Here is a 72089-nt window from a genome sequence, read left to right on the forward strand (position 1 = left end):
TATAATTTGCCTTGTTTTATCATAGTTGAAAAAAAAGAGAAATTATTTTTAGTATTGTTGCATCGACGACAATCAAATTTGTGAGAGTTTGTAGAAAGAAAAAAATTCCCACTGACAGAAAATATTTTCGTACCCACAAAAAAATACGAATTAAAAAATTTAAAGGGGGTCGACTTTTTGAAGCGAATTATTTTTATTTTATTTTCATATGGGGTGGGGACATAACCCTACACTCCCCATGGGCCTCACCTACCACACAAACTGTAGTATTGTGGGTACCACGGGCTATGGTACTCCGCAACCGCCGCTAGTCTGGTAGGGATCCTCGGCGGTGAGGCCTTTGGCCCCAGTCGAGTGGACCCCATGGAAATTAAAACCCTGTTTCAAAATTTTAATGCGGTTAAAAATATTTAAAGCTCGCCTTAAATTTTTTAATGTGATTTGTTTTAAATTTAATATTTTTAAATTGTATTTAAATGTGTGCAATGTAAATTATTAAATAAATTTGCCACCCAATTTGTTAGAAGATGGGGGTCCGGCTAGCGGCCCCATGAAGGAAAATATTTTTTATTTTGAAATAGAATGAAGTCCAACTAGAGAATTTATTTGGAAAATGGATTTAGGGGAATTGATAAAAAATTTAAATCTATGTATTTTCCGTATAGCAAAATTGGACATTTTCTTCCAACTGGCATAACTTTTGCCCGAGATGTCAGATTTTGGACTTCTTATACTCGTCAAAAAGATAATTCTAAGCACTATAGTTTGGTATAGGTTTGGTTCCTTGATTTTTACATTTTGATATGCCTTTGGAACATGGAAGAAAGATATTCTCCATTGCACAATTTTGGTCATAACTTTTGCATACATAATTAGATTTTTTTATTTCAAATAGACGTTGGAGAGCATGTTCAGTTGATTACTCAGTGGTGTTGCTATTTTATCAGTTTGATGAGTTGGAGAGGTGTGTACTTGTTTGATCACTTGTAGGTGCTTGAGATTTGGGGTGTAAGTGGGAGTGCATCCAGATGAGTCATGAGGTGAAACCTTGAGGGAGTACATGTTTTTATGAGATATTTATGATGCTACAACTGATTATTGGCTTTGGTGCTCCTTGGTACATGTTTACAGGTGTTTTTAAGAGTTGGAATTCGATGGTGATAGGTACATAGGTTGTTCTTGGTTTGAGTACATGGTTTGAGACTTGGAGTTTCAAGTGGGTGATAGTTGAGTGTAGGTACAACATTGGTGATGATGATGGTTCCATGGGTATGCAAGTGCATGTTTTGCATTAACATGGCATAGTCATGTTTTTGGTGATTTGGTGGTGATTTGGTTTGATGTTAGGAGGTTTATGATTATCTCCTTGATACTTACTTGGTTCCTTGACTATCGTACTTGGTTGTGGACATGTTTGGAAAATCAGATCAGATGTTGATTTGGTGTTTGAATCATTGTGGTCTATATGATTATTCTCTTTGATATCTTAGTTTGTAGTTTACTAATGTGATGATGAGTTTGCATGTTCAATGTTTGACCTATGAGTTATGCAATTGTGTGGGTTGATCGCCTATCCAATTGTAGTGGAATGGCTCGAATGTGGAATGTCTATATCCACCAAGTTTGATTCATTGTGGTGCATACTTATTAGTTGGCCTTGTATGTGGTTATTAGTGCATTGGTATGTTTATTTTGAGATGAGAGGATGGATGATGTTGGTACCTAGATAGTTTGTGTTGGGACTTGTAGCATGTAGTTTATCGTGATGTCATGATAGCTTGTTTATTCATTGGTTATAATTTTAGTGGGAGCTTTTGGCAGTGATGTATTGGCGGTGTAGGATTGATTCCTGATTGGTGGTTTGTTGGCGGTTGTATGTATCTTCTTAGTTTGGAAATCATGGTTACACTTGATGTTATTGAATTTTTAGTTGTATGTGTGTAGACCTGGATGTTCTTCATGTAGGAGATTGTTGTCATGATGCCATGTGTGACTCAATATCACAATTCAGTGGGAGTTGTTAGTAGTGATGTTTAATCACCATTGGATGGTGGATGATCTTTTTAGTATGCAGATGTTGGAGGAGCTCTTGATCCTATTGTTGCATAGGGTCTTTCATATTTGTAGGTACACTAGTAGGAGATGGTGATCTTCATGATATTTGAGGATGTGGACATCTTCGACGACTCATGGGGCCCTTAGTTGAGGTGTGGTTTATGCTTTCATTTGACATGCTATCCTTGCTTGATAGGATGGTTGATATTATTCCATGATGCACTCTTGATTCTAGATTTGAGGCTTGGCATGATATAGTTATTTGATATATTCATATCGATCATATTATCTCCTATGAGGAGATGGTTAGATCATGTTGTCATGTTAATGTTCTTGAATTAGCTAGTTGGATCTTTGACATTGATCTTGGTTGGTTCTCTTTTTATTGAGTATGATCATTTGCTTGGTACTTCATGATGGTGCTATGATGCATTTGGAGTTTGGCATGGATTGATAGGCTATAGGTGCTCATGGATACATTGAGATGTAGGTGATGCTAGTATTCTCTTGTGATTAGAGCCATGTGTTGGGATAATTGGTTGTTTCAGCAGGGAGATCGAGGAGCATTCACCTGGTATAGACTTGAGAGGAGATTGTTCTTAGTGTGAGTCATGATGACTTGGATAGCTTGATGAGCATTCTCATTCCCCACTTTGGTTCTACTCAGCGGTTTACTACTTGAGAGGTATTACCCATTTTTCCTTTTAGGTGCATTATGTTTATGCTTATCTTTCATAGATATGGATCTTGAGCTATGGAGATGTTTAGTTCTGGAGGGTTCATTTTGAGAGATGTATAGCATTAGTTATCTCCTTGTGCATATGGTTTGATATTATGATATAATTATGAGGATGCTAGGAGATGGTTTAGTGGGCTTCCTTCATTGGGAATGGTTTTATGAGTTTGATCTTCTTGGTTATGAGAGGCTTGCATCCATGTTGGCATTACATGATACTTATGTTGTCTTTTATCTAATATTAAACGTGGGTTTGGGTGTTGTTACATGGCTTTTCATTTGGGTTATTTTGGAGGAGATCATACTTGACACAACGTTGCTTATTTGAGGTGTTGGTAGAAGGATATATTATGATTTACAATTTGTCTCTCTTCATTTTATGTTTTCTCTCACATTTTGGGAGGATGGTGACATATTGAGGGAGAGTGTGCAATAATTGGATTTCATGTGTGGATCATTATGATTGTTCTTGGTACTACATGTTTGATTTACTTATCACACCTTGATATGAGTGGTTATTGGTAGAATTGGTATGCTTTGAGCTTCATTTCAGATTTGGAATTACCCATGTAGTGGGAGTTCCAGGATATGTATGCATTTCATTGAAAGGTTTTGATGCAGGGAGCTTGATTGCAGTTTATGGGTTGATAAGATGTTGGAATGAGTTTACTAATGCTTTTTATACCTAGGAGGTATGGATGGCTGGATGTATTGGCATGTGTTGTGGATGTCATTTTTGATCATGTGGGTTTTTATTTTATGACAACAACTTGGAGCCTTTTTTATTAGAATAAATTTTATGCTTGTGTTCATGGATTGGTGCATCTTCACCTTGGCTTGTTCCTTTTCTTCCATAGGTGGCATGTTCAAGGATGGGAGTTTTTGCTTGAGATGGTGGTCACTTGGTTTTATTGCATGTATCTTTTTGGAGCACGAGAGCATGTTGGAGATTCATGTGGTTACATGTATGGCTATGATGATGTATTTCATTGATTGACCCTTATGCAATGTATACAACAAGCGGGAGAATTTTGGGAAATAAGGTGTTGTACACCTTGCATAATAATGTTATAATTGTAATATTCATTTATTATGTTTTCCATGGACATGTAATGTAATATTTATTGTATGATGTTGCACATGGATGTGTAACATGTAGAGATTCCTTGGAAATATTCTTAGGCCCACTTGATGAGCTATATTATAGCATTGGGATTATTATATTGTAATTATTTAATATTGGGGAAAGATATTTAAAAAGAGAAAACTTAGTACTCAATATTAAATGTGGGAACAAGGGTAGTTAGCACATGGTTTTGTGGCACATGGTTTTACTTTACCACTGGTCATTTTTGTGTGAGCTTGGGTATATATAAGCAAGCACATGTTTAGTGGTTAAGGTTGGCTAGTATTTTTGGGATGTCATTGTATTGAGCCCTTTGGATGTTTTCATTTGTGAAGCATGGCGTAGATTCATGCTTGGACACATGGGAATGCATTAGAGGGCTTGATGGTTTGAAGGTATTCATTCTAACTCTATGTTTCTCTATGGTTGAATAATATAATGGGGTATGGATGCTTTTGGAGGTTGGATTTTTCCCTCATGAGGGTTTTCCCAGGGTATATCTTGCGTTATCTTGTGGCTTGTCTATTTGATCCTTGTATTATGGTGATTCTGTAAGCTTGTATGCATGATTTTCTCTCATGGGTTATGTAGGAAATGGATTATTTGCATGTGGGTTTAAAGCATTATTTCCTAACAAAAGGATTAGGTTTTTCTGGTGAATGCTCAATTGACAAAAGTAAAGGAAAAGAAAATATGGAAGATCTGAAGAACCTAGGAGACTCGAACAAAGTCTAGAATCCCAGAACTGTTGTAAAAAGACCTCTAGTTCAAAAAACTAATGCTCAAAGGTACTCATCATTTAATGGCTCTTGTTTTCAATGCAATTATTTTGGACATAAAGTTGTAGATTGTAGGTGCAATATAAATTAGAATATTCAATTCTTTACATGTGGAATTTTTGGGTACAAGGATAATAGTTGCAGCAATAAAGTCATAAATAGAAGCTATAGAAAGTCTATGAATGGAGTAAATGGATCATTCATGAATAATCCCTTTCAAGGTTATTGTCAGATATTCTAGAAATTTGGTCACAAAGCTAATCAGTGCAGATCTAGAGCAAATTCGGTGAATTCAAGACAGAGGAATGAAAAATGTTACAATTGCAACAAGTATGGACATTTTGCTAGCAAATGCAGGAATGTGAATTCTATGGTTTGGAGAAAGAAAGAGATAGCTGAGTCTATTACACTTAATTCCGGTGTTGGTGCTTCTTCCTCCAAAAATTGATCTGGTAGCTTCAGCTTAGGGGGAGCTTCAAAGAGAAATCTATTTGTACCCCCTTAAGTGAAAGAGATGCATGTGGTGGATTATGTTGTTGATGTTGTTATATGCTTTGGTGGATTGCATATGTTGAAGTTTAAAATTAGGATGACGTCACTATTATAAGATAATTTTTGGCAGTGAAAACCCTAGGCACACTAAACAAGGTAAATATCTAATTTTTGGGTTAGTTTGTGCATCGTATGTTGAAGAATTTGAAGAGCGGAGCAATTGGAGAGTAGAAGGAGATTCGGAGTGAATTTTTGCATAAAAGATATTTATCACATCTTTTCTCTATGGATTCAAAGAAATCAGTTGCAGGAGAGTCTAACAGGAAGAGTGTTCAGAAAATTAAAAAATTGCAATTAGAAGAATATAATCATGAGAAAATAAAAAAAATTGGGACTCTCTCTATCAAATGAAAGATTGCAGGAAATCAAAGACTTGGGACATAAAGGTTTGGATATTTGGAGTGAATTTTTGTGGTTTGCAAATGAAGACATGATTAAATTTCTTTTGAACTGTATCGAGGATGACTATATGATGTTGGACAAACCTTATCATACTTTGAAGCAAGCAATTCATGTAGTTTCTGGTCTGTGTGATAATGGACCCATTCTGGTAAAAAAATCAATTAAGAACAAAGAATTTGAAACCCTAACTAGCGTCACAGGTGATCAATGGACATTAATAATCAACACTGTCATCAACCCTGTTGTAAGGTATGTTGCATATGGAATTTCTTGTAAAATCTAATTCAAAAATAGAGAAGGATCTACTTCGGCAATTGCAATATATATTACTCATCAAATGGTAAATTAAGGCCAAAACTTTTATTTGTGTGAGTTGTTGCAAATACATTTAGCAGAAAATATTAAGATGACAAAAGATTAAGGATATTCATTCTTATTTGGCTCTTTGATTGTGTACTTAATGCTTCATTTCACAAAATCTTTACCCTTGAAGGGGAATTTAGTATGGAAATCAAATGTCTCTGTTGGAAAATATATTTTTAGATATCTAGCTTGTTTGGATTATAAAAATCAGGCATGTGAGAGTAACTTTATAAACCTTCAAAAGAAGTTGTTCTCTGGTCCAGTTCCTAGCAATATCTATGCTCCTGAGGAGAGTCCCTCCTCTGGCAGTAGAATTCCAAAAAGAAGAAGTGACTCTCCACTCTAGAATCGATGAAGAAGATAAAAGGTCAAGAAGGAAAAGAGATTATTTCCTTAGATGATCTAGAACCACCTATAGTGGCTAAAGGAAAATTGGCTTTGGTTGAAGGTAGGAAAGAAGAAGATGACCCATGTAGTGTTGAGAACATTCTGGGTACGCTTAAGGAAGTTGATGGAATGAAGAAGATCGGAGAATTGTGTCTTAATTGACCCTCCTATGATCAGGATCAGATTGAACAAGTTTGAGTTGATTATTTGGTCTGGAACAATTTTGATCTTGGTGATCTTGCAGACATCTTGTAAGATGTTCTGTGTGAAGTTCTTAAAGATTGTTTGAAGAATCCTCTTGAGGCAGCATCTGTTGTAGAAGATGATGTTCAAGATGATACGGAAAGAGAAGTGTTCATATTCTCTAGAGATTATTAGAAGACATTAAGAATATGAAAAATTTAGTTGTAGAATCAGGTAGAGTGTACAAATATTGTCTTCAGTGGTCGATAGCTATTGAAAATCTTAAGGCTAAGATTGACTCTATTGAATCTGAGTTGAACTCCATGGGAAAATCATTTATATTTTTAGTGATTCAAATGCGAACAAAGGAAGAAAATCAATTCTCTACAATCAGATCTTATATTTTAACAAAGGCAAAAAGAAGATGTGGTGAATATGTTCTTAAAGGTGAAAGAGATTGTTGAGGCTAGGTTAGAACATCTTTCTGGTCTCCTTATTGAAGCTAAGAAGTGTGCGCAGAACCCTGTTGTTCCCAGTTCCTTATCAGAAGTAGTTGATGAAATAATCAAGAATGACACCTTTAGTCTGAGCTCATTTGGAGATGAACTCTTGGAAGACTTTCTTTCTAGAATTGAAGGAGAATTATAAGAGAATCTTTTAGAAGTGTTAGTGAAGAATTCTTTCTTTTACAGTACAAATATTTTTGTTAACCTTTTTTTGTTGTTACCCTTTGTCCTTGATGTCAAAGGGGAAAAATATTGTGTATCGGGAGAAATATTGTGTATCAAGAGAAATATTGAGTTTTGTAAGGAAGCATTACCTAAGGGGGAGTTATGGAAAGTTTTTTATTTAAATGTTTTTTTCCATCAATGACAATGAGAGAGATTGTTAGAAATACTTGTCTTAGTTGTCATTGATGTCAAACCTGGTGATCCGGATTGCTTCAAATGTGATGTAGAATAGTGGAAGATAGGTATGTATGTTGCAAACGACAAATCCCAAATGTTATTGATACGTTGTAGTCATGTTTATTGCTCCGAAAATATGTATTGTCAATACATGAGGATACATTTATATTGATGAGAAATATTTGGTGTTGATTGTGGCAACTGGTTTCATGCTCTAGGTGTTCATGCCGTCTGACTATATGTAGTTGGCGTATTTCAGAACTGCAGTCCCCCGCATTTGTGTCTTGATGCAGATATGGTAGTACAATTTCTAATATGATTATTGTCATCAGTTGAGATTGTTGTATTCATTGTTTTGATGCTTCGGAAGTCATATTCCGGATGTTGTGCTTCAGAAGTATATTTGGTTATGCGGTGTTAAGAAGATCTTTGTTCTTTGGTTTCCTTTGGACACTTGATTTATAATGATAAGTTGATGATCAGTTGGTCATGTCTTTGACCTCATATTATTGAGTTGGATCGTGATCATTGTACTCCAGTAGCATGTTATTGTGGAATTTTGAGGACATGCTCTTTCCAGGTCAGGCCGACCTTGAGTGATTGTCTTAATGATTACCTTTTGTGTTTGTAACATGTGATTTGACCTTTGAAATATCTTTTGGGAAAATGTTATTGAAGCTGAATTGTTGTATATTCTTATTGCTACTGTTATATTTATATAAAGTCACATTATGTTTCGTGGTATGAGGTGAATGTGAATGGAAGAGAAATGTATGAGATGGATGAATTGCATCGAAGTAAGTGAAGAGCAAGGTAATAAGAGACAAAGAAAAGAAGTTGATGCTAAATGAGTAAAAGAAAGACAAATCTAGTGCGACAGTGTTTTGGAAGTAGGTAGATAGTGGTGTGTTTTGCAAAGTTTTCTTAACCAGATCCACTATAAACTAGTGGTGTGTTGTCTGAGCTTAATTGGAACTGATCCCATGCATATGTAGATGCAAAATTCTCAATTCAATTCTTTTCTTTCTGACAGTGAGTTGTTGTAATATAGGTAGTGATCCCTCCAACAATGAACCTCTTTTTGTAATCCCATATAACTAGTTATATTATCTTGAGAGTTAACCCTCTTCGTGGTTTTTCCTATTTGTATTTTCCACGTATAAATTTGGTGTCTCTCTTATGGTTGTGTATGTTGTGCACTTTCCTTCTTTTGCATATTTTAATTCATGTTAAGATAAGTTTCAAATTACCAAAGCAGACCTTTTTTTGGTGGGGAATACTGATTCCCCCCCCTTAGTATATTGGTCTGTTCAACAATATAAATAAAAAATAATAGTATTATTTTATATAATTTAATTACATGAACTTCATACTAAGTTGGGATTTGTAAAATATAAATAAAAATAAAAGGGAAATGATAATGCATTCGTAGAAATGTTGGAGGCTAAAGATAGCTAGTTAGTCTAAAAGAGGAAAATAAGAAGTACATCTTTATAAATTTTCAATTGTTTATTATTAGCAAAGAATAAATTCAAAAGATTTGAACTTTTCTATAGAATGAGCTTCATTGATGTGATATTTTAGACACTAAAGTCAAAGATGGATAATAATGCAAATTCTAGAGTAGAATATAGGCATTGAAGATCCACTAAATATTTTTCGTCAAGGATTCGACATTTGAGGAGTGTGCTAAAAAAAACACAAGTGCCAAACAGGGCTCAAGAGACATTTTAAGAACATGCAAGGGTCTATCACTAGAACAATGCATAGAGTTGGTTTATTTTGTTGTGGGGTGTTGAAGTATATAAAAATGTAGTAGGCAACAAATACCCTTTGTCTACTAGGCCTCTAAGAATTTTGATGGATGTTCCGTCTAACCTACTAGTTCAAAAATTGCTCTCAAACTCTTTGTACATGTCACATATCTCTTCATATGCAAGCTTCAATCTAGGGAAAAAGAGGAAAGGGTATGATCATATGAGAAAATTTCGTATGGTTCAAATTATTCTATGAATTTAGAAGACAATACCCGATGAGTGACCTCGCTAGTTATATTGTAACTAATAATTGACACAAGAAAATACAAGTTAATTTATAAAAGTGATAAAATAGCTTTTTATTCAAAATTGAGAACCCATACAATTTGACAAACTCTTTGGTGAGATGCAAATCTTTTACTCTACATTCAATTCATTTGAATTCAACTTGTTATGTGTTTTGTAAATAAAATTGGAAAACTTACTAAAACTATAAAACTATGGTTCCCATTGGAAATCAAAGAGTCACCATACACTCCAATGTAAAAATTTCAAAGAATCCCTCAAGAAATCAACAAAAAGGCTAAATAGCGGGTGTCATCCATAAAGACATGATACCCTTCTCTTTCTAAAGCATGCACATGATACTTGGACGAGAAGGAGAGAGGAGGGGTAGGAGGAATAAGGTGACTTGTTATACTCTCTTTCCACCACATGCATTTCTATCCCACATCTCAAAGATCCCCAATCCCTAAGCATCCATCTTATATCCGAATTGCAAACATTTGGGGGATATTTTCCCATACTACATTAAACTATCATATTATGTTAGCAACATAAGACTAGCTAATTATTGGATGTAATAGGTAATTAGGCTTGACATAAATGCATCACAATCCCTCCAAAGTTACTATAAAAAGACAAATCAAGAAAGAAAAGTGGTTCTCATTACTTCAAAAGGTGAAGTGAGGAAATGGTTAGGGTGATGAGGATATTGGTGTGGTCTCATATATCCTACCAATTGACATATAACACACATGCACATTCAATAGACACGTGAATGTGTTTGGTGTGTATGTGTGTGTATCCACTAATTGTCCTTATTGATGGCATTTGGCATACTGATACCGATGAGATGATGCAGTTGAAGATGGATGACTGCACCGGTAAAGGCTATAAGTCTATTTGTGATGAAGAGATTGAGATTCTATGAATAGATGACATGATAAGTTATTTGTGTTGTCATTGATGGCAACTGATGTCAACTGATGTTCCTGATGTTTTGTTTTGTCATCTAAGTGATTTGGTTTACCGGAAGACTGGGTTTACTGGCAGAGAGCTAAAGTCTATGACATAAGACTTTAACCAGTAAAGCAGAGTTGTTTTGAGTGGATCGTTTGATCGGTGATGATTGGTGATTTGCGGTTTGGATGGTAAACTTGTACCATGGAAACATGTATATGACCGGAACCAGAACTTGTGGAGATTACCGGAATGTGTGTTTCAAATTTCTGATGAAGTTTTGATAAGGTTTTAGTAGGGTTTAAAGATCGGTGAAGAAATCATCAAACTGGTAATGATTTTTGTTATGACGGTGATCGACGGTGAGTGTACATGAAGTTGGTAACACGACACAACCCGCGTGAAAGATTTAATTGTTGTTTTGGCGCGATTCAAGGAAGATTTTCTTGGGAATCAACAAAACGCTTAGTAGAGTGTTTTGAGGATACATATTGGATTTTCGTGATGGGTTATGATCAACCAACGGTTGATATTGCATTATAATTTGTTATGATGATCTATATAACGATTTATGATGATCTCTTATGATTTGAATTGTAAATTCATGATGTAATTAGGTTTTGTGGCCGACCTAGTTGAGATGGCTATTTAGGATGACACAGTTGATGTTTAGTGTGTCGGTGGTCTTAGAGAATGTGTTAAGTCGTCCAAGTGAAGTGTGAGATCTGCCCGAGAGTTGCAGAGTGTTGTGTATAACTAGATCTGATCAAGCAAGTAGAGAAGTGCAAGTAAACATATCATTTTCTCACTATTGTTCCCTAACAGTTACAACAGTTTAAATCCCTTAACCTGGTAGGTCCTAACAGGCATTAAACATTTAAGTCCCCTAACAGGGTAGCTCTCAAAAGAGTGTTAGATCCTCTCACAAGGTTGATCCTAATAGATCATCAAGCTCCTAACCGGGTTGCAAGGCAAATCCCCTAACCAGGTGACTCCTAATAGGGTCTGCTCCTAACCGGGCCTATTGTGAGATCCTAACAGGGCTAAGCTCCTAGCAGAGCATACTTTGAAAGAGTACAAATATTTGTGGATGCCAACTCCCACCGTGGTTTTTCCCTATTTGGATTTCCATGTCAAAAACTTATGGTGTTCATGTGTGGAATTTTTTTCATGTGATGTTCTTGTTTATTTCATGCATTGTTTCTGAGACACCGGTTATGATGTTTTATCAGAAGTTTATCAGAGGTTACCGGTACTGATAAGAAGTTGTTTGAGAAATTTTTTTGATCTTTTTGATAAGGTTAATGAGTTGGTAAATAATCAAGTTTATATGATTGCTTTGGTGGTAAAAGTTGTGGTAAATGATTTGATTAATGTTTTAAGAAAATATTATAAAGAGGTCATTAGATCTGATTATAGAAGTTGAGATATTTGTTAAATGGTTTCAAATCTGAGATAAGTTTTTTTTGAGTTAAAGTTTCAATTGGTCTTAATATTGATTCACCCCCCCTCTCAGTATTAACCGAATCCTCATAGGATTAACAATTGGTATCAGAGCATTGGTCCTCTATGTGCAGAAACCCTAATCGCTTGAGGAAAAGATTCTTAGGAATTCAAGATGATAAGAAAGAGGGTCCCAAGTTCAACAAGGATAACTACAAGATCTGGAAAGACAGAATGAAGATTTACATCAAAGGTCTTGGTGCACAATATTGGAAGCAAGTTGAAACAACATATATTGCTCCTACTACTACTCCCTTGACACCGGATGAACTCAAAGAACAACAAGATAACATGCAAGCCCTAGAAGCTATTGTAAGTACTTTATTTGATTCAGAATATATTGATGTTCAAGGATTGGAAACTGCGGGTGAGGTTTGGGAAAAGTTAGAGACTATCTATGGAGGAGATGAGCATGTTCAAAGAGCCAAAGAGGAAAGCTTGAGAGGAAAGTTCGATGACATGAGAATGCTTGAAGGAGAGAATATTGGACAGTATGGTCAAAGAATCAAAGAAGTTGTTGGCGGCATAAAGAGTGTTGGAGGCAAAATAGAAGATGATACAATAGTAAGTAAAATGCTCAGAACTCTTCAACCTCAGTATGCTATAAGAGTATCGGAAATCCAAGAAATTAGATCTATTTCAAAGGATAAGGTAACTGTTGATTCATTGATTGGTAAGCTTACAGCTTTTGAGTTAAATAGTTTTGACAATAGTGTGACAAAATCTACTGAATCTTCCTTTAAAGCTTCTGTTACTGGTTCATCTTCTATAAAAGGAAAAGATATATGTCAAAATCATGAGTGTGGGACAAGTCATGAAAGTAATCAGGGAAATCAAGACAATGAAGATCAAATGGTGGAACTTGAGGCATTGTTAGCAAAGATATTTCCAAGAGGCACTGATAAGTATAAAGGAAAGTTGCCTTTGAAGTGTTTCTCTTGTAATAAAATTGGTCATATTGCTGCTAACTGCCCTAACACCAATAAGAAAGAAAAGTTTAGAAGATTCAAAGGAAAGGGAAAGAAACATTGTTATGGCAGTAGATGAATGTGTGGCCGATGAGGAGTCGGAAGAAGAAGATGACAATGAAAAAATTGTGTTTGTAGTTGTGAAGGAGGAACTGTCTGATAAAAAGGCACTAGTATCTCATATGGAGAATAGTGATGAATGGATTATAGACAGTGGTTGCTCACACCACATGACTAGAGACAAAATTAAGTTCATAACCCTGAATGAATTTGATGGAGGTGTTATTAGATTTGGAAACAACTCTCCTTGCATGGTGAAAGGTAAAGGTTCTATCTCTCTAAATGGAAAGAGTAATGTTGATGATGTATTTTGGGTTGATGGTCTTAAGTATAATGTGTTAAATGTTGGTCAGCTCAATGGTAAAGGTTATTTTCTTGAATTTAAGAGTGGAGTCTGTAGAATACTTGGAGGTAATGGTGAATTGATTGCTACCGGGAAGAAAACTAGAGGTAACTTATTCCATTTGAATAGTAATATTAATAATTGTCTGGTTGCAAGAATGGAAGATAGCTGGTTGTGGTATAAAAGATGTTGTCATGTTAATTTTGATAATTTGGTTAAGATAAGAAAGTCAAGTGTTGTAAGAGGATTACCCCAACTTGTCAAACCGAATAGTGTGATATGCAAAGATTGTCAAATCGGTAAGATGACCTCTATTTCTTTCAAGAGAAAGAATTGTATTTCTAAGAATGTTTTAGATTTGGTATATACTGATCTCTGTGGCCCTATGAGAACAAAGAGTTATTATGGTGATAGGTATTTCATGATATTCACCAATGACTATTCTAAAATGATGTGGGTAACATTTTTGAGAGAGAAATTAGAAGCATTTAATAAATTTAAATCATTTAAAGCTTTGTTTGAGAAGGAAACTGGTAAGAACTTGAAGTGTTTAAGATCAGACCGAGGAGGTGAATTCACATCTGATGAGTTTGTTAAGTATTGTGATGAATAGGGTATAAAGAGACAGATGTCAGCTTCGAGGACACCATGACAGAATGGCATGGCAGAAAGGATGAACATAAAAATAGTTGAAGCTGCAAGAACCATATTATTACAGGGTAATGTATCCAAAATGTTTTGGAGAGAAGCGGGCAGTACTTGTTGGCATTTTGATGATGTTGTGATTGTCATTGATGGACACACACTTGCTTTGTGAACACTTTCTTAATGTATAAGTTATGCTCAACCGATAATTGTTCCAACCGGTATTATGTATTATAGTCTTTAGACTATCAGTGTTTTGCAAAAGATGTTTACGGGTCACAAATTGACTGAAGACCTCAAGCAGTTCGAAGGAACAAAGCGGTAGTTGACATTTTCTGGTCTTCATTTTTTATAACCGATAATCGGTAAATTGTATGAACCGGTATTACTCTGTGATGAGTTATCATCCACCGACACTTTGGCGGTGATTTTGTGTCGTGTTACCAAATGTGTCTAGATGCACTGAACCTAGGAACTTATAGTTTAATCCTATTGGACCGACGTGAAATCAATTTCCTTTATAAGGACATCATGTCTAGGGTTTGCATATGTGAGAGATGTATGATGTATGAGAAGGTTATGTGCGATCTTTGTAGAGAAGATTAGGTCTCTGTGAAGAGTTAGAGTGTGGAGATATTGAAGACTGGAGTAATGTTGAAATGCATTAACAATGAGCTATCGAGGATCTAACCAAGCATACTGTGCTAGTATCTAGATCACTCACTTGTTGATTACTCACATCTTCGACAAGTCTGAAACCCTTAACCATGTAGGCCCAGCAAAGCCTTTGTAAATCCTCTAACAAGGTGGTTCACAACTGTGGATCTAAAATCCTCTCAAAAGGTAGTCTTTGATAGGACTTATCTCCTAACAAAGATCTAGATTCCTAATAGGATCTGTTCTGGTGAAGAACATTGTATGACCTTAACCGGTCTAGTTCCTATTCTACAAATAGTTACTTGTGGGTTTCTGCTCACCGTGGTTTTTCCCATTTGGGTTTCCACGTCAAATATCTTGTGTTATGGTGATTGTGGTTTTGTGGGTAAATGCTTTATTTTCTATTTGGTTTGCATTTATCTTAACCAGTTTCTTAGTGAATATGTTATACCGGTTATCTGCTAAACTGTTTAGAAGTTTGAGTACAGTATTTTTTGGTATACTAATTCACCCCCCCCCTCTTAGTATTCATCAGTACTGTTGTATACACTCTTAACTGGGTACTGGTAAAAAGAGGTAACAATAAGACACCTTATGAGCTATGGTATGGAAAAACTCCTTGTGTTAGCTATTTTAAAATCTTTGGAAGTCAATGTTTTATTAAGAGAGATAACTACATTGAGAAGTTTGATGCAAAATTTGACGAGGGAATTTTTCTTAGTTACTCTTCTAAGAATAAAGAATATAAATGTTACAATAAGAAAACCAGGAAAATTATTGAAAGTGCTAATGTAAAAGTTGATGATTTATCTGATAAGTCTGAAGGCACAAGCAGATCAAAACCTAAAAAGGATGATAATGAGGAAAAGTTTGTGATCATTGAATTGGAAGCAAAGAATAGTGAAGAACCGGCAAATGCAGAACTAAGTGCTCAACCAGTAAGCAATGATAGTGAGGAAGAAGATGAAGAAGATGCAGAACCGGCACAGGCAATACCTAGATATGTCAGATTGAATCATTCACAAGAGCAAATAATTGGTGATAAGGATGCAGGTGTGCAAACTAGGAGAAAGATCAGAGAGAACTCATGTTTGATAGCTACAATTGAACCCAAGACAATTAAGGAAGCACTAAAGGATGATGATTGGGTGAAAGCAATGAATGAAGAATTAGATCAAATTGAGAAGAATCAGACATGGTCACTTGTTCCTAGACCGGAGGATAAGAATGTAATTGGAACAAAATGGGTCTTCAGGAATAAATTGGATGAAGGAAGAATTGTAAGAAACAAGGCAAGGTTAGTCTACAAAGGGTATGCTCAAGAGGAAGGTGAGGATTATGGTGAAACATTTGCACCTGTTGCTAGGTTAGAAGGTGTAAGAATTCTACTAGCATTTGATGCATATAACGGATATAAAGTCTACCAAATGGATGTCAAGTCAGCTTTTCTAAATGGGATTCTAGAAGAAGAAGTATACATTGAACAGTCGGATGGATTTTCCTTGATCGATGATAAAGACATGGTGTGTAAATTGCACAAAGCACTATATGGTCTTAAGCAGGCACCGAGAGCATGGTATGAGAGATTACATGCACATTTGATCAAAAATGGATTCCAACGTACCAGTGAGGACAACAACATTTACTTGAAGACTGATGGAGACAAGATGCTGATAGCAGAAGTGTTTGTTGATGACATAATTTTGGTGGCAATGATGATATGTGTATGGACTTTGCTAATATAATTAAAAAGGAATTCAAAATGTCTCTAATCGGTAAAATTAAGTTCTTTATTGGCTTACAGGTTCAACAATTGGATGGTGGTATCTTTATTTGTCATACCAAGTATATCAAAGAGGTGTTGAAGATTTTCGGCGTGGAAGATTGAAAACTGGTAGGGACAGCGATGGTGACTGGTTGCAAGTTGTCAAAGGAAGATGATTCCCCTGATGTTAGTGAAAAAAAGTACAGATCTATGATTGGCAAGCTACACTATGTTGTCCATAGCAGACTAAATATTGCTCATGTTGTTGGATTAGTGGCCAGATTTCAAAAAGAGCCTAAAGAAAGTCACATGGTGGCTGTGAAGAGAATTTTTCGGTATCTCAAAGGCATAATAGACTATGGTTTATGGTATCCCTATAAAGGAGATTTTACTTTGGATGTCTTTACTGATGTTGATTAGGCAAGCAATGTGGATGATCGGAAAAGAACAACCGGTGGAGCTTTTCTACTTGGAGGAAGATTAGTGGCATGGACGAGAAAGAAACAAACTCGTGTTTCTCAATCTACAGATGAAGCTGAGTATGCAGTTGCATCCATGAATTACTCGCAGACAATATGGATGAGACATGTGCTAGAAGGATTCAAGATAGATATGTCAGAACCGATGACTATCTATTGTGATAATACAAGTGCAATCAACATTTATAAGAATCATGTACTTCATGCTAGAACCAAGCACATTGATTTGAAGTATCACTTCCTAAGGGAAAGAGTTCAAGAGAAAGAAGTAAAGATGGAATATGTGAAGAGTAAATATCAGTTAGCCGATATCTTTATGAAGCCCTTACCGAAGGCTACCTTTGAGTTTCTTAGAGGTAAACTAGGGGTTAGACCCCTGCACTAGAAGAACTAGAATGATGGAGATCCATCAATCCTATGGATATCATGTTTATTTTTCCCTAAGGATTGATGAAGGTGCAGGCTACTCCTTTGGGGGAGCGAGTCTAATGTAAAGTTCTGATTTAATGCTCTATTATAATTTTTCTGATTTGAGTAGCAGAGATGATGGAAGAGGCAACAACATGATTGAAGACAAGTGATGCATTTACATCTTTGGCATTCTTGTCAAAGGGGGAGAAGAAAATAATAGAAATCAGATATGACAGATATGGGAAAAGTTTAAGGTCAGAAGATCTTATCAGAGAAGCATTGGTTAGGGGGGAGATGACAAAAGGAGGAGAATTGGCAGATGATGTGATGTCGGCAAGCAAGTTGCAGATGATGATGATACTCTGATTGTATATCTGATTAGTGTTGCCATCAATGCCAAAGGGGGAGATTGTTGGCATTTGACATAACTGATACAAATGAGGTGATGTAGTTGAAGATGGATGATTGCATCAGTAAAGGATAGAAGATGAAGAGATTGAGATTCTATGAATAGATGACATGATCGGTTATTTGTGTTGTCATTGATGGCAACTGATGTCAACTGATGTTCCTGATGTTTTGTTTTGTCATCTAAGTGATTTGGTTTACTGGAAGACTGGGATTACCGATAGAGAGCTAAAGTCTGTGAAATAGCACTTTAATTGGTAAAGAAGAGTTGTTTTGAGTGGATCGGTCGATCGGCGATGATTGGTGATTTGCGGTTTGGATGGTAAATGTGTATCATGGAAACATGTATATGACCAAAACCAGAACTTGTGGAGATTACCGGAATGCGTGTTTCAAATTTCTGATGAAGTTTTGCTAAGGTTTTAGTAGGGTTTAAAGACTGGTGAAGAAATCATCAAGCCGGTAATGATTTTTGTTATGACGGTGATCGACGGCGAGTCTACATTAAGTTGGTAACATGACACAACCTACGTGAAAGATATAATTGTTGTTTTGGCGTGATTCAAGGAATATTTTCTTGGGAATCAGTGAAACGCTTAGTAGAGTGCTTTGAAGATACAGATCGGATTTCCGTGATGGTTATGAACAACCAACGGTTGATATTGCATTGTAATTTGTTGTGATGATCTATATAACGATCTATGATGATCTCTTATTATTTGAATTGTAAATTCGTGATGTAATTAGGTTTTGTGGTTGACCTAGTTGAGATGGCTATTTAGGATGACACAGTTGATGTTTAGTGTGTTGGTGGTCTTAGAGAATGTGTTAAGCCGTCCAAGTGAAGTGTGAGATCTGCTTGAGAGTTGCAGAGTGTTGTGTATAACTAGATCTGATCAAGCAAGCAGAGAAGTGCAAGTAAATAGATCATTTTCTCACTATTGTTCCCTAACAGTTGCAGCAGATTAAATCCCTTAACCGGGTAGGTCCTAATAGGCCTTAAACATTTAAGTCCCCTAACAAGGCAGCTCTCAAAAGAGTATTAGATCCTCTCACGAGGTTGATCCTAACAGATCACCAAGCTCCTAACTGGGCTGCAAGGCAAATTCCCTAACCGAGTGACTCCTAACAGGGTCTGCTCCTAACCAGGCATATTGTAAGCTCCTAATAGGGCTAAGCTCCTAACAGGGCGTACTTCGAAAGAGTACAAATATTTGTGGGTGCCAACTCCCACCGTGGTTTTTCCCTATTTGGGTTTCCCCGTCAAAAACTTATGGTGTTTATATGTGGAATGTTTTTCATGTGATGTTCTTGTTTATTTCATGCATTGTTTCTGAGACACCAGTTATGATGTTTTATCAGTAGTTTATCAGAGGTTACTAGTATTGATAAGTTGTTTGAGAAAGTTTTTTGATCTTGTTGATAAGGTTAATGAGTTGGTAAATGATCAAGTTTATATGATTGCTTTGGTGGTAAAAGTTGTGGTAGATTATTTGATTAATGTGTTAAGCAAATCTGATAAACAGGTTATTAGATCTGATTACAGAAGTTGAGATATTTGTTAAATGGTTTTAGATCTGAGATAAGTTTGTTTTTGAGTTAAAGTTTCAATTGGTCTTAATATTGATTCACCCCCCCTCTCAATATTAACCGGATCCTCATAGGATTAACACTTATATCAACTTATGAAATCCATAATAAATTGTATTTTATAATCCTATCTTATCATGTACAACTTTTTTCAAGAAGTGTGATCTCATGAATTTGAAATTACATTTATCTAATGTTGTGCAAAGGTGTTTCATTAGGATAGTTCTACACACATATTTATATGTATATATACTAATAATTACAAATCAATTCATAAAAGAATTCCAATTGATTATTTATTAATCATCATAAAGTTGATCATACATCTATAATGAAAATAATCATTGGCAATAAAGAAAAGTAATACATTCTAGTAATTTATCAAACACACACATGTTTGTATAATGATTCACAAAATCATGATAAAAATATGTGAGTATAATATCTATGTACAATCAAATCATAAAATGATAATGAATATGCAAAATAATATGTGTCTTATGATTAGAAGCATTATAAAAACAAATGAAAAAAAGTCATATCTTATGCTATAGGTGACATGTGTGATGTGGAAAAAAAATTGAACTCGCACCGTCACCCCTCCTAGCCCCACTAAGATTAGGCTTGTGCCTAGAAGCCCTCAAACATGTAAGAGTAAAGCTCTCTTAGTTATGTGGCATCATGGACAATGTTATCACATCCTCATTATAAAGATGCCATTAGACAATAACCTAGTTAACCTCCTAATAACGAGGAGCATGAATAGGCCCCAAAGCCCACTACCTATTTCACCTCCACTTGAAGAGAACCCCAATTCATTGCATGAGATTAAGCTAGAATATGTCCTCATAATACAAAAGTATGAAATAGATCATGGATGTGAGATAGGCTAGGTGGCAAGACTAATTGATATGCTATTGGACTATCCTCTCTAAGATCTCGAATGGACCCACAAATCAAGTTATGAGCTTAACATTATTTCTATCATATATATTGGGCTCTTATATGGGTACAACATTGAAAAATTTATTACCAATTGAGAAGCTCCAATCCAATCTCTTGGCATTACATACTTCTTTTGGTGATTCCATGCATCTTGAAGATATTGATGAATCAATACTATTTACCACTCAATCTATTGTACCATCTTTGATCCAATAGCAAACCTATCCTTAATAGAACCTCAACTCAAGAGTACATTGTCAATACACTCATACACTTCTCCAAGGCCATCATATAAAAGAAAGACATCACATTGCAATTCTATCATGAAAATATTTAGCCAATCATTCAATGTAAGTGGGAGATGCTCAACGCACCCTTGCATAGGCTAGCCTATGCATTAAACCCAAAGTGATATGTGAAAAAAATTATTAGAGTTACCACTAAGTAAGATGCTAATGCGAAGGCTAGTTTGATTAAGGATATTCATAAGATGTATAGTGCAAAGGATGTCTCCATCATTCACACCAATTGGACAAAATTCACCACTCTTAGGCAATATCCATAAGAGGCCAAGATTGACTGAGATATCTAGCACATGAGAATCCAATTCCATGGTAGATATGGACTTCTTTTGACAACCACAATGAGCACTCATCTATTATAAGTTTTTAGTTCTTTTGTTATTGAGAATAATTGGTCTACTTATAATTCCATTCATTATATTCAAATGAATACACTTATCTATAGGAAGGCACATAAATTTGTACATAATGTCTTATCTCACTACCCATTGTTGGTGTGAAAGGGGTGTTTTACTTTAGCTAGTTCATCACCTAGATCATTTTCACAAATGTTACTTAAGTTTACATAGAGTACACATAGGATAGCTATCACTTTATGTCTCAAGCCACAAGATTAAGACATATGTCACAATATCCTATGTTTAACTTGGCCTATATAACCAAAAGGTACCCCTTGTAATCCCATATTGTTTTAATCTATCGTTTGCATCCTTTGATAGAATAGCATTATTCTTTCGCAATTAATCTCTCTTGTGGCTTTATGAAATTTTGAGATCTTGGGTGGCTACAATCTTCAACAAAATATTGCATGGTATTGAGCATTCTATACCAACTCTTACAACCACAAAATGCTTACATACAAGGAGAGTCCAACAAATTGATAGGATGTTGAGCCAAACGAGCCAACATGCATTTGTGATGATGCAATGCAAATAGTGTTGGTTGATATTGGTTTGAATGAGCATGACCTTAAGCAATCTAGCAATACGAGCGATGAGAAGTTTGACATGGACTTTAGAGATGATTAGAGACATTCAACCATTGACCAATTGCATTTATCATTTTGACTATAATATATTAATATTTGATCTTTTGATCTTTTATCATTCAATACAACATATTTAGAATTTCAAATTTACATTTATTATTCTTTATACATTTCTTTTAAAACTGATTTTTCAAATACTACATATATTTTTACCGTTATCCTTTCGTCATCCTTAAACTGAGGTCCTTGATTTCCCTGTCCTTAGATTCATTCCCTATCTTGATTACATCCCCTACTCCAAGACTTTGTATAATAATGAGTTCTACTATCCTATCCCGAATATCCGAAGTGTCCACAAAACAAAATTTCATAACCATGAAAGAATACTTACCAAAACTAAAGATTCCTAGGTCAAACATCATATTTTCAATGGAAGGTAGTAAAATAACAGCCGATTCCATTATAGACTAAGTAATCAACTATGTATTTCTTTGAAAGACAAATGCAGAAAAATGATATTTTAAAACAACCTTTCCTATATGGCAAACTTACTTGACAATAGGGAGCTAAATATGTGCACTAATTTTCAAGCCTTTTCTTACTTTAAATCAAGTTAGCTATTGATTTAACCTTACCTAATAATAGGAAAAAAAATTATATTTCCTGCAATTGATTTGTATGCATATTGCAACTTGAAAATGTAGTCAAAGCTGTTCCAACTTCAACAGTAATGGGTAAAAAGAAAACTCGGTAATCCATATGCTAGTATTACCCAGAATCCACAGATGCAATCGAGTACAGAGAATGCAAAGTTACGCTGCAAGCACCTTGCCCCACAAAAAATGGGAACTAACAAAAAAAGTTATCAGATGTTCCAAAGGAACCCATGTATTTCTTCCCTACTGTGCTCAACTATCTCACTGGCACTTTGATCCAACCATTAGCAAATGCCACTCCCAAAATAATGAATGGTGTTAAAAACCCAAAGATAACTATGTATGGAAGTGGAGTTGACATTGGGTTTACTCCATCTCGTTCTGCTGCTGTTTGCCAGTACCTACATACAGCAATGATAAAATGAGAATTGGAGACTCAAATGAAAACCAATGGGCTAGATCGGTTAAATATGTCATATAATCCTTCTCAGGTTCTCTGAAAAAACAAAAGTTGAAATGAATACATACAGAACTTCCGAAACTTATCAAACCTATGCAACATGGTGTAATTGCAAGTTCAACAGACAGTTGAATTCTCAATAGTAAGAGCTATTTGTGTGTGGGGGAAATTGGTAATCAAACCATTTATAATACTTTTTGTCTTCAGTTCATTAGGTCAATCAGAATGATTCCTTGTGTAAGAAGATCTCACTGTTCAGGCTCTTGCTCCTTGGTGATGAACTTTTTTTTTTCGCCCTCATTGCTGCCACCACCTTCCCCGCCTCCTATTGGACAGAAAAATGCATAACATATAAGTACATTCTAATCGCTCAGAAGTTAAAATGTGACTGTATTAAGCAGAATCACTCCAACGTATGGTCTTTAGATGGGTGCAATAACTTAAGCAAAAAGTACTTGCAGAACAAAACCAATCCCCTAAATTCTCTACTGTGTTCATCTAGAGGTCTTGCCAAAAAGTGATACTCCTGGGGGTAATCTCACCAGCTGTACCACCCTCACCATCACTTGAATGAATGAGAATAGGTGTCTGACTGTATTGCATTGTGACATAAATGATGACAGGTAACTAAAATGATGCTAATAAATTTAAACAATTTCACATGAGAAGCACAAGAAAGTTTAAGGATTGTCTTTACCATAGTTCCACGGAGTTTCTGACAGGGGACGTGGGGAGGGGTTTTGGGATGGAGATCAAGGATCTAAATTTGGAAACAGCAAGGGGACAGCGCAGGGACGGCAGTGGAGTGGTAGGGGGCAGAGTTAATATACAAATTGAGGTGAATTGAAATCTTCAAGACAAAATCTGCAATATAGCATCTTTGTGAGTGTCTTATGAAAAGTAAACTAGTTTTCATTTAGTTAAAGGTTGCAATCAGAATGTAATGGCATGTGTATATAGCAAGCGACCCGGTGGCATCCCCAGCAGAAGTGGCAAAGGTGGTGGCGCTGTAGGAGAACGTTTCTCCAAGATTCCAAGTCTCAAAACCTTCCCCCTACAGACATAGGGCTTTTTTGGAGGGGACACTGGTGCAGGAGCACCTTCAAACCAAATCATCACTCATGGTATGCCATGAGTATAAGGATGTAACTAGGTGCTTAGATGTGTCAAGGTCCTGAGTATGGACCTCTTTTGATTTTGAACTTTTGTTTTGTAATAAGACCCACTTTGTAAGGCCATTGACATGTTTGGCACTTATAAGCCTCCATGGTCAAATCTGGTCAATAGGGTCAAGAATGAATAGGAATAGGAGTTTTGAGTCTTTTGAGTCACTTTGGATCATGTGGAATCCAAATTAGTTGGATTGTTAATGTGGATGATCAAAATTGTCAAGTTGACAAGGCAACATTCTTGAAAACATAATGTAACCTTTGTCTTTCGGCCAACCACACCTCCCAACAGTCATAAACTTTCAAAAATCAGTTGGGCGAGTTAGTTGAGACATATATAAGTCCCACAAGGCAGAAGACATGACAGTTAGAGAAGGTTAGAGAAAGTTTGGAGATTGAAGTTGAATTAAAACACACATTTTCCTGCAAATTCACGTTCTTTGTGCAATTTTTGTGGTGTTGTCAGATTGGGAATGCAGCAATCTGTGCATAGAAACATAGTAGGATGTGTTAAGATCATTTTGGCTTTGGTGGCATTCATTTTGGCGGAGTTTGTGACGATCTAGAGACAGATCTCTGCTACCGGGTCTGAAACCCTCTTCTCACCTAGGGTTTTACGTTCAAATGCCTCTAACTTGACTCTCCCTTGTGGAAGGCTTCCGGCCCTGGGGAAAGACAAGTTCAGAGGATGTATCCTAAGATTTTAAAAGCCTCGTGCAGGAGAATGTGGAGAGGTGTGAGAAAACACTGACCCTAGCCGGGCATCCTCATGTGACCAGCCTGTTTTAAGGAGCAAATTGATGCATACAGTGCAGATTTGGGATGGATCAGCCAAACCAATGCTTGAATTGGTGTTTGTAGAGTAAGACAGCACTTCCAAAACCATAACCTGACTTGGGTAAGCCATCGGTGGTGTACTTCCTTTGCAAACCTGTCCAGTTAGGCCTATAGACCTAATAGGACTGATTTGGGGTTCAGACATTTACTTTGAGGGTTGGAATCTGAAATTTTGGAGTTTTGAAGAACTTCCAAAAGGGTATCTGAAACCTCCATTTGTTTGGGAAGTCCTTTGTGAGTTTGGAGAAGTAAGGTCCAAAAACCTATTAGGTCGACCTAATGCAATTAGGCCTTCCTCACTAGCCCAATTCGGACAGTCATGGTTGTGGGGCTCATGGGTTGTTAAAACCTGTTGAATTGGTGTATTTATGTGTTGAAGAAACCCTCTGATTCATCCCACAAGTTGGTGAGTTCATTTCATGTGTTTGGTGATACCCTAGCCTTCTAAGTGTTGGGCTTAAGGGGTTGATAGATGGATCTTGTTACACAAATTTGGTGTGATGTCTTTTCTTGTATTGAGAAACCTCAAATCTTGTCTTGAGGGGTAAGTGGAGCCTAGTGTGTGTGTCTAGGCCTAATAACACCAAGTTTCCCTGTTGACTCTGCATCAGACACATCCTCGTGGAACAGGGGTCTTTACACAATTTTATTGCTAACACTTTGATTCATTTCATATGTGAATATGAGGTAGTTGGGAAAGTACTAAGGACAGTCTTTGAGGTAAAAGCAAATAGCCAATATGTTTGTTATTTGAAAATTTTCATAGTTTAATTGAAATAACGTGCGGACTATTCAAGTTCATAATTTAATTGATAGGTATAGGGTAAAAAGGAATTTATCAGAATAGGATAAAGTGAAAAAAAATTTAATGTTTATGAAATTAATGATAGTTTATCTAACTAGAGATCATATTATTTTAACTTTCAAATTTGTTGAAAGACTCTTAAGCAGCTTGATAATGAGCTCCCTGTTTTCCCAACCCTATCCTATTTTATATACCTCTTTATCAAAATCTTTAAATATTTGTTCTTCATTGACACTATGTGGATTGAATACAAATGATCCAAAACTAATAAAGGTGAGATAAAAGAATATTAAAACAATTACAAATCGTCATGATTAAAGCAAAAAGATATAAAATCTATATACCACTTCACACAGAAAATTGAAAGAGAAAAATAACAAATCTAATTATTAAATTTTATATATAATTTTTACAAACAAAACTGTTTTCTCTCCGTGTACTCTCATTTTAAAGATGAGTCATTTCGGCAGAAGCTATTCCTTAATAATAAAATCCACTTTTCAGATTATCATTGCAGCCCCTAAAATTACTGTAAAATGATCCAACATCTTGCTATTTAGACACTTGACAAGACGAGATGTTTCTTAAGTGGCCACACCTTCAAACCCTAAACAGAAGTAATCATTGAAAAACTAATATTAAGATTATGGCATCAAATCTTAAAAATGCTGCGCTACAAAGAGTCACTTGTGATGAAATGTATGGCTGCGTCCGTCAATATGTTAGGAAATTGTTATTTAAATGGGAAGAAAATAGCATTGATTGAGTAATGGGAATGAATTGCTGACCTAAGCGTGCGCAGGGCCCTGGCATCATTCGCTTTCGGTGAAAAGTGAGAGGGCGAGCATTGAGCAGGGTTGTGCTGGTGCTGGTGCTGCTTCTGCTTCTGGTTGGGGTAATGGAAGAGAATAACGCGGGAAGGCACGAGAGAGCAGCCATAGTCGCAACAGCCACACGTATGAATACGCTCTTTATCCACTCAAAATGAGTATTATCATATCTTTCATTATGAATGTTCCAAAGAAATGGAGCAACAGATTTGTTCAATGAAGAGGTTAGAAATAATTTGAAGGGGTGAGAGATGAATTGGGTTTTAAGTGGTTTTTTAGTGGAATAGATTTTTTTTTTATTTTTTTTAAATTTAATAAAAAAATAATTATTCATATAATGTGATTTATGTTTTAGTATCACTACATTACTAATAATTTCAGATAAATTATATAAAGTGGTAGCCAATACTTGGTTCATAATACTGTAATAGAACTATTTGTTGAGTAATTTATAATTATAATAATAAATTTAATTTAATTTAATGTTTATTGGTAAATTGTAGACTTAGAGCTTACTCCCTTTGTATTGATAGTTTTGAAAATGTATATTTTTCATTCGTTATCTTGTCACCCATAATTAACAAAATGGGTGGCATAAACTATCTAACTACTTTATCTTGTAGCTCTCCAAATAGAAAATGGAGGCGAACTACTAGCTAATAAACTATTGATTTTACTTTCTAACCCTATATACTACCATGTCTACATACTTTGTAGAACAAAAGGGAGCAAAGAGAATAAAGTTTAAAGTATAATACATAATACATATCTATAATAGCTCTTATCCATCATCATCACAACCAATCCTTACTATGAGCATGAAAATGTGAATAAACCAAAATAATTGAAATGCAAATGACAATCTAAACTACACAATTATCAAGCCTACACTCATGATTAGGATGCTTAAAAGGAAACTAAATAAGCAAATGACAAAAGCAATAAAAGCGTAAACTGAAGTCCCCTTCGATTTTATTGTCCTTCGATTTGAATGTGTGCTCAATTTTATGCTTCCACGGGTGCTCAGAATCACTCCATGATGGTTGATATGAGATGCAAATTCATCTAAATGGTGGACATGTAGGATGCCAATGAGAATGATTAAATTGACATTACGACTTCTCTATATGCAAATGAATGTGGTGGATTGTGAAGGAAAAATGAGGGACTAAAAAGAAATGAATGGAGAGGAAAGGTTGCTTGGAAATGTACCACTTGTCCCACTTGAGGATAAGTGGCAATGCAATAGGTGACAAATATCCTCTCCAAGGACAAGTGTCAATGCCCATTGTGACAAGTGGGAGAGATGTCACATGTCAATTTGAGAGTGAAACACCCAAATATTTGATTTTTTTCCAGTTTTATTAAATAAGGAATATGCACATTGTTTGGATAGGGTTGGTTAGGAAGATAAGGTTGGTTAGCAACCATAATTTGTTAGTGGGTTAGGTTTAGAAGATGGGTTAAAGGAGAGTTAGACTTAGGAGCCATGTCCTCCAAATAAAATTATTTGAATTATTTAATTCAAATAAAAAGGCTAGGAAGAAAGAGGTGACATAAATAAAATGAAATAAATAATGTATTTATTTTATTCAATAAAAGAAAAGGGGAGGAAGAATTAATTAATAAAATGTCCAACAAGAGACATTAATTAATTAACTGGAGGGTGGCTTAATTAATTCAATATATTTAGCCAAAAGACCAGACATTAATCAATTAAATAATGCAATTATCTAATCGATAATGCAACAAAGGCAATTAAATTTGATTAATAAAATTAATCAAATTTAAGGGTTTGCATTTTTCCCCTCTTTTCACAATGGCATTAGAGTAGCGTCAGTGCAAAGAAAAACAAGACACAGATGACCCAAAGAAAACAAGGCGACAAACTGCCCTAGGGAAAGGGAAATTCAAATGGCCAAGTAGAGCCAACAACAAAGGAATAGTTAGTAATGCCCCCCTCGAGAGGGTGCATGAGAACGAAGGGACCGAGCGACATCTCAAAAGAGACATTGCCCCAGCAAACAGGATGGGAGAAAATGCAAAACGAAGCCTAGGGGCAAAGATGACACTAAAAAAGGAGTCTAGACGAAGAAATGGTATGAGAAATGGTTCTGAAGGGATTGAGACAGTAAAAATTAGGGCTTTAGAAGGCCCTATATTAGCAAATTTGAAAATTTACTACACTTTTACCATGTGAAAGAGAGAAATTCTTGAGCCCGTTATAGATTTCTAAAGCTTTCTTACACCCAAACAAGATGACAACGAGGCAAAAAACCAAGCACCGCATGGACGTTGTGGCAAGCGTCTGACAGACCCGACGACCAGACTGCTAGGTGAGTCTGAAAAACTCGATCCTCGCATGTGATTTTGGTGCATTTATTAGCTAGGATAAGCTTAAAAACATTTTTCTCGTGGTTTCGTGTTCCGTGAGAATGAGTGTAGAAGCGGCGAGAATTTTTTCTCCCCGATCACATAAAGGGAACGAGTTGGGTTGTAAAAACCATAGGCTTAGGGAGTAGTTTAGTAAAGTGCTTCCGCATAGGCAAGAATGAAATAGGGAGCTACGAAAATGTGTTCCCATCAATAAAGGACTTGCAGGATCGCATTCTCGTTGGTGTAGGCTAGTTAGTTTAGGTTGAACAACAGGAATGCACTCATGTAGGGAAGGGATGAGGAGATGGTACAATGTTTGTACAGTCATGAAGATGACTGCAGGATTGCCAACAGAAATGGCGGGAATGCCATGAAAAGTAGAAAACAATGCTAATGCCACCCAAAGTAGTGGGTTTGATAATTAGAAGGGAAGAGGGGACTTAGAAGAAAATTTAGTAAGGAAAGAAATGTAATACCCTAAAATTGGTCATCTCAACCACGAGCCCCTAATTTCGACAACATCACCAAGGTCCTAACCAAAGGCAATTAAATCAATCTTGAGCACATTAATTAATTCTTCAATCATCAAATGTCATATGGCAAATCAATAACTCAATATTTATTTAATTAATTAAATCATTCCAAGAAAATCATTTTGATCAATTATCCTATTTAATTTATTAAATATCCTAACATATTTCATTAATTAATAAATTTGCCATTTAATCATAAAAAAAGAATTAATTTATCACAAAAGAGGAATTAATCACAAAGCAAGAGTAAAATTGAAAATAAAATAAAAGAATTGAATTGAAAGAGAAATCAAACTTGAGATATTATTTCTTCTAAATTGAGAACTTGAAATCAGAAAAGCAATTAAAGGAATTTAATCATTCTCTAAAATTGGAACTCAAAGCTTTTGAGAAAAGAAGTTCAGTTGCATTGAAAAGACTTTTTTCTTGAATAAATCAAGGAATTGCCTATTTTTATCTCAAGTGCATGGAATTAATTAATTCTATCACCAATGCAAACTCAAACTTCTTTTCTAAATGCATTTCAATTAAACTATAATTGGAATCTATCTCAAGGTTAACTGAATCTGATTTCTCAATTATTTCAATTAATCCTAAATTGTACTTTTTCTTGGTCTCTCTTGTGAATTTCTATAAATTCAGCCTCCAGCTCTCATTCAAATCACCCTGGAGATTTGTTATTATACACTTTTTGCTCTGGAGTCATTAAATATATCGTGCTTGCTTTTTGAGATTATTTGCATCTTAGTTTAGCTTTTTGCATATTTAGTTTACTCATATTGCTTAAATCCATATTGCTTGAATCTTTCATCCATCTTGCATCCATTTAGCTTAATATCATGCTCATATAGATTAAATCCTTCATCTTGGTGTAGTCTAGTCACTAGTATTGCTTATACAAATCTGAGAGCAATCTTATACTCTCATCTTTTAGAAGGCAATTAGTCGATTTGTGGTGGTTTTATTATTCATGCTTATATCTGTCTAACCATACATGTAATGATTTAATTGAAGTGTTGTGTCTTGCAGCTTATAGACTTATTTCACTTTTTCACACACACATTTTTGGCGCCCACCGTGGGGCAGAAAACTACGTTTTTTTGGCCTCGGAGACTAATTTTTTTTTTCGGATTTTTGTCCGTACAGTTTCTGCGAATTTTTGTATGAGTTTTCCCACAGTGTCGAACAACAAACTACAATTATCGTACGATCTTGTACGAATTATCGTATGAGTTGGTGAGAATTGTCGTACGGATCTCTATTTCTGGGTTAAAAAGCAGATTTCTTTTGTCAAGTTTTCTCATTCAATTTTTATCATGCTGATGCTGACCTTGGCTTGTTCTTCGTCTGTCTGAGAAATTTTCACAGCCTAATCAGTTTTTTGCAGAATGCTTGTTGAAGACTATGCTTGTAGCACAAAGACAATATGACTATTGATTCGTTGTCTTTGCAGGTTGCCTGAGGAGAATTGACCAAACATCGTGTATTCATTAAATTCTTTTTTTTTAGGCACCTAACTTGCTATCTGGTTAAAGAACAAATTTGTATTTCATATTTTAAGAAAATTTTGAGAGGTAGGAGAGTATGCTCTTGTTTGTATAGACAATCAATAATCCAGACCCTTGAGGCATTTTCTTTAAGTTTGAGATTTGTATATCTTTACCGGGCCTGCCCTCTCAAGGAGCTAATAACTCTATAGCCATTACAGTCGATGGTAGGGGAATGACCCAAGTGGGAACGGCTAAATGCCAAGTACTCCAACCCACTATAAAACAAACATGATTTGCTGAAAATCAAGTCAACGACAGTGCTCGGGAATAGCTCTCCTCTGTACCCTCGGGTATATTAAACCTTGGTTTTCAAGGCTGGGAGACCTCTTAACTGAGTTTATACCTCAATGCGCCAAATGGATCCCTTACTAGTTCCAATTAAAATTAGAAGCTACGTGGTTCACCTCCGAAAGGGGGGATAATCTTTGTGCAAGAGAGATAGTAACTCTCCCAAGATACTTGTCATTTCATGCCCCCATTAGCATTTGGAGTCGGCTAATACGGCGTTGAGAATCCATTGCGTGAGACTTAGCAGTCGTATTTTGATTAGCTATTAGGTGTGTACCTGAGTCTAGAAGAAAAGGTTTTCTTCTCTCACCAATTTCTGTAGGGTTTGCATGTCATGATTGGAGTTATTATTCATATTACGTGTTTTCTGTGTTTTCATCCCTCAAACTAAAACTAGAATACCAAAACTGGAGAAAACAAGAAACAAACCCAGTGATCAAAACTCTGTCCGTGTCAAAACTAATCTATCCTAGTTGAAACTTTATCCGTGTCAAAACTAGTCTATCCTAGTTGAAACTTTGTCCATGTCAAAAACTAGTCTATCCTAGTTGAAACTTTGTCTGTGTCAAAAACTGGTCTATCCTAGTCGAAACTTAGTTCATCTCAAAACTAGTCATACTCAATCATTGAAAACTCTGAATTTTGCCTCTATCCAGTAAACAGTCGTATGAGTCTTCTGATTTATCATCCTGCTTCATATTCTGTGTCGTACGAGTTCTGATTATCTGTTGTCTTGTTTAGGGAACTGTCATTTGAGCTTTCATCCTATGTCGTACAATAAAACATTGCATTGATCAGTTTGTCATTTCAGACATACCCATCCGTCGTACGGTCTTAGGCAACAACTTGTACAAAACACTATTGTCATCGTCTTGAAGCTATTAAACTGTCGTCTGGTCTTGTAAAACCTGTCGTACGAATCTCTGATTTTGTCAATCCAGAGCAGTCAAACTTGTCTAAAACAATCTACAATGAGCGTAAAACTGGTTATCATCATCTTGAGCATAAACAAATCAAAACAGTGTACCTCTGCCATTTGTGTTGCATGATTTTGTCGATCATCTTTCAGCTAGTTCAATCAACTACTTATCAAACTTAAGTCATTTAGATAACGTCTTATACAGGATAGATCGTTCCTGAAACTAGACTAAATCTTAGTCACTTCACTCTAATCAACTTAGATAAACATCTTACACAGAATAGATCTTTCCTAAAATCAGACTAAATCTTATTTGCTTCTCTCAATCAATTGTCAACCGAACAACTAGCTCTGAATTTGATCTTGACTTCTGCATCACAAACAACTTTAGGTCACATCAGTCAATAAAAATGCCTATTCAAACCAGTAGTTCTCATAAGAAAGATGCCAAAGGCAAAGGGCAATCCTTTTCATATCAAGATAACCCGTTTTACGTAAAGGACCCGCTCACTGATAAACCTTCATCATCAGATGTGCCAGTTTTTTATCAACCTTTATCTCCCACTATACCTAGAACAAAACAAAATATCGAAGACAACCTCAGTATTCATGATACCGACAATGATTCCTCATCAAGTGAATCTGAAGACTCTGAACCTCCAGAAACTGATATTCATGGATGTCAAAAGGATAAAGTTTTCCAAAAAATGATGAAGGTTATCATGGCTAGAGAAAAAGAAGACTATTTTCTAGAACTAGCAAAACAAGGTGCTAAACTTCCTACTAGTTATGACGTTCAGAATCTTGTCACTAAAAAGGAATAATTGCCTATAATAATGGTACACGGACAATTACAAGATGGACTGAGATCACAGAACTGAATAACAAGGATAAATCCCCAAAACAATATTCTCTAGAGACAATATGCCCATTTCCATTTGACAAAAACCTATACATGCCTCCATTTCTATTTGACAAAAACCTATACATGCCTCCATTTCCTTCACGAGTTGAGATCCCAAAATTTGACAAATATGATGGTACCTTAGATCCTCAAGATCATGTAAGAGAATTTTGTGTTTTATGTATGGAGTTCATGCACAACCAAACGTACCTCGTGCACCTTTTCCCGAGATTTTTGGGAGGGCAAGCTATGGAATGGTTCTCAAGTCTACCTAAGGGAATAAAAACTTTGAAGAATTAATCCAACCATTTCTACAATAATACTCTTATAACATTCGACACCCTGTTACTATGATCGATCTTTGCAATACCAAACAAAAAACAGGGGAACCTTTTCTTACTTTCCTCCAATGTTGGAGAGAGATGTTCTCTAGATATTCACGACTTATTCCAAATTCTGAGAAAATGGATATATTCGTCAACAATCTAATCCCTAAATTGAAATATAGTATCCAAATGCAAGTGCACCCATCATTTAACAAAATGGTAGATAATGCTATCTGAATGGAAGATGTGCTTATAAAGAAAGGAGACATCTCACCTTGGAAAGAAACACAACCAGGATCTAGCTCTAAAGAGAAGAACAAGTATTGGAAGTATGGCAAAGACAACAACAAGAACGTTGTTAATGACAGAGTGGTAGACATTATTAAAACCAACTCAAAGCCCATGATATTTAACTTGTCTAGTGGCATGCAAGCACTCAAAGCAGTTGAAACCGCAACAGAAAATCCTCTGAAGAAAGTAAAAGAGTGGTTCAAAGAGAAACCTTGGCTTTCAAAAACTAGATGCAAATTCACTCCTCTGGAAGAATCATACGAATCCACTTTCAAAACTTTATTGGCAAACAACCTGATAACGTTACCAGATAATTCTAGGCCATATGATCTAGAAGTCAAACCAAAATGGTGGAGAGAAAATGAATATTGTGACTACCATCGAAACAAAGGTCATAACACAAACAACTGCATGAAGCTCAAGCATGAGATTCAAGATCTCATAGACATTGGTAAAATTGTTGTCGGGAATCACCCGACAAATGTTGATCACAAAGCATTTAAAGATCCTTTACATGTTTACGAACAAGGTGATTCCTCAAAGACAAAAGGAGGTGCCAAAGTAAATTACACTTATACCAGCAATGACAACGTCATCAACATGATTGAGTCTTCCCAACTTGAATATTACAATGTGATTATAATCAAAGACAAACAACATGAATCACGACATGCAAATGCTATGACCCATTCTCAAAAGAAAGTCACTCTCCAAGGAGCTAGTTCTTCAACTCCTACTCAAACAACATAAAACCTACCAACCTCGTTAAACAAACAAAAAGAATCAACATTTGATAAATTTAAACAGCTAACTTCATCATCATCCTCTAGATATAGAATTGTTGAACAACTGAAGAGGACAAATGCTCAAATTTCCATCTTTAAATTGCTTAAAATCTCTTTTGCTCACAAAGAGATCCTGGACAAAGTGTTGCTCACCACTAATGTTCCAAAAGATTTAGATATTGATCGATTTCAATCTATGGTTAAACATAGAGTTAAATCATCCACATAACCAGCCATTGCATATTGAAGCCATGATCCATAAACACAGAGTTAAACATGTTTTGATAGATGGAGGTGCGGGGTTGAATATTTGTACTTATAGTCTGCTTACACAACTGGGATTTTCTAAAAATTTCATTGATCTGACCAAGAAAATAACAATTAAAGCCTATGATGAAGAAGAAAGGACCTCTATAGGTCTAGTATCATTACCAATCAGGGTGGGACCTGTAGAAAGAGATGTCATTTTCCAGGTACTTGATCTTTTGTTGTCATACAATATCTTACTGGGCAGGTCATGGATTCATGAAATGAAGGCAGTTCCATCTACATACCATCAATGCTTAAAATTTCGTTATAATGGAGTTGAAGTTAGTATTCATGTTGATACAAATCTCCCCTGTAATGCATTGACAAAAGGTGTTGATACCTTTATGCCTCATAATAGGGCAACCTCTATAGATGAAAGTCCATAAGCTCTGATGAAGAACTTAGAAAAGAAATTGAAAATTACAAATACTGGCATGGATGACTACAAGATAGAACCAATACTTTCATTAGTTTCTCTCCCTCCATCACCAAAACAGTTGGGCAAACCATCAAAGGCTATGAGAACACAAACTTTAACTCTGAATATCATATATGATGGTCTTTTTGTACATTCTTCTACTTCCTTGGTAGATGAAATAGAAGAGGATGTTGTTCTTAAGTGGCTTTTCAAGGAAGATAGTCAAAATGAGGAAGTACGACATTGTGATATTTCCCCAACCCAATATGGTCCCGGCTACAAAATGATCCAACGCATGGGATATCTAGGTATTGGTCCCCTAGGAAAACATAAAGAGGGTATTACTAAACCTATTTAGCTGCAAACAAAGTCCACAAATGATAAGGCTGGACTAGGATACAATCCAGAAAAGACATCAGACCAAAAACATGCTTCTAAGTCTAGGTGGAAGAAAAGGATATCGCCTTCAACATCATAGGAAGTCAACATAACAAACTCAAGCAGAGTGTGCAAAAAAAAAGAGGAACTACCAATCAAGAGAGAAGAAACAGTCAGTACTCAAGTTCCAATGGTATCAGCTACAACACTACAGGGAGTAGAAATCCTAGAGGATATGAGAGAAGAAGTATAAAGAATCAGAGAATTGTTTGCACCATTGAAAATTCCAGCCACATAAACTGGTACACAACAAGTAGACAATTCAGAAACTAACTCAAACGAGTATGAATGGGGTCCAAACCACCTCTCTGAGACATCCATTATAGAAACTCCAGAAGAGTCCAGTGATATCGCAAATGACACTCAAGAGCTGATGCACTTAAAGCTAGAAAAGGAGATACAACAAATCAAACTAAAAAGACAACAAGACTATGAACAAGGACTAAAAGAAGGAAGAATACCAGAAAATTTTTCATCTATTATATACCCCTCTAATAAGATAGAATAAATCGGGTATGGGACTACACAAGAAGAATTGGAAGCTACAGAAGCAGAACCAGCCATTAGTCCAGAGGAAGTTGAATGGAGTAGACGATAGGGACTCACAGAACCATCAAGGTCATGTCAACAGGTATGCTAGATACAAATGATAAATGAGCCAAATCTTGAAGGAACTTGCAACATTAAAGATGTAGGTGTTGATACCATACATACGTTCACTCAATCACTTGAAGAAGACTCAGAAATTTCATTCGATGATTCTGATGACTCTGACAACAATCCTATTTATGACAATATCTACTCAGCATCAAACTCTGAATCATCTGATGTAAATGATGAGAATCTGTCTACTGATCTTGTTACTATCGAACCATGATATGAAGTCCAGTCTGGCGTAGAGAACGATGCTACAAGTAGGTCTATTGGATTAGGTCAACTAAATATTAACATGCACTTTAATAATCATGCTCTGACTCTTCCTAGTCTCAAGACATTTACGCAAGGTAGTCTTCTAGAACTCAACTTTTCGATTTGTAGTTGTGATGACAATACCATGAACTCCCTCGAACTTGTCCACACTTTATCTTTGGTACATCCTGAATTAATTGACTATAGTCTACAAGACCAACCCATGAATGTGCCTACTTTTTCCAATGACTAAACGCTATCCTATTACCTCAATAGTTGAACCCATGTACTCTTCCACCAGCGAACAGAGTGAGAACATGACTGAAACAAATATCAAGTATCTTAGTTGCAAAAATTAGAAAAATAAAAATAAAAGATCTGATGGCGAAAACCACATTGTGGCAGTGTCAGAAACAAAAAAAAGAGAAAATAAAGGATGTACCTAAGGGTGAAAACCTCTATGAGGCGCTTGAAGGTGAGATACTTGATACACTGCCAAGTCATTTTCAGGAAAGGTTTTCTATATTGATTGAGCCAACTCAGCCAGTGAACATTGGGAGTCAAGAGACACCACACACCATTCACGTAGCTCAATCATTATCAGTAGAAGAATTGAAAGATTTCACTCATCTATTTTCAGAAAAGAAGATCAATTTTGCATGGACATACTCTGATATGTCAGGCCTAGATCCTAATCTTATCATGCACCATTTTTCTATCACACTAGGAGTTAAACCACTCAAGCAAAAACTCCGTAAGATGTACCCTCACGTCACATTGCTAGTCAAGACTGAGCTAGAAAAACTACTAAAAGATGGATTTATCAGAGCTATAGACTATGCGGAATGGATTTCAAACATAGTACCTGTGTCAAAGGCAGACAAATCTATTAGGGTTTGCACAGACTTCAGAGATCTCAACAAAGCTTGTTTGAAGGACGACTTTCCATTTCCAAACATTGATATGATAGCCGATATGACTGTTGGGTATGAGATGTACTCACTAATGGATGGATTCTCCGGATATAATCAGATCAAAATAGCTCCTGGGGATAAAGATAAGACAACTTTCACCTGTGCATGGGGAGCCTTTTGCTGGAATGTTATGCCATTTGGGCTAAAGAATGCATGAGCAACTTACCAAAGAGCGGTAGCTACTATCTTTCATGATATGATGGATAAGAATATGGAAGATTATGTTGATGACACTTTAGTGAAGACTATGAAGAGATCTATGCATATTCAAGAGCTAGGCCCTATACTAGATAGAATGGAAAAATTCAAACTCCGGCTAAATCCAAAAAAGTGTGCATTCAGGGTGACATCAGGGAAATTACTTGGCTACATCATTTCAAAGAAGGGAATCGAGGTTGATCCTAAGAAGGTCCAAGCTATAATAGAAATGCCACCTCTGAAGAACATCAGTCAAATGAGAAGTTTACAGGGATGTCTCCAATCAATCAGACGCTTTATTTCTCAGCTAGCAGACAAAGATCAACCTTTCACAAAAGTATTGAGGAAAGGAGTAATATACAATTGGGATCAGGAATGTGAACAACATCTTCAGTAAATCAGAGAATACATGTCCAATCCACCAATATTGATGCCACCAATTCAAGGTAAACCATTGATCTTATACATATTAGCTGCTGATTCATCATTGGGGGCACTTCTGGCGCAACAGGATGAAAATAAAAAAGAGAGAGCTATATATTACATCAGCAGAACATTGGTGTCTTATGAAATGAACTATATTGTAATAGAAAAAGCATGCTTGGCATTGGTCTTTGCATCACAAAAATTGAGACACTACATGTTAGCACATTCCATCAAGCTAGTAGTTAAGATTGACCCACTCAAATATCTTCTCAACAAAGCAACACTTACAGGAAGATTGGCTAAATGGGTCATGGTTCTTATAGAGTTTGATATTGAATATGTAGACCGCAAAGCCATAAAAGGACAAGTGATTTCAGATTAGCTTATTGATGCTCCACTTGAAGACACTCAACTGTTGCATATAGAGTTTCCAGATGAATCAATAATGCACTTACTCAACAATCATGGAAGATGCTCTTTGATGGGTCTTTCACTCAAAATGGTTCCGGTGCTAGAATACTTTTTATTACTCCTCAAAAGTATTCAATCTCGAAGGCTTACAAGATTCTTTTCCCTTGTACAAAAAACATTGTAGAGTATGAAGCTTTGGTAAACGAGATCAAGCTGGCTATCGAATGGAAGGTTCTGGAATTACACATCTATAGAGATTCTTAGCTAATCATCAATCAAATCAATGATACATATCAGACTCAAGATGAGAAACTGATACCGTATAAGAGAATGGTGGATGATCTCAAGAAATATTTTACTTTTGTATCATTTCAGCAGATTCCCAGATTCGCAAATAGAGCAGCAGATGCTATGGTCACCTTGGCATCCATACCAGAGTTACAAAAGTCTATTTTTTGCTTTGAATTCCTGGTGGAAGAGTTACATTACCCTACCTATGATTATCCTAAGTCCCAAATAGTATGTTCTATTATCGGACATGACTCATCCTGCCACAGCCATATTTACTCTTATCTATGTGACCAAATTATCCCTGAAAACTTTACCTGTAATGAGAAAAGGAACCTAACCCAAAACACTTCACGGTACACCATCATTGCTAATGATTCGTTTAGGCGAGGTTTGGACGGTACATTGCTTAGGTGTCTAGAAACTAAAGAGTCTAAACGTGCATTATCGGAAGTCCATGAAAGTAATTGTGGATCTCATTTGAATGGTCTTACTTTAGCTCAGAAACTACTAAGGGTTGGCTACTAATGGCCATACATGGAGAAGGAAGCTATAAAGTTTTCTAAAACTTGTGAGAAGTGTCAGCTACATGGGAATTTCATACATGCTCCAGCAAGGGATCTCATACCCTTCATTACACATTGGCCTTTTCAGCAATGGGCCTTTGATCTCATTGGTCAGATATATCCTGCATCATATAACAGACACAAATTTATCATAACTGCCACTGAATATTTCACTAAGTGGGTAGAAGTGGTTCCACTCAGCAAAGCAACCAGTAAACAAGTAGCTTTGTTCATCCTTAATTATATCATCTGCAGGTATGGGATACCTTCATCCATCATGATTGACAATGGAGGATAATTCAATAATAAAGATTTAGATGAGCTCTATGAGAAATTCAAAATTAAACAACATTGGTCATCTGTATATTACCCTCAAGGTAATGGACAAGCTGAGGCATCTAACAAAAATCTGCTGACCATCTTACATAGAACAATGAACAAATCTGGGAGGGATTGGCATCTGCAACTCAATCCTGCACTATGGGCTTATAGAACAAGTATTAGAACACCTACTGGGGCTACACCTTTTTCTTTGGTGTATGGATCTGAAGTAGTATTACCTATTGAAGTGGAAATACCATCTCTAAGAGTTTCTTTGAAAGGTCTTGTTACTAATGAAGACTACAAAATATCTAGATTGCAAGAACTTGAATTGTTGGATGAACATCGACAAGTGGCGTTTGATCATCTCAGAGTGTATCAAACGAGAATGTCCAGAGGATATAACAAGAAGGTTCGACAATGAGAATTTCAGGTTGGTGACCTAGTTTTGAGAGAAAATCCTAAAAATCAACAGTTTTGAGACAACAAAGGGAAGTTTGAACCCAATTGGCTGGGTCCCTACATTGTTACTGCAATCTTTGGCTCTGGTGCCTATCAGCTCTCAACATCGGAAGGAGAATAACTCCGTGAACCGATCAACACCATCCATTTGAAGAAATTCTTCACTTAGCATTCTCTGCTCCAGCAACCTGTACAACTGAAAAATGTCCTTAAAAAAATCATAAAAGTCCTTTAAAAAAATAAAAAAATAAAAAAGAAGGAAAAAGAGACAAAATGCCTTGGTGAAAACCTGGTAAATAGGCACCTTGGTAAAAAAAAAAAATCTTTGCCAAGCAGGTAAAAACTTGGCAAATAGGCGCCTCTTGTACTCAAGCACTCCATCTATCAACGCAACATTGACATTCCCACTTTCATGCATCTTTGCTTTCACTTATACATATATTTTAGTCGCTTTTGTGACATTCTGGTTCTTTTAGAACCCTCATGGCTTGAAACTGATCAATATCCTAGTCTTAGGTTAATTGACATAGCACATTACATGTCCTAAGCAGTGTCAACCAATTCAGCTTTACTCCAGTGAAACCTGGTCATCCACTCTGAGTCAGTCACCTGTCTCCTGACTACTAAAGATTTTTATCACTGAGTACACAGGAAAAAGAACATTATTGAAAACAATCACTAAATAGTTTGAGCTATGAATGAAAATTCTTTGTGTGTTGTCTTTTATATTGGTTTTAGATTATTATTCCCTCTGAGTAACTCGAGGAAGTCTATCTTGACTAAGAAGAGCAAGGATTGGGGACATAATATTTTTTTTGTTTTCTGCTTGTAGGAATGATTATGGTGATATGGAAACATCTAATTAGCTCAGTGTCTGTGATAAGAGCCTTCACATCAAGGTGAAATCGCCACACATACCTCGATTCTGCTTATTTGTATGCTACAAGAAGGTTCACATCATTTCTTTATCTATTTTGAGGGAATTTCTTTATCATGCAATCCTGGTCCCTGCGGAATCTATCCAAGGATATGAACGAAAAAAGGGTCATTGTGGACAAGATAATTAATATTGCACATGAAAAGAAAATAACTCTAATCTTCCTGCTATGTTTGTTAATGCTCAGTGATGAAACTTAAGCATTTCAAATCCAGTGACTAGGTTTAGGTTGCATCTCATTTTGCATTTCATTCTGCATATTGTGAATTTAGAGTGATTTCGGTATGGTAACAATGATCTCTTTATCTTCTGAATGAGAGTTGGAAGCATCATCATTTCTTAGCTAAGTGGTCTCCTTTTCATCATTTCCCCGATCGAGTACTTGTGTATTGAGATGTTAGCTGCATACATAAGCATCTTATATAGATTCATACATTCATTTACATTCATCTTATTGCATTGAAAAATGAAAAATTTGCATTCCTAGATACTCATTTTCATCATTTATTTGCATAAGAAAAGAAACAAAAAAATAAACATCCATATTCATTTGCATTACATCCATACTGAAAAGATATGCATACATATAGAATAAAACATATAGAAAAGTGTCTCATAAATAGATCGACACAAGTACAATGAAGTCAAATCAAGATCTCATATATATAATCATCAATATCTCGGGGTACAAAATAATTTCAACTGACATATACAAACTCCTATCGGAGCAAGAATCGTAAGGGCTACAAAAAATGGGTGTGTCTACAAAAAAATCTAAGAGCTACCAAAAAAAAAATCTAGCTCTCTACCTCTTCCTCATCGCCAGGTGGTTTAGGAGGTGGAGCTTGCTGACCAGGGTCTTGACGAGGTACCCGAGATCCCTCAAACCATGCCATATACTGCGAGTAGGGTACAACCTGCTGCGCTACTGGAACCGCTATGCTATACGCTGCAACATAGTAGGCTGCCCGACTCATCTGATGGAGTACCTCCTACCGCAAAGTGTCTCGCTCTACCCTCATCTCTGCTAGTTGTCAGTCTCACTCTGCTAGTTGAGTTTGTGCCACTGTCAACTATGACTGCAGACCTGCCAAATGTGCTCTCATCGACCGCACTGTATCTGTTGCTCCCTGCTCCCTTGCAAGCTCTCCGCTTCCATCTTCACCTCTATCTCCACCTCCGGCTCCACCTTGATCATCTCTCCTCTATCTCACCTATTTGGGAGATACTATCTCCTCCTCTCCTCCACCCTCCATCACCCTAGCTCCACCTAGTCTCATGCCAACAGCCCCTAGGGATCCACCCTCTCCTCTCTGCTGCCTACCCCCAGCTGGCACCCTGCTGCTAGTGCTAGGATCGTCACCTATCCACCTCAGAGCCTCGACTCTCTATCCCTTCCTGTGTCCCTCTCCCTATCCCTGCACGGGGGCATCATCCTCAACCTCCTCTATATGAGGTGCCTGCTCTGCTGGATCAGTAAATCTTGGGAAAGGGTGTTGCTGAAACCAATCCCTATACTAGGGCAATACCCTCGCATCTGTAATATCATCAAAATAATCCCATCTCAGCCACTATAATCCAGTCAACTCCTACATTCTTAGGGCGTATGATAGCCTCAGTGCCCATCCCCGCCTCTCCTCATCTGCATAACGCGTGTATGCAGTAAAATCCTACGAGATCCCCTGAGGTCTACCATACTACCTCATCACTCAAGATACAACAAACCACTCAACCACTGGCACTGATCTGCCTATGAGAGGTCGGGTCATGAATAGGTCCCTAAGAACAACTCTTTAATCATCCCAAGGCTCCAAAACCCTGTACGGTCTCCATATCATGACTATTAAGTCGTCCAGCTCCTGTCTCCAATATTTTGTCTTGCCTGGATGAAGCTGAGTAATGTATCCACAATATCTATAAACAATGGGCTGTTGTGGATATTTGGCATCATCCACAATCGATCTGCAAACTGGGAGGTAACCCCTGCAACCATGCTCTTCCCCTCTCGGTAGACAATCTCATGCATCTCACTATACATATGTGCTAGAATACAAGAACCCCATCCTAATCTTTGGGGGTGCTCCACAAGCCTCTCTAGTATCCTACCCCAGCCGCATAAGAAACCCTGTTGTCCCCTTTTCTGGCATAAGGAAACAACCGATGAACCCTACTAGGACACATGCCAGTGGAAACTGCTCACTGTACCTAGCCATCATGTCATCCCAACTGATAGACCGTGTCAGAATGTCTGCATCGTGGAATACCTGCCTCAGACCTAGTAGGCCAGGATGTTGTGTTGAATCATAATCCACCTTATCCCCAGCAAAAGGAATCCTAAGAATCCTATATACATCCTCGGTAGTAATAGTCATCTCCCCAACTAGCAAATGAAACGTGTTATTCTCAGAATGAAATCTCTCTACAAGTGTCGTGAGCATCCTGTGATTCACATAGATATCTGGCATCTGTAAAAGGTGAGTCAATCTGCACAAATCAATATGTGCTCTGTCTATATCAGATAACTCATGCACTAATGTTATGGTTGGTGGATAGACACATCTGAAAAGAACATGAGGTAGTTGAACCTGCAAGAATCAAACAAAAGATCATCAAAACATTTCAAATCATGCTACAAGACAAGTAAAACATCACGCAAATACAAATATATTTAATTGCAAAATCAAATTTTCAAGTTTGCACACTCAAAAATGCTCATTGCTTTTCAAACGGCATAACACAGTAGAGGCAGAAACTCGTACGAGTCAGGAATGGGCGTAGCACGACAAAAGACTCTAATACGACACGAAACAAGCCTTAAAATGACAAAATGGTCTTTTTATAACAAGCTCGTACGATACAAGGGCATACCTAGGATGACAAAACTAATGACTTAAAATGACACAAGAAATTATAGCAGTTTGTTGTACGAGATAGGATTCTGTCTCGCATGACAAATCGACAAAGTCCAACTTTTACATGGCTAAAAATTCAAAAAATCAACAAAAAAATCCAAAAATGAAATGATTAAAAGGCTTAAAGATAGATCACTTACCATTGGCTCATAGTTCCGAGGTCGGTTATGACGTCTTTGGTGCTCAAATTGGTGCTCTTGGATCGGAATGACCATTTTTCTTCGCAGAAAGCTTTTTGAATTTTCAAACTTAGAGGGTTAAAATGAATTGAAAATGACACTTCCACCCCTTATATAGCCAAAATTCTAATTTTTCAACTTGCTCCGATGGACATGAAAATTGTACTCTTAGCTAATTTGCCCGTTTTGATTCCATTTTTGGGATCGAAATCGAAATCTGAGATCATTCTCCTATTCAATTCCAATACAATTTGGACCACTTAGCGCTTTCATCAAAAGCTCATTCTTTCTTCAATTTAATTCTACAAATCAACTTCGTGCTCAATTTCTCATCAATCAACGCCGAATTTTCAAAAATTCCTCTGAATCATTTGTGCTCAAATCATTATCATCACTAAACAATTGCCTATAATCATCATGTACCCTCGCTATCTTTCGATTTCGCTCCCAAGGGGTCATAATCATGACCTTATGACTGCACATCTTCAAAGTCGAGAAATTTTTTCAAATCTTCATCAAAAGTCGAGCAAAAATCTTTTTCAACTAAAGAAAATAAAATTCTTATTGCTAAGGGGCATTGTTGGCATATGTGTTGAAGTGTGATGACATGATGATATTGTATGTTGTCATTGATGTCAATATGCTGAAGTATGAACCGGTATATTGAAGTAAGCAACCTGGCAAGTAAACTGGTATGATAATACAAGTAAACCGGTATGATAGTACAAGTGAAGCAGTATGATGAAGTGTGAACTGGTATGATGGAATGAACAAGTATATGCAGAAAGTGAACCAGTATGTGAACCGGTATATGGAAATTTTATATCGAGGTTTCTGGTTGATGTATTCCAAGTCTATGTGATTCGACCGACGAAATCCTGTGATGGGTTAGCATTGAAATGAAGATCAAATCATGTTGCCACATCAGCCTTCTGCATGTGAAGGATTTTCTTGAGGATCTTGCATGAAGAAGATTGATCCTATCTACCTCAGGAATGTGCAAAGTCTCAGTAAACAATGGAGAGCGCGTGATGGGTTACCAGCTTCCAGAAGTGGCAAAGAACAAACGATGGAGAATGTCTTGAGATCTATTCAAGACTATTTTATTCAATGCAATGTATTTAAATGGTAAGAATTGGACCGACTGTATTGATAACCTAAATGTTTAGGGTTTAGGGTTTATGCTACCAACCTATCTATTTCCTATAAGGTCGATGATGATTTGTATTGTGAAGTTGTTGGCAAATGTTATGTGTTTATCCAAGTGAAGAGATACTTGATTCTTGCCAGACTGGAGAAGTGTGTTGATACCTGTAGAGTGTGTTTGCAGAAGTAAAGGAACTAAAGTGGATCTGTCTTGGCATTGAGTGTTGTTATCAGATCAATGTATTACCTGTTGACTTCTAACCATTTCAGCAGTTGGAAAATCCCTTAACCGGGTAGCTTTAATAGGCTTTCTGTAAATCCTTTAACAGGGTGACTCAAATTAATTGAGTTCTTAAAATCCTCTTGCAAGGTAACCTTTAGCAGGGTTCTAACCTTTAACCAGGTATTTAGCCATCCCTTAACCAGGTGATCCCTAGCAGGATCGGTTCCTAGTTAGCCATCCCTTAACCGGGTGATCCCTAGCAGGATCGGTTCCTAGTAGAACCTATTGTAAAGTCCTTAACCGGATTAGACTCCTAATAGAGTGAGCATCAGAAGAGTTCAAAGAACAACTTGTGGGTATTCATCCCCACCATGGTTTTTCCCAGTTGGGTTTCCATGTGAAAAATCAGTGTGTCATGTGTGATGCCTTTTCATGTGATGATTAGTATTTTCTGTTAAGTGGTAGTGCATGTTGATCCAGTGGTCTTTATATTTCTGATGTATTACTTGTTTATGCATATGGGTGGAGTGGAAAAGAGATATTAGGTGTGGTGAAGATCTAAGTGTTACCGGTTTATGTCTTTCACAGTCATACTGTGTTTTACTGGTAGTACCTTGTTTTAGATCGGTGATATTGTTTACCAGTTAGTTCAGTCTTTGTAGTCAAAGTGGTTTAAAGGAGATTTTGTCTATACTGATTCACCCCCCCTCTTAGTATCTATTGAGTGCTTACTATTCATCATTATTCATCAATTGGTATCAGAGCATCCTCCAGGTCCTCTATGTTGTAATCTTAACCGCTTGAGGAAAAGATCCTATTCTAATGATGAAGAGGGAGGGTCCTAAGTTTAACAGAGATAACTTTAAGATATGGAAGGACAGAATGAAGATATACATTAAAAGCATGGGTGCTCAACACTAGAGCTATGTTTAGAACACTTATGTTGTCCCTATCAGTACTCTCACCGATGATTAAAGAAGAGAAATTTAGGAGAATGGGCAAGTAATGGAAGCTCTTATCAACAACCTATCTGATGTTGAGTTTATAGATGTTTAGGAAAAAGACAATCCCAAAGATGTATGCGATACTCTGGAGTCTATCTATGGTGGTGATGAGCATGTGAAGCAAGCTAAGGAAGAAAGCCTTAGAGGAAAGTTTGAAGATATACAAATGGTTGAAGGAGAGACCATTCAACAATATGGGATAAGGATTAAAATTGTTGTTGGAGACATCAAGAGTGCAGGAGGTACAATGGATGGTTCCGCCATTGTTAGAAAAGTTTTGAGAACCTTATTACTGGTCTATGCAATAAGGGTTGCCGCTATTTAGGAGTTGAGATCTATTGACAAGACAAAGGTGTCCCTTGATTCTATCATTGCTAAGTTGACTACTTATGAGCTAAACAGTTATGATGGTAGTGTTCAGAAAGCTGATTCAACTTTTAAAGCATCTGTTGCACTATCTAGAAAGGGTAAAGAAGCTAGTACCAGCTGTGAACCTAAACAAAGCAGAGATATGGATGATGAGGAGATCTTGATGGAATTTGAAGCTCTTATGGCCAAGAGACTTTCTAAGGGAACAGACAAATACAGAGGTAAACTCCCTTTGAAATGCTTTTATTTCAATAGGATTGGACACATTGGTGTAAACTGGCCTAATGGTGATAATAAGGACAAACCAGAGAGATTCAAAAAGTTCAAAGGAGGAAATAGGAGAAACTGTCTTGTTGCAGTTGATGAAGGTGTCACTGATTATGAATCAGAAGATGAAGAAAGTGAAGACATAGTATTTGTAGTTGTCAAGGAAGATGTGTCGGACAAGAAGGCTCTTATCTCCGGCTTTGATAATTCCAATGAGTGGATTATTGACAGTGGTTGTTCTCACCACATGATTGGTGACTAGAGAAAGTTTCTATCTCTGGAAGAGTATGATGGAGGTGTAGTCCGATTTGGTAATGATGCACCTTGTATGGTAAAAGGAAAATGGTACATTTCTCTAAATAGAAAAAGTAGTGCTGATAATGTGTATTGGGTAGAAGGTCTCAGGCATAACCTTTTGAGTGTTGCTCAGCTGAATAATAATGGACTCACTCTGGATTTCAAAGATGGAGTGTGCAAAATAAAAAGAAAGAGTGGTGAACTGATGGCCACTGGTATGCAGACCAAAGGTGACCTATTTCAGTTAAATGCAAATATCAGCCAATGTCTAATGGCTAAGTTTGATGACAGTTGGATATGGCATAGGAGACTTTGTCATGTAAATTTTGATAATATTGTGAAGGCCAATAAGATCAAGGCAGTTAGGGGATTGCCTGTGTTGTACAAATTGGAGAATCCTCTATGCAAAGAATGTCAACTGGGGAAAATGTCTTCCTCAACCTTCAAAGGTAAATCTTTCACAACAGAAAATTTGCTTGATCTTGTGCATACTGATTTGTGTGGTCTTATGAAAACTAGGAGTGTTCAAGGAGATAGGTACTTTATGATTCTTACTAATGATTTCTCAAGAACTATGTGGGTCACATTCTTGAAAGACAAGTCTGAAGCTTTTGGAAAGTTCAAAGCCTTCAGAGCACTGGTTGAAAAAGAAAGTGGTAAGAGAATCAAATGCCTTAGAACTAACCAAGGAGGCGAGTTCACTTCTAGTGAGTTCAATAAGTACTATGAAGAAAACGACATCAAGAGGCAACTGTCTTCCCCCTAGACTCCACAACAGAATGACCTAGCAGAAAGGAACAACCAGACTGTAGTTGAAGCATCCAGAACAATGATGATTCAAGGAAAGGTTGCTCACACTTTTTGGAGAGAAGTGGAGCACTGCAGTCTACACTATGAACTGGGTACTCATCAAGAAAGGTAAGGATAAAACACCTTATGAGTATTGGACCAGTAAGACTCCTGTAGTAAGCTACTTTAGAGTGTTTGGTAGCAAGTGTTATATCAAGAGGAGTGAGCACCAGAGCAAGTTTGATGCAAAATGTGATGAGGGAATATTCCTAGGGTATTCCACCAAGAGCAAAGCTCTCAAGTGTTTTAACAATAGGACTTAGAGAATTGTTGAAAGTATCAATGTTAGAGTTGATGAAACCTCTGAGAAACTTGAGGAAACCGACAGTGAGCAAGTGGTAGATGAACCGGTTGTAACCTTCTGGGAACTGGTTGCAAAACAACCTAGTACCAGTAACAGTGCTCCTACACTGGTAGATGCTGATACTGATGAAGATGAGGATGAAGAGGAAAATCAAGAAGAAATAGCTAAGATCATTCCTAGGTATGTAAAGCTAAATCATGATCCAAAGCAGATCATAGGAGATAAGGATGCAGGAATTCTTACAAGAAGAGAGGTCAGAGAAAACTCTTGCATGATCTTTGAATTTGAGCCTAAAACATTTAAAGAGGTACATAAAGATGAAGTCTGGATCAAGGCTATGGAAGAGGAGCTTCACCAGATAGAAAAGAATGGTACATGGTCTTTGGTACCCAAACCTAAGCATAAAAATGTTATTGGCACCAAATGGGTTTTCAGAAAGAAGCTGAATGAAGATGGCACAATGGTAAGAAACAAAGCCAAACTGGTATGTAAGGGATATGCTCAAGAAGAAGGAGAAGACTATAGAGAAACCTTTGCTCCAGTAGCTAGATTGGAAGGAGTTCAAATGCTTCTTGCATATGCAGCCTCCAAGGGATTCAAAGTGTATCAAATGGATGTATAATTTGCATTTCTGAATAGGATACTTGAAGAAGAGGTGTATATAGAGAAACCAGATGGGTTTTCCCTATATGAAGACAGTGACATGGTGTGTAGGCTACATAAAGCCTTGTATGGATTGAAGCAGGCACCTAGAGCATGGTATGAATGTTTACACTCCCATATTGTGAAGATTGGATTTGAAAGAACAAGTGAAGATAGAAATATCTATCTAAAGTCAGAAGGAGATCAGATTCTGATCTGTGAAGTATTTGTTGATGATATAATTTTTGGTGGAGATGACAAGATGAGTCATGACTTTGCAGATGTGATGAAGAAGGAATTTGAGATGTCACTAATCAAAGAGATTAAGTTCTTCATTGGACTATAGATACAACAAATGAAAGATGATATCTTTATCACTTAGTCCAAGTATGTTAAAGAGGTGTTGAAGACCTTTGGCATGGAAGACAACAAACCGGTTGGTACACCGATGGTGACCGGTTGTAAATTGTCAAAAGAAGATTACTGATCAATGATTGGTAAGTTGCACTATGTAGTACACAACAGACCAGACATTGCACATGCAGTGGGCATTGCTGCACGTTTTCAGAAAACTCCAAGAGAATCCCACTTGGTATCAGTCAAGCGGATTCTTAGATATCTGAAGGGAACTATAGACTATGGATTGTGGTATCCATATATTAATGATTTCAACCTCAAAATGTTTACAGATGCTGATTGGGCTGGTAATGTGGACAACCAGAAAAACACAACCAGTGGTGCATTCTTTCTTGGTGGTAGACTAGTCTCATGGATGAGTAAGAAGCAGAGTTGTATCTCTCAATCTATAGCAGAAGTAGGATATGTAGTAGCATTTATGAACTACACTCAGACAATTTGGATGAAGCATGTACTAAGTGGCTTCAAAGTCCTTGTATCTGAACCGGTGAGCATATTTTGCGATAACACAAGTGCAATCAATATTTCCAAGAATCTGGTATTGCATGCTAGAACCAAGCACTTCAAGCTCAAGTATCATTTCTTGAGGGAGAAAGTTCAGAACAAAGAGGTTGTATAGGAACATGTTTCTAGTAAGGAGCAGTTAGCAGACATATTCACCAAGCCTCTACCGAAGGCCTCTTTTACCTATTTAAGAGGTGAATTAGGGGTGCTGCCCCTTCAAGAGGTGAACTAAAGGTATGTGCTCCACATCAGTCAGGTATTGCATTGTCAAATCTTTTTTAGGATTGGTGTCTTGAAGGATAGTACTCCTCAGGGGGAGCAACATAGTGGAACATGGATATGTGTGCCTCCACTTTGGCATTGTTGTCAAAGGGGGAGAAGATGTAAAGTGGAGAAGATATTTACAGTATTGGGGAGAAGATATGAAGCAGAGAGATATCTTTGTATATTGCCATCAATGCCAAAGGGGGAGATTGTTGGCATATGTGCTGAAGTGTGATGACATGATGATATTGTACGTTGTCATTGATGTCAATATGTTGAAGTATGAACCGGTATATTGAAGTAAGCAACCTGGCAAGTGAACTGGTATGATGATACAAGTAAACCGGTATGATGGTACAAGTGAAGTGATATGATGAAGTGTGAACCGGTATGATGGAATGAACCAGTATATGTAGAAAGTGAACCGGTATATGGAAATTTTATATCGGGGTTTCTGGTTGATGCAATCCAAGTCTGTGTGATTCGATCGATGACATCCTGTGATGGGTTAGCATTTAAATGAAGATAAAATTGTGTTGCCACGTCAGCCTTGTGCGTGTGAAGGATTTTCTTGAGGATCTTGCATGAAGAAGATTGATCCTATCTACCTCGAGAATGTGCGAAGTCTTAATAAACAGTGGAGAGCGCATGATGGGTTACCAGCTTCCAGAAGTGGCAAAGAACGAATGATGGAGAACGTCTTGAGATCTGTTCAAGACTATTTTATTCAATGCAATGTGTTTAAACGTTTAGGATTGGACCGACTGTATTGATAATCTAGATGTTTAGGGTTTATGCTACCGACCTATCTATTTCCTATAAGGTCGATGATGATTTGCATTGTGAAGTTGTTGGCAAATGTTATGTGTGTATCCAAGTGAAGAGATACTTGATTCTTGCCAGACTGGAGAAGTGTGTTGATACCTACAAAGTGTGATTGTAGAAGTAAAGGAACTAAAATGGATCTGTCTTGGCATTGAGTGCTGTTATTAGATCAGTGTATTACCCGTTGACTTCTAACCATTTCAGTAGTTGGAAAATCCCTTAACCGGGTAGCTTTAATAGGCTTTCTATAAATCCTTCAACAGGGTGACTCAAATTCATTGAGTTCTTCAAATCCTCTTGCGAGGTAACCTTTAGCAGGGTTCTAACCTTTAACTAGGTATTTAGCCATCTCTTAACAAGGTGATCCCTAGTAGGATCAACTCCTAGTTAGCCATCCCTTAACCGGGTGATCCCTAGCAGGATCGGTTCCTAGCAGAACCTATTGTAAAGTCCTTAATCGGATTAGGCTCCTAACAGAGTGGACTTTAGAAGAGTTAAAATAACAACTTGTGGGTATTCATCCCCACTATGGTTTTTCCCAGTTGGGTTTCCACGTGAAAAATCAGTGTGTCGTGTGTGATGCCTTTTCATGTGATGATTAGTATTTTCTGTTAAGTGGTAATGCATGCTGATCTAGTGGTCTTTATATTTCTGATGTATTACTTGTTTATGCATATGGGTGAAGTGGAAAAGAGATATTAGGTGTGGTGAAGATCTAAGTGTTACTGGTTTATGTCTTTCACAGTCATACTGTGTTTTACTGGTAGTACCCTGTTTTAGATTGGTGATACTGTTTACCAGTTAGTTTAGTCTTTGTAGTCAAAGTGGTTTAAAGGAGATTTTGTCTATACTGATTCACCCCCCCCCCTCCTCAGTATCTGTTGAGTACTTACTATTCATCATTATTCATCAGGCATCTCAGTTTCATCACTTCAAATCAAACTGATATTCGTCTTCATCTGAATCAGTCTCTTAACACTAATTAGTTTCATCGCTTTTCATCAAGCTTATTATTCGTTTAAACTCAATCAAAAGTTTAAAGAGTATCTTTGATCACATGCTCAATGTAAGAAGGTGTTCAGTTTCATCGTATCAAATCAAGCTAGACAGATTATCTTCTCTCATCATGTCTTGATCCATCAAGTTCAAGATCGATTTTATCTTCACTCAATGTGTCTAGTTCAATCAAGTTCTAGATCAGTAAGATCCGCTTCTTGATCAATCAAGTTCAAGTTCGGTATCTTTTCTCTTCATCGGTCCTAGTTCAATCAAGTTTGGGATTGGTATCACTTTAATCAACTTTGTTCAGCTTCATCGCTTCAAATCAAGGTAAACACCTTGCTCTTCATCTGGTTCATGATCAATCAAGTTAAAAACTGGTATCTCCTAGACAACAACTATTCTTTGAACCAACGCGTTGCTTGCACATTAATTCAAAGAGGGGAAAATGTAATACCCTAAAATTGGCTATCTAAACCATGGGCCCCTAATTTCGACAACATCACCAAGGTCCTAACCAAAGGCAATTAAATCAATCTTGAGCACATTAATTAATTCTTCAATCATCAAATGTCACATGGAAAATCAATAACTCAATAATAATTAAATATTTATTTAATTAATTAAATCATTCCAAGAAAATCATTTTGGTCAATTATCCTATTTAATTTATTAAACATCCTAGTATATTTAATTAATTAATAAATTTGCCATTTAATCATAAAAAAGGAATTAATTTATCACAAAAGAGGAATTAATCAAAAATCAAGAGTTAAATTGAAAATAAAATAAAAGAATTGAATTGAAAGAGAAATCAAACTTGAGATATTATTTCTTCTAAATTGAGAACTTGAAATAAGAAAAGCAATTAAAGTTAATCATTCTCTAAAATTGGAACTCAAAGCTTTTGAGAAAAGAAGTTCAGTTGCATTGAAAAGATTCTTTTCTTGATAAATCAAAGAATTACCTAATATTTATCTCAAGTGCATGGAATTAATTAATTCTATCATCAATTCAAACTCAAACTTCTTTTCTGAATGCATTTCAATTAAACTATAATTGGAATCTATATCAAGGTTAATTGAATATGATTTCTCAATTATTTCAGTTAATCCCAAATTATGCTTTTTCTTGGTCTCTCTTGTGAATTTCTATAAATTTAGCTTTCAGCTCTCATTCAAATCACCCTGGAGATATGTTATTATACACTTTTTGCTCTGGAGTCATTGAATATATTGTGCTTTCTTTTTGAGATTATTTGCATCTTAGTTTAGCTTTTTGCATATTTAGTTTACTCATATTGCTTGAATCCATATTGCTTGAATCTTTCATCCATCTTGCATCCATTTAGCTTAATATCATTCAAATATAGATTAAATCCTTCATCTTGGTGTAGTCTAGTCACTAGTATTGCTTATACAAATCTGAGAGTAATCTTATACTCACATCTTTTAGAAGGCAATTATTCAATTTGTGATGGTTTTATTATTCATGCTTATATCTGTCTAACCATACATGTAATGACTTAATTGAAGTGTTGTGTCTTGCAGCTTGCAGACTTATTTCACTTTTTTCACAAACATAGGAAATGGTTGACATGTCCTGTGGGTTTGATGTAGTGGAGCCTAGATATGTTGGTTAGACGAGAGAGGAGACTGGCGATGTTGTACATCATGGAGATTTTTGATGATGTAGAGTGGATGAGGATTGATGGTATCGGCCTAGGATATCTTACTAGGATTCCCCACATCAAGGCACATATGGCCATGGTTATCGCACTAGTGGAGCGATGGAGGAGTGACACAACTACCTTTCACTTGTTGACGAAGGAGATTATGATTACTAATGGGGATGTCTATAGGATTTTGAGGCTTCCCATTCATGGTGTGCATTTTATTGCAAAGAGGACACCTCAGTAGGATGTTGTGCAAATATTGATGGGAGACAATGTGGCACTCCACCATTGACAAATATCTCTCAATCAATCATTGGCATAGGCACTGCCTGAAAGGAATATCTACTTCTATGTCTGTGGATTGATCAGTGGTTACATTTTGCCCAATAGGGGAGGCTGATCAATAATATTGGGGATGATCCAAGTAGTGATTGAGGTCATGGATACAAGTCATCCCATGGTTTGGGAGACACTGGTGCTAGCTAAGTTATACAGGGAGTTGCACAATATTTGTAACCTTAAAGGTTGCATTTTTTGATATATCACATTGTTATAGATTTGGGTGGGAGCACATTGTACAGTCACATGGATGACAAGTAGGGTAGATAGGAGATCTGAGGAGCTATTATTTTATAGCTAAAGTGATGAGCTCCACTATAAGGAGGTTGACATCAATGGCAAATGGGAGTACATCATAGAGCGATATAGGATAGACCAAGTTAGATGACAGTTTGACTTTATGCAGGATGTTCCAAATCTCGAGCATAGATTCTAGTGGATTACTAGGGAGAGAGTAGAAAATTTTGGGCCGTCATTGGATAGGGAGGGCTTGATAGTAGAGTGGACTCGATTATCACTGATGACATGGGATCCTAGAGCACAATAGGCTGACCCGAGTGTGATTGATACATACACAACATGGTGGGCCCAAAGGATACCATGACTAGTGGGCATGGTAGGATTGGCACCATTAGTGGCGAGGTAGAGGGAGGCATGGGTCAGAGGGGTGAGAGTGGACACATACCAACTCATTTAGAGGACACATAGAGTGAAAACAACAACAATCCAAAGAGCTAGGAGGGCACCCACAACACCCACTAAGAGGGCACTAAGGAGTAGGGTGCAAAATGTATCGCATGACACAAGGGGTGATGGGACAAGGGAATGGGGAAAATGGTGTCTCAACCTTGCATTTACATATGGTTACTATTTATAGTAATTTTTTGTTTGAGCATGAAATGGTGCGAAATTATCCTCGAAGCTTCTTGTTGGCTAGATGAGCATGCCGATAAATTTTCATCACAAGATCATAACTAGTTTTGAATATATTAAAGTTTCCATTTTTGGAGGGTGCGATGAAAGGTTTAAAACTAATTTTGAGGACTTTAGAAGCTCCAAAATTCCCTAAAAAGTGGGTGTAAATGGCATGGCAATTTATGAAGTGATGGAGCACTTTGCAAGCTTTCCAACGCTTCAAATGGTTCAATCGGACACACAGTTCACAAGTTATGGCCTCTAGAAGTTTGGACTCCTGAAATATGAAATATAAATTACATCGGACACATAAATGAGCTATAAAAGGGAGGAACATGTGTCGATGTGTGTTTTGACACGTCATAATGCATCTAGAATGGAGATAAGGTCGACTCTACTTTATTGGGTGGTTTTAGCCCATGGTTTTGTAATACCATTTGATGGTTTCTTGTATTGTATCTCCTATATATGAAATGCATGAGATAGAGTGTGTGGAAGAGTCTTATGGCTATTGAGTTACCTCTGAGTCTCTAATTAGCGGTACTCTTGTGAAGAGATTTCTTTGCAAGTATATTGTAATATGTTATTAATTGTTGAATAATATATTGAGTTGCTTTTGGAGTGTGGGGTTTTTCCCCTGAAAGGGTTTTCCCCACATAAATCATTGTGTTGTTGTGTTGTGGTATGAATGATATTATGTTGTTTCTATTAATTTTTTATAACTATTGTAACGATCTATAAAAAAATTGATAAGCAAGAAGTTGAGGATAGCTCATCTATCTTTGAATCTTCAGAAGAGGAGGAAGAACCTCCAACTCAGCTTGTTCAAAGGTCTACAAGGCATAGACAACCACCTGAAAAGTATTCACCTAATGATTGGAGATGTATTTTTTCTTTGAATACTAATGTGGATGAAACTATATTTGTAGAAGAGGCATTAGGTTTGAATGATGCAGAATCCTGGAAGATTGCTATGGAAGAAGAAATGGTAGCTTTGAAAAAGAATGATACATGGGATCTTGTACTATTGCTTGAAGGACGAAAGCATGTTGGTTGCAAATGGGTGTTCAAGAAAAAGATTGGTTCAAATGGAAGCATTGATAAGTATAAAGCAAGGTTGGTTACAAAGGCTATTCTCAGGTTGAGGGTTTTGATTATGGTGAGATTTTTTTTCTCTTTTTGCAAAAATTACATCCATTAGATTTTTGCTTTCTATTGTTGTTGCTTATGATTTGGAGGTTGAGCAAATGGATGTGAAAACGGTTTTCCTTCATGGTAATTTGGATGAGGATATCTATATGACACATCCAAAGCATTATAAGGTGAAAGATAAAAGTAATTTGGTCTAGAAATTGAAGAAATATTTTTATGACCTCAAACAAAGTCCTAGGACATGGTACCAAAAATTTGATACATATGTGTTGAGTTTGGTATTTGAGTGATCTAAATCAGATCACTGTGTTTATTATAAATTTGATGGTGATAATTTCATGTACATTTTTATTTTTTTGGCAAAAGTGGAAGACCAATTATATATATATAAATAAAATAAAATATTTACAAAAACCTGGCTCGACGAGCATACCGACAGGAAAGAGACAGGGGAGAAAACCTCTAGTTATAGCTTGATTCGACACAACAGAAACCTAAAAAACTAAGGAGTAAAGCCTAGAACCTAAAAACTAAATACCAAAAAATAGATATAAGGAAGGGTCATTCCCAAAGAAAGGGCAATGACCCTTTTACAAAGATGCTAATAAGTCATTATCATAAAATTCCAAGAAGGCCCAAGTGATCCTGACAAATATTGGTTGCAAAAAGCTTTTGAAGGCCAACCGATTAAAAATGACAAAAACCCACTGAAGGCACCATCATATTTTTATCATAAATTTTTTTTAAACCAGAGCCCTTCAGATATCTATTGTTCCATTACCACTGGATACCTCTCCAAGTCATCATGTAGATCAACAAGCAAAATCATACCACCGGTGACCTACTGCAATGAAGTAGAGCCAATTACACCATCGTCCTGAATAGAGCCATGTTGAGGAGGAATATTGAGGTCTAGCACGAGATTATGCAGAGTAGCCAATTGAGCATTCAGATCTCTTGTATCAATAAGAGGAGCATGAAGGAGAATAAGATGGGCATTAACTTTCTGTTTAATTTGAACCATCATTTCATGCCCAATGTCCCTATAATGTCTGTCTAAAACCCTCTGAATAAAATTATAATTCTGCATTTCCAATGAGTATTTGATGTTGTCGTAAATTGAAAGGAAAACATGCATGTTAAGGAGGAATTTTCGTGGGAAAATACCAACTGTGTAAGTTGCGACATCCCATAAGTCATATCTTTGCACTGCAAGCAAAAGCTTATTGTATGGAAGGAAAACATCTCTGACCACTTTAGCAATGATAATGTCTAGAAGAGGCATGGGTTGAAGAAGATCGAGAGCATTAGAAAAAAAAATTGACACCATTTGAGAGGGGAATATGATTCTCCTTGATTGGGGAAAAAAAATATTCTCACCAATACTTCTTTTAATACTCTTTCGCATCTGATAGCTATGAGAAAGAAAAACCGAGCCAAGATGTTCGTCTGTTATATGTTCGGAAAAAGGTTGCTCCCATTCTTGCATAGAAATTTTAACCCTGTAATTTTGAGGCATGCATTCAAGGTGCTCTCTACGACATGTATGACATACTAGAGAATTATGCATATCACTCATCTCTTTTATATCCCTATCTAGTTGCATTAAGAAAACATTAACTTGCCAAAATAAATCTCGCTGATTGAAACTGGGATAAAACTACCAATAAATTGATGGAGAAGATAAATAATAGCAATCTGTTTGCTCAAGCCTTGGATTTTGAGGGCAGTAAATATTGGCACATGGAGTTATGCTTTCACATGCTTGAGGATAAAAAATTAAGATTTTTACCATGGGAGTTGCTGCCAATAGGCCAATTAATAACTGTTTGCACATGCGATCCTATGATTTATGTATAATATCCCTATACGCGTAATATATGTCCTACAAAAAATCATATCAATGCAAACCAAAACACTTGAAATAATGATTAGTGTATTCTTTTAGCAGCTAAACTTTTTCTGCAAGGACAAAATCTGACTTTATAGTATCATCTAGGTAAGAAAGGATAAAGTTTAAATTAAACCCATCTTTTGCTGAGTTAGAAACTACACCATCACAACCCAAGTTGGCTAGTCTATCTGCGAGCCTATTTCCTTCCCTATATGTGTGTGACAAATGAACTTCTTCAAAAGAGTCTAATAAATTCCAAACTTGAGTAAGAATATAATGAATGTGCCAATTAAAAGAATTCTTGCACTTACAAGCATTGATAATAATAGAGGACTCCCCCTCAACATGAATTTTAGTGTATCCCATTTGTTTGGCTAGAAATAACCCTTGAAGTAAAGCCTGAGATTCTGCTAAATTATTAGTACTTGGAGGCAATGCAGATGATTTATAGACTCTTAGTCTCCCTTTATCATCCCTAATGCAAGATCCAACACCTAAAGTACCTAGGTTCCCTCGTGAAGAGCCATCAAAATTAATTTTAACAAAGTTAGTTTGAGGAGGTTGCCAGATAATAGAGGCCATGTGAATTTTAATTGTATTGTTCGATGATGGCAGAGTGGAAATAGGAAAAATAACCTGTTTCCATTCCTTAAGAATGTTTGCATCCCATGAAATCAATAGCGAACAAGCATGCTTCTGCACATAAGAGTTAACCAATTTCAAGATTGCTAATTCTAAAGTCTCGAAAAAGGATTCAATAGAAGATGATTGATTCCTGAATATTCTTTTGTTCCTCTCCCACCACACTGACCACATAACTGTTGCTAGAATAACCAACCATATGCAAGAAAAAAGAGAGGATCTAAATAAAATTGGTCATGATTGAAATAATTCCTAGAGGGAATTTGGAAGAGGCATAGAAAGACTCAATTTTTTCAAGATGAAACACCAACACCGACAAGGAAAAGTGCATTGGAGAAACAAATGATCAACATCCTCATTGGCTTGGCCACATAAAACACACAAAAAGGCTGAGCAATCTGTAATTTATGCAATTTGTCACTAGTAAGAATTTTTTTCTGAAGGGCCAACCATGATAAGCATACTGCTTTTGGTAATATTATATTGTTCCAACAAAAGAAAAAAGGCCTTTGTTTAAATTTTTGTGTCACCTTTTGCTAAAGATATTTATAACCAAGCTTAATTGAATAAGAACCATCTTTAGAAGGATCCCAAATCACTATATCTTATTAGATAAAAGAATTACTTGATGAGCTAAAGATTCAAGAACTAACCCCAGAGCATTGTTATCATCAATTATTTCAGAAAAATATTTCCAAATTACCTTACCTAAATATAGCTCAATTGCATCTACATAATCAATAAGTTTATCTCCCCACTTTTGAGAAGGAGATGATATTAGACCTTGTAAAATTTGTAGTTGGGATAAAGGAGTATACCCATTCCAGAAATCGTTCTAGAAAAGGATTGATTCACCATTATTTACTTGCCAAGAGATATAAGATGTGATCACTTCTCTGGATAACATCATGAAGTCCCACATAGCAGAACCTTTAGGAGGATTATAAATTGTAAAGATTCTATTGGGATGTGAAGAGTCGAGGTATTTCGCTTGCATAATTTGACAATATTTTGTATTAGGTTTAGCATACATTTTCCAGACCAACTTACCTCCAAAAGCCAAATTTTGTTTAGAAACATAATGTAGACCTCCCTCTCCTGAGATGTTATCATTCGACATGTTGGATAGAGGAGAAAGAGGAATCTTGTTTCCTTGAGATAAGTTTCCTTTCCAAAGAAATTCTCTAATAATTTTCTCTATCTGAGTTATAACAGATTTAGGAGCCTTGAGCACATGGATGTAATAATTAGGGATTGTAGTTAGGACAGTTTTAATGAGCAGTATTCTGCCTGAAAGAGAGAGCCATCTAACTTTCCAAAGTAATTATGTCTTTAATTCTATCTATGATATTTTTCTAGTAAGAAGACCTATTAGCTCCCATAAAGAAAAGGATGCCTAAATAGGTGCAGGGAAGTTCCTCAACCATAAAACCATATACTTTAATAATCTTTTTTCTTACAACTGACCTTGTATTGAATATGAATATTTTAGATTTGTGTGCATTAATCCTCTGATTTGAAACTGACAAATAATCTTCCAAGTATGTTTTCATATGCTTAGCTTCAAAGATATATGATTTACCATAAATATGAGTGTCATCTGCAAATAAAGTATGGGTGACAACAATATTAGTTCTTGGAATTAGAATCCCCTGCCAATTTTCATTGACATTCTTAGAGCTGATCAATTTGCTAAAAGCTTTAGCCATGATTATGAATAGAAAAGGGGATAAAGGACCCCCTTGTCTAAGGCCTTGAGTCCTTGAAAAAAACCCCATTGGGGACCCATTGATGATGACTGAAAAATTTGCTCCTGAAACACATGCCTTGATCCATCTACACCATTTTTCAGAGAAGCCAAATTTGTGAAGTACTTTCAAGAGGAAATTCCAATCCACCTTATCATATGCTTTCATCATGTCAAGTTTAACAATAAAAGAAGGTAATTGAGATGAATGAATTGAGTGCAGGACTTCATGAGAAACTAAAGCACCTTCAAAAGTTTCGCTTCCAGGAACGAAGCCTCCTTGTTCCAGAGATATGATTTTTGGAATTAGATAGTGAAGTCTGAGATAAATGGCCTTAGTGATGATTTTATAAATAGTGTTGCATAGTGAAATAGGCCTGAATTCTGCAAAGGTCTTTGGATCCTTAACTTTAGGAATGATTGCAATATTTGTGGTATTGATCATTTTAAAATTGAAGAGGTTCTTCTTGATTCTTCCAGAACAGCCACCAGATCAAAACAAATTACATCCCAACATTTTTGAAAGAAAAGGGGCATGAATCCATGAGGCCCCGAAGCTTTGTCTGGAGATAGTGAAAAAACTATCATATGCATTTCTTATAAAGTAAAGGGTTTCATAATAATATCATTATATAGTTGTGATACTAAAGGAGGAATGGGAGCTAAGACTTCTTGATCGTTGATATTGGCATTATTAACATTTGCAGAGGAACGTGGAGCTAATAAGGACTTGAAAAATGAAACTCCTTCATCTTGAATCTCCTTCACACTAGTAAGGACTTTACCTGTCTTAGCATCATTTATTGAAAAAATAATAGTTGCTGCTCTTTTTGCTTTCGCAGATGCATAATTTGTTTTTTGTTCCTATCCCCTTCTTTCAACCAAAGTTCTCTAGATTTTTGTCTCCAATAGATTTATTCTCTTTTGCTAAGTTCTTCCCTTTTGGATTGTAAATATCTTTTCTTATCATAAGTGGAAGCATCCATACCATTCAAAATGATATGCTGATGAATATCATTAAGTTCTTTTGCAACTTATTCTTTTTCCAAAATAATATTTTTGAATGAGAGCACGTTCCAAAATTTAATTTGTGCTTTAACATACTACATTTTCTTGAAAAATTGATACATCCTAGATCCAATAAAATGTGGAGAACTCACCCACCACTGTCTCAGTAGAGGGAGGAAATATGGATGCCTGAATCACATTCTCTCAAACTTAAAATTTGGTCGGTGATAAGGCATTTGAGAGGTTGAAGAAATGAAGAATGAAATAGCAAAGTGATCTGAACAGATAAGAGGTAAAATGTCCATTTCAATTTTAAAAATTTTAAGCAACAAATTTTGAGAGATAAGGAATCTATCTAATCTCTCAGCAATTTGTGCAAAATCTCTTCTCTTATTTGTCCAAGTAAATAGGTCTTTATGAGGGACTATACCTTGTAAAGCATTAAGAGACATCAAATTTCCACAATCCACGAGTTATTGATTTTGTAAAGCATTGTCAGAAATGAAACTTACAAAGTCATCAATGGTCTTCTGTGGGGGGATAATACCTCCCAATTTCTCTTGAAAAGAGACAATGGCATTGAAATCCCCACTTAGAATAAAATTGTGATCAGGGGATTGCTGAATAACCATTGATAAAGAATCCCAAAGCCTCTTTTTCTCATGGGTCTGTGTAGGACCATAGACATTTATGATTTTAAATGAGAGATGAAAACACTGAACATTCATCATTTGCCAATTATTGTTTTCACCGACAATCTCTACAGTTAACTTCTTTGGATTCCATAAAACTAATAGACCTCCAGATGCCCCTATAGCTGCAACATGAGAAGCTTCCCAATTAGACCATTTAGAAACCATTGATTGAAAAGTTTCTAATGATAATTTTGTCTCCTATAAAAGTATAATATCTGCACCTAATGAGTCAAGCTGGTGCTTGACTCGATTTCTCTTGTCAGAGGCATTAATGCCTCTGACATTCCAAGAGATGATCTTCATTGTTGTCGAGGAGAGTGACATGCTCTCCTCAGTCTTTTTGTAACTAAAAATTTCTCATCTAAGGTGGATTGAATTCCACCCTCAATCTCCTCTTTAAGTTTAGATGTAGTTGTTTTTCTCCCTCTAGGCTTTGGAGAATTCTTTACATGAGCCTGAGAAGTTGGAGACTGAGAGATGGACAGGGACTGTGAAAAATTAAAGGATGATTCAAGATGTTTGGAAGCACCGAGATCTTGATTATTGGAATTCTTATCCTCTTGGGGTTTAGATGAAAATGGTGATTGACAACAGAAATGATGAATATTATCAGCTTCATCATGATCAAGTAAATCAGAAGTTTGTGATCCCTTATTAACAAGTGACAAACCATTAACAAGATCAAAACAATGGGGCAGATCATTATTTTGATGAAACTCCATTTCAATTTGTGTATCAAAATACTTTTCTAAAATTTCATTAAGATGGTGGACTTCAGTTACATCTTCTTCATGCAAAATCTCATCTGCAATTTCATCAAAAACTTGGGATCCTACAGATCGAAGCAAATCATCAACCATTAACTTTATATCATCTGGAGGATTTTGGGGAGTTGAGTGTTGGTACCATTGAAGGTAGGAATACTTATTATGACTATCTGAATGGAATTTGTTCAAAATATTAATTGGTAACTTGTTATGAACAATCTCATATACTAGGTTTTCAAAGAAAGCCATTCTCTCTCTTTTTTGGGGCTCAAAAAGGTTGGAATGTGAAAAAACCCCTCTTTTATCATTTAGAAAACTTCCGTAGTTATACTAAACTTGGGGAAATTTCCAATCAGAGTTCTTAGGGAGAGCTAAATGATGGATAGATTGATTCATCTAAGATGAATTTACAAAGGAGACAAAGAATTCCACCAATGACTTGAGAAAGAGAAGAGAAGTATGTTCTGATTTATTAATGGAAAAACCTTGATAACCAACCATATGTGAATTAGGTTCACAATGTTTCCATGAATTTTTAAGAGCACATGTTGAAGGGTCAGAAGAATGGTCATCACACACCTTAATCTCTAAACAAGAGGGTCCTTGACATTGAGAGTTAAAATGACCTAAAAAATTTGCATGACAGTCAATAGCCACCAGATCCTGTATAGACACTATTTTCTCCCAACAACCATATTTTGAAGCAATAGAGATTGGATCTAGAAAAGCCTTGGAAAGATCAAACAATAAACAAACTTGAATAGGAAGACGGGTCATCTCAAAAGGTATAAGGTCATGCTTTACAAAAATACCCAGCCGATTTGAAAAAAGTTCAATTAATTCCAAATCTTTGTATTCTAAAGGGAGAGTAGGAAAAGAAACCCAGAAAGGGGAAAACTTGCATATGTTTAAGTTTGTTTTAAAATTAGGAATCCATGGGATAGTAAATAAACCAAATCCCTTGCAAAACCAACCTTTAAATCAGCGAATCTTATCTCTACTCTCTTTTGACTCAAAAATTGCAATGAAGAACTTTGAACCATTATCAGTATACAAACACTCTTTAACTCTTGCCCAATATTTTTTACCCCAATCATTTAATTCAGAGGATGATGGAGACGACTTCCAAAACTTACCAATAAGAGCCCATTCTTTATGATGGGAGACTTGCGGAAAAAGTAGATGTTCAGGAAGTGTAATCGAACAAGTAGCCTTTTGCCTGACATTTTCCACCATGAAAGGGTCTTTCTTGTGAGGCACCTCATTACAATATAGCTTCTTTCTCCAAACTTTGAATGAATCCTGAGGCACCCTCTTGAAGCCCTCAATATTTGACTTCTGCATAGTCTTTGTATGATTTGGTTTGAAGGGCATTCTAGGGTTAGAAGAGGATGCCTGAGGTTTATCATTATCATGTAGAGGGATATTATTTGGATAAGTCAGAAAACTAGGTTTTTACAAAGGAATAGATTTAGGCCAAGAGGGAGGTGGATTGTGCAGAGGAATGCAATTAAGCCATGAAAGGGGAGGCCGAGAAGGCCCTTTCAGAGAAAACCTATTAGGTTTTCTATATTTCAAGTCCGTCTCTACCCTAAATCGTAGTTTATCTAAGAATCCTGAATCTCTATCTGGTTGTTTTGAAATAGGGGGCCAATCCTCCTCGCATATGTCAAAAACCTGTTGTTTTTCTTAGACAACCACTTAGAAGGGCAGTAGTTATTTGAAGATAGATGGTGGCTGAAGCCAAAAAAACTATTTCCATGCTGACCTATGAAAACTCCACCTACTCCTTGTCAGTAATCTTTTGGTGACAGATGTTGGCGAATACCATAAAATTGATTTCCATGCTAGCCTCTGAAACCTCCACTTGCTCCTTGTTGAAAACCGCTCCATTCTCTACTACTATATTGAGTCCTTTCTTGGGACGAGGTTTGAAATTTTTTTCCCGCCCAAGTTTAGCTCCCCTTCCTCCACTCCATTTTAGATGCAAAACAAGTTTGTTGCCATAATTTCCTATACATTACATTATATGTTGATGATACATTATTCATTGGTAAAGGGAAATGTATGATTTCAGAACTAAATTCTTAGCTTGCTGCTAAATTTGAAATGTAAGATCTTGGTGCAGTGAAACACATTCTTGGGATGTAAATTAGAAGAGATGGAGTGAATAGAAAGTTATGGCTAGGCCAGAGTAAGTATGTGAATTCAGTATACAAAATTTCAACATGCAGGATTGTAGACCATTGTGTGTTCCCTTCACAGTTGGAACAAAATTATCTTTTTTAGATTGTCCTACATCTCCATCAGGGATGGAAGACATGAGAAGAGTGCCTTACCAGAGTTCAATTAGAACTTTGATGTATGCTATGGTTTGTACTAGACCAGACATTGCCCAAGCAGTGGGAGTTCTTTCTAGATATATGTCTAATCTTGGTAGAGTTCATTGGGATGAAGTCAAAAGAGTCTTTAAATATTTGAAGAGTACCTCAGAGTATTATTTGTGTTATCATGGTAATTTGGTTAGAGACGTGGTTTCCCTTGATATTCATGGTTATTTGGATTCAAACTGGGAAGATGATATTGATAGCAAAAGATCCACTAGTTCTTATGTGTTTACTTTATTTAGTGGTGCAATTAGCTGGGCGAGTAAGCGACAGGTTGTGGTTTCTTTGTCCACAATAGAAAAAGAGTATATGGTAGCTACTCATGCTTGTAAAGAATCCATTTGTCTTAAAAGACTATGTTTACATATTGGAATAAAATAAGGTGCAGTGATAGTTTATTGTGATAGTTAGAGTGCAATGCCTAGCTAAGAACCCGACATTTCATGCCCAGACCAAACACATTGATGTTCAATATCATTTTGTCAGAGATATGGTCGAGGATGGTAGGGTGAAGCTACTTAAGGTAGAGAATTTGATGAATGTTATAGATTATTTAACTAAGGTTGTGAGCATAGAGAAGTTCAAATGGCATCCAGAGTCTATGGGCCTCATGACCCCTAACAATTAAATTCTTGTGTTGATACTCCCTTTTCTCTGGCACTTGTTCAACAAGTGGGAGAATGTTGGGAAAATGGTTTCTCAACATTGGATTTACATGAGGTTACTATTTATAGTAAATTTTTTGTTTGAGCATGAAATGGTGTGAAATTCTCCCTGAAGCTTCTGGTTGGCTAGATGAGCATGCCGATAAATTTTCGTCATAAGATCATAGCTATTTTTGAAAATATTAAAGTTTTCATTTTTGGAGGGTGTGATGAAAGGTTTAAAACTAATTTTGAGGACCTTAGAGGCTCCAAAACACCCTGAAAAGTGAGCATAAACAACATAGCGATTTATGGGGTGATGGAGTACTTCGCGAGCTTTTTGACATTTAAACGGTTCATCAAACACACAGTTCACAAGTTATGGCCTCCAAAAGTTTGGAATCCTAAAATAGAAAATATAAATTGCATTGGACACATAAATGAGCTATAAATAGGAGGAACATGTGTTGATGTGTGTTTTGACACGTCATAAGCCATCTAGAATGGAGATAAGGTCGGTTCTACTTTATTGGGTGGTTTTAGCCCATGGTTTTGTAATACCGTTTGATGGTTTCTTGTATTGTATCTCCTATATATGAGGTACTCGAGAAAGAGATGTGTGTAAGAGTCTTATGGCTATTGAGTTACCTCTAAGTCTCTGATTAGTGGTACTCCTGTGAAGAGATTTCTTTGCAAGTATATTGTAATCTGTTATTGAAAACTGAATAATATATTGAGCTGCTTTTGGAGAGGTGGGTTTTTCTCTCGAAAGGGTTTTCCCCATGTAAATAACCATGTTGTTGTGTTGTGGTATGCATGATATTTTTTTTATTTATGTTAAGTTTATGTAATTGTTGTAATGATCTGTAAATTTTTTTGCATTACCCTCCTCTCAAGGTTAGTGTTTGAAGTTGTTCTGCTACTTAACTTGCTTACAGGGAACAGGGACAAGATTCCCTAGAGGCAATGGAGATTGATGTGGGTGCACAGGCACTAACATAGCCAGTAGGGACAGGGAGACAGATTGCTAGGACAAAGGGAAGATAGAGGAGGCAAAGGAGAGAGAGAGGGGTCGACAACACCCATAGATTCATCTGCATGGATTTAGTCATTGAAAGAGACATTGGGTAAGGTAGATCAGAGATTGAGGGATGCTATGGCTTAGATAGATCAACTCAAATAGGAGTGATACTAACTTGCTTAGGAGAGGACACAACTATAGGGGGAGATGGATAGCCTTTGTTAGGAGAGAGATGTAGCAGTGGCAGCCAAGGATGCCATGGAGCATGCACATAAAAGGACAGAGGAGGGGACCTTTTTCTACTAATGGGAGAGGGGTGAGGCCAAGAGGGAAACTGATAGAGGAGAAGGAGAGGGGGTCCTAGTCGTTGTGATAGAGAGACAACTTGATGATATCCATGAGCTATCACATGAGGTAGGGTGGTATCAGGTGAGGTATGAGGCAATTGTTTCGATAGGGAAAAGAGAGCTATATGTGGAACCCCCTTAGGTCAGGCAGATGAGCTCCACCCATAGTGGGGTATTGAGAAGAGGGATAGGGGGGACGAGCAGGAGAACCCCTTTCCTGATAGAATGGCATTCTACAAGGTTAGACATGGGACCACCACAAGGGTCACAGGGACAGGGACGGGGACCCACAAGATAGGGGACATATTAGAGCCCAATCGAGCTACCCTCGGGGCATCACTCTATATACACATGATGAGATTCATGTTCTTTTTGATGTACCATACACATGTTATATGATTCATTGATTGTATTTATTTTTTGCGTACTATGCAGTTATTCAACATCAGTGATGTACCCAATTCTTTGACACATTATTAGTCTTTGATGTACCTTATTCTTTGACATATTTATGTACCATATGATATACTTCAAACATTTGATGGAATGTACATATATATTGGATACATTTACTCATATATATGATCAAGATTTTGGTCGTGCACTATGTGTATGTCTACCTTTTATGTTTATGATGCACGTATGAACTAGGATGACTATATGGATTATGATGTGTGTATGGATGCATGCTATGTGATGAACTAACATGATTGGTAGGTGGTGATGCCTATATGATTGTATGGTATGACTATATACATGATGATTTGATTATGGCTATATGTGATGCACTAACCTAGATATGATGCAAGATGTGATGATTTATATGATGATATGTTATGACCTATAAGATATGTATTGCTAGATGGGCGATGTTAGATATGATGTGCTTATACACTGATGCTTATGATGGATGATTATAATTATAGATGGATGCATGCATAATGATGATGGATGGATGTTCATGATTTATTACCATATAAAAATATGCAAAATGAGGATGAGGTACTGACATTTGTGTGATGCATGAAGAGGCATGGATGCCTACATGTTGTAATGGTTATATGTGATGATATGTGTACATGCAAAGATCATATTCTAAAATAGTTGTAATGAAAGACCAAATGAATGTGGATATGATGAAGATGCATTATATACAATACTATCATGAATGAAAATGCTCCAGGGATCGCTCATCAAGCACACTACCCATGGGGAAGATATGGGAACATGTGCACATTCTAAACCATGATTGATTAAGAAAAAGAATCAAATAAATGAAATGGAATCAATGATATGCATGAGATGATCATGGAGCATGAGCACCCTTGAAAATGGGTTGCCATGTAGTGAGCACTTATTTTGATCTAACATTGTATATGAGGCACCATAGTATGAGGAACCAAGGCAATTTCATAATCAGTGCATGAACTGACACAACAAATATACATACAAAAAGTTAATCTAGCATCACACAGGGTCACAAAAGACTCTAAGGGAACCAATACTAAAACAACCATAGGTAAAAGATATGTCCCAGTGTAACATGAGATAGCTAAGACCTCATGGGGGAACAACATGGGACACATCAAGAAAACATGCACAAACAAAAGAAAGCAAGACCATGCCCCGAGACTCACTACCCATAGCACACCATGATATAGAATGACCATGGCAAACACGAGAAGTGAAAACAAAGGAGCTCAAATAAAAAACAAATATAAAAAAGCATCAACACCAACATGAGTTCCTCAAATATCTTTTGTCAGAAGGAAACCGACATACTAGATTTGATGTTGCCTGACTTGAGGAAGGATGCATCCTAAGTAAACTGAGGATCGGAGAAAGGATGAGAAAGACTTGATGACAATGGATACTTGGGACGATCAAGATGACAAAGGTGCTTTAGGATGATTGTTGAAGGGCTAGCTGATGAGACATGGTCTTGATGACACATGATTGACCAACGTGAAATGACGAGGCTCACTGACACGTATGTACAAGTGAAACCAATCTACAAAGAACATGACAACTGCTAGGCACACAAAGAACACCTAAGACTAGACCAATATATATACAAAGGATAAACACCAAGATAGACTATGTGTAGGTGACAATCGTACAAATACCCTCATGGAATGTTTGAACATGGTAAGTGCAAGGGAGATAGATAGAAGGGATGGAGTTAGAACCAAGGAGGTGAGTGTGGAGCTAGAGCAAGTGAAGACAAAATAGTTGCACGATACTAGACACGAAAGGAGAACAAGGACCTGAGGGACAATGGATTTTCTCTTTACACATGGCACCTATTTCCAAGTTTTCACCACATGTACTTGTCCAAGGTGCTAAATGTAGTGGTTTTCACCATAGGATAAATTATCTCTTTACTATTTTTTTATAGTTTTCATGTTTTCAATTTTTTTTTTGTATTTTTTTTTTTAGCAAAGTGCAACACCCTACCACAAAATGGGCATAGAATCTTTTCAAGTTCAAGATGTTGAGGGGATCATTAAGAGGTTCCCCCTCTAGATACACAAATGATAGGCTCCTGAACCATATTTAGTTGTTACGAAATATGGACCAATTCAGTTTGGCTCAAACTTTTCTTTTGTTTCCTAATCCTGTTGATTTCGAGGATTCTCTCGTAGGACCAGATAAACCACCTCAAGCTCATGAGGATGAAATTTATTCTGATATTGCTTCTTGAGCATAGTTTGATATATGTAAAGCTAATAATAATCTTATTGGTGCCACTCATCAAATAGATCTAGTTGCATGAGCCTCACCACCCGATAATCTTCATTAGAGATGAGATCTTTCAAGGATGTCTATAGAGATGGCAATTCAACCTAAATTGGTAAGACAGATTCAACACCATAAATAAGGGAATACAGGGTGGCACCAGTTTGGATTTGGACATTGGTATAATAAGCCCAAAAGAAGGATTAAGGTGAAGGTGCCAGTCAAGACTAGTTTCATTAACAACATTTTTGAGGATGTGCAACAAGGTTTTGTTGGTTGTCTCATCTTGGTCATTACCTTGTGGGTAGTATTGGGTGGACCAACAATGTTGGATATGAAATGTGGAAAAGATGTCACACATATGTTATTTCTTGAAATGGGTACTATTATCAATAATGATGGTTGATGGGACTCCATAGCAGCAAATAATATGATAAAGGATGAATTTGGAAACCTGGACCCTAGTGGTGAGGGTGAGAGGGATGTCTTCAACCCACTTAGTGAAGTAATTAGTAGCGACAATGATAAATTTATGGCCATCGGATGAGGGGGGATTGATCTTACCAATGAGGTCAAGGAGCCATGTAGAAAAAGGCCAAGGCACAAAAATAGGTTGCAAATCTTGTGAATTGGGACATGAGTCAAATATCCGTATTGACAACGCATACACTTTTTAACAAACTCACAACAATCATGTTCCATAGTGGGCCAGTAGTATCCCACTCTTAAGAGTTGTTTGGTTAAGAGATGTCTTCTTATGTGAGTGTCACATAATCCAAGAAGCACTTCCTTCATCACAAGATTATCCTTGCTGGAATCTAAACATCTAGCGAGAATGTCATGATAGATCCAATGATATAAATTACCTCCTATAATTGTAAATCGGGTAGGATGGTGTATAATATTTTGGTATTTATTTTATGATAGGTTAAGTGAAAGGGTACCATCTTTAAGGTATGTATAAATGTCTTGGTACTAGGGTGATTGGGGACAAATGATGTTGCACACCATCTCTGTGTGAGATGTCTTGAATATAGGTTGGAGAAGTTACTCGACCAAGAATTCATAGTTAGGATTAGCTAATTCAATATCAAGGAGTGAACCTATGGTGGCCATAGCTTCAACAACTTTATTTTGTACTCTTAGGATTTCATCAAAGATGATAGACTAGAAATTCTTCTTGATATCATCAACCATCCTTTTATAAGGAAATAACTTATCATCCTTTGTTTGAAAATTATCATTTACTTGTTTGATAACCAATTGAGAGCCTCTATAAACTTGCAAATCCTTGATATTCCATTGAATGGTTGCCTTGAGACCTGTTATGAGAGCTTCATACTCTGCTATGTTTTTTGTACATGGGAAGGTCAATTTAAATGATTTTGGGATACATTCTCCTTGAGGGGTGACAAAAAGAAAACTTGTCCCGATTCCTTCTGTGTGTGAACCATCAAATAGAGCTTTCATGGGGGTTGGTTTGTGATAGTGCAAACATATTCATCAGGAAATTATGTGAGTAGTGGATAAGAATCTACCAATGGTGTCTCGCCCAATTGATATAATATAACCTATCCTTTAATGGATTTTCTATCTACATAGTGAATATCAAATTCACTAAGTATAACTACCCACTTTGCTATTGGGCCTGTGAGAGTTATCTTTGTTAACAGGTACTTTAAGGGATCAATCTAACAAATGAGTTAAACACTATGATTCAACATGTAGTGGCGAACTTTTTGAGTACAAAAAATTATTGTGGGACATGCTTTCTTAATGGCTGTGTAGTTAAGATCATAACCAACTAGGGTGCGACTGATAAAGTATATGTCATGTTCTTTATGTTGATCATCATGTTGGGCGAGAAGTTCCCCCAATACAACTGGAGTGACTAAAATATAGAACTAGGTTCTACCTGGAATAGGTGGCATTAATACTAGGGGATTAGTTGGGTACTCTTTTATCTTATCAAAAGC

The 72089-nt window shown here is 36.5% G+C and overlaps 1 protein-coding gene across 1 annotated transcript; it reads right to left on the reverse strand.

The window, feature by feature from the left end:
- Positions 1–22289: 22289 nt before the first annotated feature.
- On the reverse strand, positions 22290–26538 carry LOC131067562 (uncharacterized). The gene is made up of 3 exons (XM_058002639.2): positions 26270–26538; positions 22923–22995; positions 22290–22611 (listed from the first exon to the last, which is right to left on the reverse strand). Exons 1-3 carry the CDS (start codon positions 26418–26420, stop codon positions 22467–22469), a joined length of 369 nt encoding a protein of 122 aa, XP_057858622.2. The 5' UTR covers positions 26421–26538; the 3' UTR covers positions 22290–22466.
- Between the last annotated feature and the right edge of the window lie 45551 nt (positions 26539–72089).

Source organism: Cryptomeria japonica, chromosome 10 (assembly GCF_030272615.1).
Source record: "Cryptomeria japonica chromosome 10, Sugi_1.0, whole genome shotgun sequence".
NCBI classification, from domain to species: Eukaryota; Viridiplantae; Streptophyta; class Pinopsida; order Cupressales; family Cupressaceae; genus Cryptomeria; species Cryptomeria japonica.

Coding starts and splice junctions, on each gene's coding strand:
- LOC131067562 (XM_058002639.2), bottom strand. CDS start 26,420: ATGGCTGCTCTCTCGTGCCTTCCCGCGTTATTCTCTTCCATTACCCCA. Junction 22,996..26,269: donor AGGGCCCTGCGCACGCTTAG/GTCAGCAATTCA, acceptor TCTGTCCAATAG/GAGGCGGGGAAGGTGGTGGC. Junction 22,612..22,922: donor AAGGAGCAAGAGCCTGAACA/GTGAGATCTTCT, acceptor TGCTGTATGTAG/GTACTGGCAAACAGCAGCAG.